Source organism: Aedes albopictus, chromosome 2, assembly GCF_035046485.1.
Source record: "Aedes albopictus strain Foshan chromosome 2, AalbF5, whole genome shotgun sequence".
Classification (NCBI taxonomy): domain Eukaryota; kingdom Metazoa; phylum Arthropoda; class Insecta; order Diptera; family Culicidae; genus Aedes; species Aedes albopictus.
This window is the reverse complement of record NC_085137.1, coordinates 178,370,091-178,442,179: the sequence shown is the minus strand read 5'-3', so window position 1 is coordinate 178,442,179 and position 72,089 is coordinate 178,370,091. Positions and strand designations below refer to the sequence as shown.

General features: G+C 39.8%; 1 protein-coding gene across 1 annotated transcript; it reads right to left on the bottom strand.

Moving 5' to 3' along the window:
• Positions 1 to 35,975: 35,975 nt before the first annotated feature.
• Positions 35,976 to 42,032, bottom strand: LOC115254792 (uncharacterized). Its single transcript, XM_062847870.1, has one exon. The coding sequence runs from the start codon at positions 42,030 to 42,032 to the stop codon at positions 35,976 to 35,978; it is 6,057 nt and encodes a 2,018-aa protein (XP_062703854.1).
• Positions 42,033 to 72,089: the final 30,057 nt, after the last annotated feature.

Genomic DNA, 72,089 nt, shown 5'->3' with positions numbered 1-72,089 from the left:
TTTGCGTCACCTATCACTTACTTACCTTACCAATCAGGCTAAGGCCGGGGTGGCCTCTGCTGTACATAGTAGCCGCCTGCATTCCACTCGGTCCATGGCAGTTTGTCTCCAGTTCCGCACTCTGCGTAGGGTCCGCAGATCGTCCTCCACTTGGTCGACCCACCAGATCGCTGCGCTCCACGTCTTCTTGTACCGGTCGGATGACTCTCTAGAACCATTTTAGTCGGGTAGCTATCTGACATCCTGATGACGTGACCCGCCCACCGTAGCCTCCCGATTTTCGCGGTATGGACGATGGTTGGTTCTTTTAGCAGCTGATGCAGCTCGTGGTTCATTCGCCTTCTCCAAGTCCCGTCTTCCATCTGCACTCCGCCGTAGATGGTACGCAACACCTTCCGTTCGAAAACTCCAAGTCCAGTCTCGTTGGTCCTCTGCACGTAGGGTTCATGTTTCGTGCCCATAGAGGACGACCGGTCTAATCAGCGTTTTGTAGATCAAATTAGGCAAGACATCATAATACCCACGCTGTTTGCACCATTTCATTGCCGAAATTGAGAACTGATCATCTCCCCATACAAAAATCCAACTCACTACTTTCAATCTAGGCTTCCGGCTCCTAACCTCCAAATGTTTAAGCAAGCTTCTTAAATAAGATGGAGAAGCAATGGTGAGAGCACTACACTGGGTCATTACCAAGCTTTGGGAGGAAGTAGTACCGGAGCAATGGATGGAAGGTACCATGTGTCCCATATACAAAAAGAGCAACAAGTTCATTTGCGTCACCTATCACTTACTTACCTTACCAATCAGGCTAAGGCCGGGGTGGCCTCTGCTGTACATAGTAGCCGCCTGCATTCCACTCGGTCCATGGCAGTTTGTCTCCAGTTCCGCACTCTGCGTAGGGTCCGCAGATCGTCCTCCACTTGGTCGACCCACCAGATCGCTGCGCTCCACGTCTTCTTGTACCGGTCGGATGACTCTCTAGAACCATTTTAGTCGGGTAGCTATCTGACATCCTGATGACGTGACCCGCCCACCGTAGCCTCCCGATTTTCGCGGTATGGACGATGGTTGGTTCTTTTAGCAGCTGATGCAGCTCGTGGTTCATTCGCCTTCTCCAAGTCCCGTCTTCCATCTGCACTCCGCCGTAGATGGTACGCAACACCTTCCGTTCGAAAACTCCAAGTCCAGTCTCGTTGGTCCTCTGCACGTAGGGTTCATGTTTCGTGCCCATAGAGGACGACCGGTCTAATCAGCGTTTTGTAGATAGTTAACTTCGTGTTACGGCGAACTTTATTCGATCGTAGAGTTTTGCGGAGTCCAAAGTAAGCACCACCTTGGATCTAGCTGGGCGTGGTGCAGCGTTTCTTATTCAGCAGCTGGATGCCAGAACAGACGCTGTTTGAGCCGCACCTCCTTGGTGAACAGACGCTCGGGTCGTACCTCCTCAATCTAGCTGAAGTCAGAAGGACAACAGTGCCCAGGCTGCACTACCAGCTAAGCACACAACTCTTAGCTGGCGGTCTTTGTCATCGTTTGACCCGTGGAAGCATAAGGTAGGAACTTGTGAGGATCAGAGCTATGTTAGACACTCTCCTTATCGACTCACCGTTTTGCAGCCCACCCCGTCAGCTATCACACGATCACACTACTGAGCACTGCCTACAAGATACTCTATCAAGTTGTATACCGCCTCTATCACCGTTTGCAAGAGGGCAATATCAGCCTGGATGCATGGGTGAACGCGCTACAATGAACCAGATGTTCGCCATCCTCCAGGTGTTGCAGAAATGCCGCGAATACAACGTGCCCATACATCACTTGTTCATCAATTTTAAGGTTTCGGCCATTGACCATTTTGTATGGACAAATAAAAAATTTTGTATGGACTAATGACCACGCGGGGGGTGGGGGGGTGGTTTAGGTTTGAAAAGTCCCAAAAAAATGACCACGTGGTTTATGGACAGCCCCTTAGCTGCTTATTTGTGTTATTGGTGTTGTTGCGAATAGTTCCTATGCGTTGTGTGGCAACTGGCAACACTGAAACAATAACGACGTATGTGTAGGAATTCTTCTCGTCTAATCGACATAAACGCACTTTTTTTAATTCTCATTATTTTTTTTCGCATACCAGCAGAGCTTCGCAACAACTGTTCAACACAACATCTCACACAAACAAAACCGACTCATTCAACGTCTTGTTCATTCTCGCTCCCTTCTTGTCGTCATCGTCGTTCTTCTCGTCATTCAAGCACCTGGATGCCACACACACCAGCGCACCATACCGAAGCATATGTTCCCGTTCAACATATCTAAATACCAAGGTAAGATATTCCCGCAAATGTCAATAACGAGACCCACTAACACATCTGCGTTAGTTATGAAAAGTTTGTAATTTTACTCTAAAATATCATTATTTCTGCAAAATTTGTAAAGTTTTATTAGTTTGAACGTTTCTAAATGCTAAGGGTATGCGGTATGAGATTTTTTCAAAGCGAAACGAAACGAAACGATATGTGAAATTTCTGACGCAATGCGGTACGAAACGAAACGAAATTCAAAAATGTTTCGTGAGATCGATACGAAATCCGAATTCACTCGGTATTTTTCGAAACGAAACGAAATTTTCGAAAAAGTTCCGCGGAATTTTGCAGTTATATCAAATTGATCAGAAAATGGATGCTGCGTGTTTGAATTTTTTTCTAGCGTTGGAGTGGCGGTGTTTTAGTTTAGTCTCATCTTCAAGACTTCATTTGCTACAGTTCCATTTATAGGTTTGTTGCTGGGGCTGCGATTTGAAGTTGGGGTGGGAATTTGAAGTTAAAGTCCTAATGGAGTTTGGAGATAAATACTTGGAAAGATATCTTGGGTATCTATGCTCTAACAATATCTTAAATACAAAAAATAAAATAAAAAAACTTTTGGATTCATTTCTCGTGCAGCTTGTTGATGATTATTACCCCTCTACTTCCCACGATTGCTCTAGTGCACCATCGATTTTTGACGAACTCCAGACAAGCGGAATTAGATAAATATGATGCAATACTTTTTAGAATATGATTGTAATCTCATTATGTAAAGCCAAATCCTAACTACTTGTTCAAAAGTGTAACTGCTGATAAACAATCAAAATACTATCGATTTACAACTATTTTTCGTTGATTTTGAAAAATTTTGCCAATTTGCAATAACTTTTGTTCAAACACTTTTTTCGGAAACGCTTTCTTGGCATTCTTGGCGTTCAAAGTCGTGGGGAGGAAAGGGTTAAGATACGTTTAAAAAGAGAGGAAATCTAAATATTTTTAAACATTAATTATAAAATTTTTTTTGAATCTTCAACGATTGAGATAAGTTAATAAATAATAAAAAAGCTAGTATTGATTTGCGAAGATCAAATTGATAAAAAAGTCAAAGTTATGGCCACGCCGATTCACGCCGACGCCGAATTAAAAAGCGCCAAACGCCGCCGCCGACAGATTTCAAATCGGCGCACACCTCTACTGTAAGATGCTCTGATATCGATTGTTTATCAGAAACATGAAGCATATGATGTGGAAACATCAACTACTAGATGTTTACCAATCAAGCTAAAGAAAGCTTGAAATCTACAACCTTCAAAGAAATGATAGATGATTGAATTTATCAGAAAATACCCTGTAAAATTCACAGAGAATGCTTACGAAATATATGCGGTAATCATTGAAGCATCCGCAAACTCGATCCGCAATCCGCAAATTCTAAAAATATAAATACAATCATCTCTAGGTATTAGGCCAACAATTCTACCAGATAAAACTGGACTCAAGATTCTACATGTTAAGCGGATCTGATGTTATGGTTGATGTGCATGCCCTTCTCACCGAAAACCTGGGATCAAAAAACCACTCCCAAAAAAAATTATAAAGTGTTTCCTACCTTCAGGTCATTTGATTCGGGACTAGCCTAGGGATATAGCTTTATGAATTGTACATGTATAATTTGGCCAGAAAATGCTACGGGATTTCTTATTAACGAAAGGAATAAAAGCTTAACCGTGAATAGCGTTTTGTCATAAACAGGCCCGGATCAAGGATTGGCCGAGGCCCGGGCGGATGCGAAGGTCCCTTGGTGATGAGCATACAAAAATATCTTTGTTTTCAAACAGTATTTGAGCAATATGACACAAAAAGTTGATGTGTAATAACCAAAAAAGATCTTTGTAGGGGGGCCTAAAATGTGGGGGCCTGGAGCCCGAATAACCACCCCCGGCCACCCCCATCCCACCCGTACATCCAGCCCTGGTCATACAGATGTTATGGTAAATCCCTTTCAAGAGTTCCACTAAAAAACTCTTTCAAAAAAGGCATTTACACAATGAACTTGATTTCGAAATTTATTAGACATTCCGCGGAATTCCGTTTAATTTCGTCAAAATCTATTTTTTAAGGCGAAATTTTTAGAATTTGACGAAACGAAACGAAATTCAAAATCATAAATTTCGCCTGGTTGAATTCCGTGGAATTCCGCGGAATTTCGTTTCGAGGTGCATTTGGCGAAACTTTTCGGTATACCGCATAGCCTTAGTAAATGCTGTAAAACTATCTGGCGTTCGATTTGAATAGGTCGAATCTACATAGGAATCACAGCAAACATACGACCTATTCAAATCGAACGCCTGCTATGTTTAGAACCAATTAAAAAAATTTTGTCAAATGGCGATATTTTCTGATTTATTGCATGGAAGTCATTTTTTATCTAGTGAGATGCCTAATAATAATTGCCTCTATGATGTGAGAGCCTAATTTCTCATAAAAGTTTGCTAAATTGTGATGCGCCCATACAAATCTGCACAAATTTCATAACTATTTTTTGCTTTTTTCCTTTTCTCACTAATACATGAATAATAGTTGGAGTATATTACCTTGGTATTTAGATACGTTGGTTCCCGTTATCGAATTCGTTCACACCTGAGACGAGACTCGCGAAGAGGAAAAAAAGCAACGTCAAGTGCAGCCCAACTGAGCTGTCAGTTGTAGCCCATTTGATTACGTTACCTAAAACGAGGAAAGTATTGCTATCCGAGATAAATTCTGAAGCCAAAATTCACTCCGAGCAGCATTTTCTTCTCCTGTACTGTCAAAAATAAATTGAAAACAAAATATTCCAATGATTTTTTTGCTTGGCGATTGTTGGCGATGCAAAATTTCACCTCAACATGATTTTGTGCGTGAATGGGATTCAGTTACACTGCATGTGGGGTGATGCGGTCACGTACGTGTTTGAACCACCAGCCCAAAACATAATGTCAACACAGATAGGAAGAAGAAAAAATAACAAAGTGGAGAAAAAGAAGACCGTCTTCGCGAGTCTCGTCTCAGGTTCACACCATGCTTGCGCGGCTCGATTCCGCTCTCCCGTTGTTTGCCGTAAATGTAAACACTGATGCAAATTCTGTAGCTATTTCTACTTGAATTGTAAAGCATCTAATCTTGAACCAAATAATTCAATTTATCTATCTACCTTCCTACAGTGTGCTACAGTGGATGATTTAGAACGATAGGGCAGTGCGTTTCTGTTCATGATTAGAAGAACTACGACAAGTCGTGCGCCGGTGTTAGAAGATTGGCCGGAGAACTGATAATACAATGTAAAATGGTTTTGTATTATAATTATTCAGTTACTAATAAACGTTCAATATAGCTGCTTGGAATAGAGTTGCTCTCAGTATGGTATCTTGCCTCCGAACCGCCATACGTCCTAACAGGTATTGTAGCTCGCAAATTTGAGACGATGGCGGACACGCACATCCGACTGAAGAATGAAGCCAGGCGAATCGGATTAGTCAATAATGTGTAGAGACAAAGTACATGATGGAAAAGGGCTCCTGGGAGGAATCATCGCACCCGCCACTTCGAATTTCTATCGACGGTGAAGAAATCGAAGCGGTTGAAGAATTCGTGTACTTGGGCTCACTGGTGACCGCCGACAACGACACCAGCAAAAAAGTTCAGAGGCACATTGTGGCAGGAAATCGTGCTTACTTTGGACTCCACAGAACTCTACGATCGAACAAAATTTGCAGTCACACGAAGCTCACTATCTACTAAACGTTGATTAGACCGGTAGTCCTCTATGGGCACGAAGCATGGACTCTACGTCCAGAGGACCTACGCTCCCTTGGAGTTTTCGAACGGGAGGGGTTGCGTCCCAGCTCCAAATCACAAGTCCTTTTTCATTACTGGGGCCGTTTCTCTCAGTTCGTATTACTCTCTCGCTGATTTTCCGTTACAATAGTTTTTTAAGGCTTACTCACATAAACCGCCGAACACCAACCTCTAAACTTCCGGTGCAGAGTTGAGCTTAAAGTGCTTTAAGACATCGATCAACCGAGTTTGGAGAACAGACACTCAACCATTGGCGTACCCAGCTTTTTTCCTGAGTTAGAAAAAGGAAGAGAAGACGACTAAGCCAATGCAGTCAGCCTTGTAGAAACAAACCCCTGTCTCCTAGCCTGTCTCCTTTACTGTCAGCCTATCCCACCGAGGTTGGTTACCTGATCTTCTTTAACGTTGCTCGCTGCCCGGCCGAATAGGAGTTGGTGATAGGAGGCTAATGAATTCAATGTGGTCTGCATTACGCATTACAGGCATACCTCGATAGTACGTACACCACCGCTTCGTTTAGTGTACGTACTATCGAAACGTACGTACTATCGAAACACAAATTTTTATTTCAAATTTTATTTTCAAATCAAAGAATGTTATTCCTAGAACGTCAGGATTGCCAAAAAATTACATGTGGCCTAAGGGTCCGTTTATTAATTACGTAATTTTGCTTGTTTGGGGTCCTATCTTTATTGGAAAAATCTTCTTGTGCTCTGGGGATGCTTCGTAGAGGCATCTTGCGCTGGGAACTTATATTGATTTTATTTGAGTTATCTAGGAGAACCATCCAATATGGTCTAGATATAATTAAATCGATCTAGATCAGTTATAACTTGTTATAGAAACATTCTAGATGTATTTTCTCCTGCAATATTTATTGCCGTGATATTTTCAAAATCTTCTGAACATTGCTTCTTTTAGAACTCCTCCAAGAGTTCAAGTTTTTTACGAGAAGGGATTCCTAGAGGTATCCCGGAGATCTTGGAGGAATCCCGGAACTCTTGGAGGAATTCAAGGAAAAATTACTTGATGAATCTTAGAAAGAAATCCTGTAAGAATCTCGGAATGAATTTCTGGAGGAATCTTGGAATGAATTCATGGAGAAATCCCGGAACGAAATTCCTGCAGGTATTCTGGAAGAAATTCCTGAAGAAATCCTGGAAGTCCTGAAAGTATTACAGAAGAAATTCTTGGTGAAGTTTCGGAAGGAATCTCTCAAGAAATCTCTGAAAGAGACCCTGGAATCTTATTAGGAATCGCAGAAAAAACTCCTGGAAGAATCCCTAAAGAATCTCAAACAGAATTCCTGGAGAAATCTCGGAACCAACACCTAGAGGAACTGAAAGAAACTTGAAACTTTAAGAAATCACCCAGAAACAATTGAATTAGTACAGCCTTCAGGGCAATGCAAGCCGTGGTTGCTAAAGAATTTTGACGTTTTGTGACCTTCTTGTTTACGTTTCGGAATCCAAGAGATTTCTTCCAGAATTTCTCAAGGAGTCCCCGGAATCCTCCAAGAATTTCATCCGAGATTCTCCGAATAGTTTCTTTTAGGATGTCTCTGGATTTATTTTTTGGGCTTCCAGATGGTGATCCTAGAAATTCTAGCAACTTCATCCAGAATTTCTTTAGGAGTTCTTTCGGAAATTGTATCAGAAATTCTTAACGAGATTCCTTCAAAAACTCCTTGCAACAATCCGTAAGGATTTATTCCTGGAATTTCATACGAGATTCTTCCCGGAGTATGTTTTGGGATTTATTCAGTAATTCCTTCTGAAACCCTTTCAGAAATCCTACAAGATCCCTGACAAAAACTTCATTCAGTATTCCTCTTAAAGCTTCTTCGAGATCCCTCCAGGAACTTCTTCCGGTTTTTTTTCGGGAGCTACTTATGATTCAAGTATTCCTTCTGGGATTCCTACAATAATTTCACCAGGTAATCTTTCTGGGATTTTTCCAGGATTCTTTCGGAAATTCCTTCCGGGATTCCTCCAGCAATTTCTTCTAGGTGACTGTCAGTAATTACTTTTCAGGAACTTCTTCCGGGATTCCTCTTAGAGCCTCTTCTAGGAATTCTTTCAGAACTGAACCCGGAATTTCTTCGAGAACTCTTTCCAGGAATCATCTAGGGACTCTTTTTTGGTTTCTACCAAGAGCTCCGTCAGGAATTCCGACAGACCCTTCTGGAATTCTTTCAGATATTTGTAATGGAAATCATCCTGGAGTTTATTATGATTCTTTTAAAGTATTTTGTTTATGGAATTCCTCATGTAGTTCCTGTAGAATTTCCTTGAATGAACACAGGAAAAAGCAACTTAGCTATAGCTTCCTGAAGAACCACATAAATCCTAAAGGGGTTCTGGAATAAGTTTATGGAGAAACCACGGAAGGAATACCTGGAAGAGTTTCAGGAAAAATGACTAAGGCAATCCTAGAAGGAATAATGTTGAAGGAATCTCGGAAATAAATTCTACAGAAATCCAACAATCTCTGGAAGAACCTCGAGGAACTTCCTGGAACAATCCTGGAAGGAGCTTTTGACGGAACCCCAGACGGAACCTCAAAATCTCAGCAAAAAATCCTGGTAAACCCCTGAAGGAACTTCTGAAGGAATCCTAAATAAACTTCCGGAAGAATCTCATTAAGGCGAAACTGGAAGCATTTCCTATTTTTTTTGGTTTTCGATTTTTTTATTTAATAACGAAGCAATATTTTCAAAATCGGTTTTCGTACACATGTAGAGTATGGATCAAAGTATCTTCTGAATGTTTTTGAGGTGGAAAATGTTTTACATTTTTGCAGAAACCATTTTTTTGTGATATTTTGTTCAAAAATGGTTTCTGCATAAACGAAAAACATTTTCCACCACGAAAAAAAATCAGGAGATACCCTGACCCATACTCTACATGTGCATTAAAACCGATTTTGAAAATATTGCTTTGTTATTGTATAAAAAAAAAAACAAAAACCAAAAAATGAGGAAATGGATCTAGTTTCGCCTTAAGAGCTTACGGAATCCCAGAAAAAATCTCTGGAACAAATTTGTAGAGAAACCACGAGGGAAGTCCCGGATGGAATTCTTGTGGAATCCCAGAAGGAACGCCATGAGGTGAGCCACCATGCCACCATCAAGTTATAAAATAGCACACGCACGCATACCCCACCTTTTTAATTAAATCCAACCACTCATGATAAGCTGGCGATTTTTTTTATCCGAGAGCTAACGCTTTTTTAAAGTCCTAATCGTAAATAAAAAAGCCACGAAACGTCAAAAACTAAGAAAATTTTCCTTAGAAACCGCGGCTTGCAGTGCCCAACGGTACTCAAAGTTGTTTAAATTTCCAAACTCATGGAAAACTGTCAAATATTTTATACGTATAGCAAAACGTTAATTGTTGGAAAACGAAAAAAAAAAATAACAAGTAAGTGAACTGAAATCAATGGTTTGGATAAGTAACTTGATGGGTTTGATTCATGTTTTGGAGAGCATTCTTCGCCGAGAAATAGTTTTTTTATTACCACACAAAATAGAACCATCATGTGCCTTTTTATTTTATTACAACGTATACGTATGCTAATAGACCACTAAGCTGAGAAGCAGTCCTCCTCAGTTGGGATGTAACGCCAGAATGATGATGCCAGATATTATGACTGGCAGAAAATATCTCTGTAAAGCGAAGAATACTGCAATCATTACATCAAACGTATTGGTTCATGCCTTTCATTTCGCTACATTTTAAAACTGTTTAATGAAAATCCGTGTTATAGGAGTCTGCATAACACAAATTCATATTATCGGAGTCTCTGCTATACGTCTACTAATGATTCGAACTCATTTTTGTGGAATAAAACTTAACTAAATTTTGGTGTACGTACTATCGAGGTAAAATGTACGTACTATCGAGGGTACGTACTATCGAGGGTACGCACTATCGAGGGTACGTACTATCGAGGTACGCCTGTACCAAACTTTCACAGTGCCATGTTTACTTTCAAATGCCATCAAATCAACTTAATTCTATTTTCTCCGTAGTGTTGTGCCCCGATCATAAATAACACTGCATACTGTTGCACTCGGTGCCTCAACCCCAGTCGTTTCCATTCGTACTCATTATATGCCAGCGAAACCGCATTCCCCACAGCACAGCGGCGCTTGCCGATTCCAGAAACAGGCTTGGAGCCAAACCCAATTGAATCGAAGCTGCAGCAATTTTATTTCCCATTAAATTGCAAGCAACAGTATCAATTAAATTGTGTCGAACAAGCTTAAAATTTATTACACAGAACGCTTCCTTTGATTGAGAACACGTCCGCATGCATACGTATGGACGCCCCTTGAAAGTACCTACCTATAGCAGTGTACGCGAACGAATTAATAGGTGGTGCTTTGCGATTTTCTCCCTTTTGGTATTCTTCCTGCTGTTCAGCTCTCCGGATGCAGTCATGTTGCCATTTAACGATACACTCCGCTTCTCATTGGGTTTTGTTAATGAATTTGTTATTTATTGCCACACTTCCTTTTGTTGTTGCTGCTGCTGCTGCTAAATGGAATCCTTGTAGGGTGCGTGTACCAATTATGGCACTACCTAAGGAAAGCTATTTATACAAAAATAACGAGAAGGCCAACGAATGTCACCAATAAGTTAAAAGATAGCTTAGTTTTCATACTTTACAGGAAAAATATAGAAACGGAGCCCAAACAACTTTTAGTATTTATTACAGCGTGTGCCAATGATAGGAACCCTGTACCAGTTATGGTTACATTTTTTAACTTCGGTTCCTTTTCGCACTATTTGCATGCATTCCTTATGGGGTTAGCCATAACTGGTACACTATGGCGAAAAAGGGTGCAAGGAAGCCGAAATTTTAAGGAAAATGATTTATTTCTATCATGATTTGAGGAAAATGTGGAGTTTAAATGAGTGCGATTATCTTTTGTGAACGTGATCTGTTGTTCACAAAATTTTTCTTGTTGATTTACATCGTTAAAGGGTGAAAATTAACTATGGCGAATAATTGGTACTATAGCCATAATTGGTACACTTACCCTAGTTGCGTGAAAAGCGATGCACATCGATCTATCTATCTTGAAAAGCCCCAGAACGGATGGATTGGGTCCGAACGAGAACGTAGTTCTTTTTTTTTCAGTTTGGGTGAACAGAGATACGGAAAACTGTTCGGACGCCTTCGAATATCATCAGTCCGATTAAGGTTGCTTCGCGTTTATGATTATGATAAACATACAGCTCTGTCACCATTCCAAATGTTCTGGCGATAAAGTCCATGTTTTCCGGCAAAACGAACAAATTGACCGGATTGCTTGAAAATCGAACCCCAGAGTCCATTAATGTTCTATAGCTCTATGCAGTCGATACTGTCCCATACCGCTGTTGAGTGCAGCAAGTAGGGTATCGGGATGCTTCGTTGGCATAGTCCCCTCGTTCGGCCTATCTCAAAGTTAACCAAAAACTCAAACAAACACGCATAACTGGATATCGGAAAAGCTTTGCGGCAAACAACTGTAACATTTCGTTTCAATTTTAGCACTTTGAAGCATTAACATTGAATGAAAATGCCACTTTGTTTAGCTTTTGTAGACGCCATGATTCTTCGGCTTAGTGGGTAGTCTATACACATGATCATAAATGTTATGATTCTGGAACATTTCGAACTGACTTTTCAATAACTGAACATTTGATGCGACGGTCAAAGACGCTTTTTTAAACTTGTATATTTGTTTTCAGCGAATAATAAATATTTTACAAATTGAATGTGGGCCGAATATTGAGGACATTTTTTTCACTATGTACCCAAATCTTGGCCTATCAGTAAAGTGACGTCAAAAACACCGATAAAGTGACGTCAACAACATTGCTTGCGTAAGAACCAGAAAGAACGAACAGGAAGAAAGATTTTGTGTACGGTGACTGAAAAAATATAACACAATAATAGGGTTGCGTTGTTTCCGTAATAAATTAAGAAAGAACTTTAGTTTAAGTAATTTATTTACAGTTTTTTAAAAATTTGGCTCCGAAAATATAACTTACAAGTAAGATTGGTAACAAACATAGATAATACTTCAGCAGAAATATTGAAAAAATGAGATAATAAGTGGTTTTAGTGCATGGAAAGCAATAGGCCAACGTTGTATCCACCAATAGGCCAATTTTTGTACCATAGACCAACGTTGCATACCATCGCATCGAACCTTTTCAACTTGATAAAGTAAATTCTTGAATATTTACGTTAATTTACTTCCAATTGGTGAAACATGCATTGCCTAGAGTGTGTAATAGGGTCAACATATTATTTCTAGTGCTTTTAATTTATGAGTTATGGTCAAAATTGCCAAGGCGGCTTGCAAATTAGGCCAAGGAATGGTACATATACCCTATGTGGTTCATTCTTCGCCGCCACACCATCGTCGGATCCTCGATACCCGATACTCAAACACTTTGAGTGCCTGCATGTCCTCTTCGAACATCGTCCAGATCTCGTTCTTGTAGAGAACCATCGGTCTTATAAGCGTCTTATACATGGTGCATTTGGTCCGGGGTTAAATCTTTTTCGACCGCAGGTTCTTGTGGATGCGCCTGATAATGCGCCTTCGTATTTCACGGCTAACGTTGTTGTCTGCCGTTATTAAGGAGAAACATCAGAGAATACAAACATGGCTGCCATAATGGCCGACTTGGTCCCCTACTCACGGTTTCAAGAGCACCAATCTTCAAAAATTGTAAACAAATGCTCTTGATTTGGAAAAGCTGCCTCTTTTTGCAAGTGAGCAAAGCCAGGATAAACAAGCACGGCTTGATTCGATGCTTCGTTCGTCAGTTTGTACGAAAAATTTCAAAGGGATTTCTTGATGTTTCACCTTAAGGATCCGGGGTAGATGAAGTCCTGTACCACCTCGAAGGTATCTCAGTCTATCGCTGGTGTGGTCTCGACATTTTTGGGCATTCAATTTGAGCACCTATATTTTCTTCCAGTGCGCCCCGTAGTTGAGGTGCTTATCTCTTCGGAGATCATGGAGATCAATTTCAAAGTGCACGCACAAACTATTCCCCACAAAGTTTAACCAGATCGATTACAGCAAAAAATACATTGAACATATATATTAAGTTGCTTTAGTCTTATATGGGCTTGGAGAACATTTAATAAACTTTGAGCAAATTTTACTACATAATTTTCACTCAGAAAAACGTTTTCGTATCAGATGGCAAAGTTTGCGTGTCATTGAACCTTTCTTTTGTTTTAGCGTGACTAAGCAAACCAAACATGTATCCAGGCACACACTGATCGTGTTGGATGTTTGGCAGTAGCCTGGCTGCGGTCAAATTACAGTCCACAATAAGGCATTTTATGAGACGTTTCAAATCAGCTGTTTTTTGAATGTTTACCAGTTTTGAAGTCCAACCGGTGGGCCCATTTATTTACATTTTCGCTAGCATAACATGCGGTACAGGCCCATCCAATAAATGGGATTCATTTATCTGCAAAAATGCGTCAATCCGCCCACTATAATTAATATCCGTAGGCTGTGGTGATGTTTTTTTCATCTGCTAGTGACATCATGCAGCTCGGGGGATTGATACATGTCACATTAGAAACCGAAACATCTCTGTCAGAAAAAATCTGATTGGCGTTCACCACATGTTATGCTACTTTTCGCGAAAACAAAAACATCAAATGTAAACAATAACAATGAGCGGCCCATCGGTAGAACGTCTCGTAAAATAGCTTATCCTCAGGTCTATCGTTTTACTGCTGCCTACAGGGATGGAGAATGATGAAGATTGCAGTTGAGCAGACACAAACCAAAAACAAACCTACTCGTGAACAACACGGGCCCGAAAATACTTTACTCGTGAGTAAACGGAGCTAGCAAGTACTCGTCTGTGATTCGCGAAGCTTCTCTGAGTTTATTGCATTTTTACGAATGGCAGTACTGCTTTTCAGGAACAATGAAGCATAAAGCATTAGTTTATGATGGATAATCACTGGATTCGCTATTATAATCACACTAAAATGCACTTCCCGCACCTCCGCTAGTTCTTCACTAGGGTGGTTCAAGCTTGTATGGCAAAATCACATGTCAAAAAGTTCGATGGGCCCTTTCTCATTTCGTTCTTTATGACGCCACGATGCTCTGGTCAAATTTTCAGCTAAATCCGTTAACATTAGGGCGGTGCTAAACTCTTTTGGAGTTTGTATGGGAGTATATATGGGAAAACATCGTTTTTTGCAGTTTTCTTCTGAGGGGTTCTAATTTTCCTTAAAACACGTAATCGATCCTATTGAAATATAGCCTGGGATATGCCGAAAAAATTTGTCGAAGACCACAACGTGATCAGACACTTGTGAAAAAAGCTATAGGCTAGACAGTACGGGCCCATTCAATGAGATTTTATTGCTATGAGCCATTTTACGAGACGTTTCGGATCAGCTGATCGCTCATTCCATGAATGAAAATTTGACAGGAGGTTGCGCCCAAGCCCGTGAGTGTTAATATCAATATCAACACTGTTGTCGTTTCGTAAAATAGACTATTGTTATCCCTTTACGTGTTAAATGTTAAGCACCACCAGATTGTCTGCATGTAATATCTTTTCTTACAAGCTTCTAATGACTTTGCGGTCTTCGACAAAGTTTTTCGGCAGATACAAGCCTATAGTTTTATATAATCGGTTATGTGTTTTAAGTGAAAATAGTGCCCCTCATGAGAAAAATGCAAAAAACGATGTTTTCCCATATAAACTCTCATACAAACTTTAAACGAGTTTAGCACCGCCCTAATGTTAACGGATTTAGCTGAAAATTTGACCAGAGCCTCGTGGCGTCATATAGAACAAAATGAGAAGGGGGCCCATCAAACATTTTGACATGTGGTATTTTGAGCCACGCTATTCTTCGCGAATAAAAACTCATGAGTGATTTTGTTTTCGTTCTGCTTCTTACTCACGAAGCAAGCGGGTGCGAATAAATACACACACTGTTTACTCTCGCAAAGTAAGCCTTGTGTGGGCTTTTCACTCGCGAATTGCTTCATGATGAGAAAAATTCCACCCCTGGCTGCCTAGGCTTACTCTAACTTCACAGTTCCTCCAGCCAGCATGTGCTTCGTTTTTGACGCATTCTCCGACAGTCCGACCATTGCTGCTTCACGCTTCAGGCGGGTGCAGCTCTGCCACCACTCCAAATGTTTTAGCAATAATACCCTTGTCCTTCGCAGAACAGACAAATTGGTCGGATTTCGTGATCAGTCTAGTCAGGGTTTTGGGACGTGCCCCTCCTGAAATTCCTTTAAGAAATCCTCTAGGAATTTCACCGCATATTACTACGGGAAATTTCCAGAGATATCTTTAGAGCTTCCTTCAGTGCACTGGAGTGGTTGTTCCAATGCTTTATTTCGAGGATTCCCACAGATTTTTTGCAGCTTTTATGATTTCTTCAGGATTTCTCCGTATATTCCATCAAAAATTCTGCTACAGTTTGCTCCGATATTTCCATCTGGAATTATTCGAAGTATGTATTTCTGCCGGAATTTCTCCCGGGGTTTCCTTCAGAAAATTCAATCGGATATTATTTAAAATGGATCCAGGAATTCCTTAAGCAAAAAATCCTTAATGAGCTCATCAAAGCATTTCTTAAATAATTCGTTCAGAAATTACTGGAGACATGAATTCTTTCTGAATATTTTCCAGGGATTAACACAAGAATTCTTCCAGGAATTTGTTAAGGAAGCTCTCCTGAGATTCCCTAAGGATTTCCTCATGGGTTTTTTTTTTCAGAAACTGCTACAAAGATTGCCCCAAAGAACTAGTCTTGGGATTTTTCAGGATTTCTCCAAGAGTTGTTTCTGCGATTTCTTCAGTACTTTTTGGGATTTTTTCAGACACTCTTATTTTTATTATTATTATCTTTATTAACGAGATTTTCAGCCCAAGGCTGGTTCATCTCGGAACACACTCTTATTGGGATCCCCTCAGGAATTTCATCTGGGATTTCTTCCAGAATTCTTTCTAAGATTCCTTCAGTAATTCCTCTAGAAATTTCTCCAGAGATTCCTTCAGGAGTTCATCCAGGGATTTGTCTGGGAATTCGTACAGGGATTTCTTTAAGAATTTCTCCAGGGATTCCTCCTGGGATACCTTCAGGAATTCTAGGAATTCGTCTAAAGATTCTTCTCTAGAGATTCCTCCAGGAGTTTGTCTAGAGATTCCTTCATTAATTCCTTAAGAGATTTCTCTAGAAATTCCTCCAGGAAATCCTCCGCATTTCTCCAGGCATTCACCTAGGCATTCCTCCAAGATTTGGTCCAGGAATTTCTCCAAGGATTATCCCAGGAACTTCTCCAGGAATTTACCCAGGAATTTGTTAAGGTATTTCTCCTCTAGAAAAGAAATTCTTCCCCACATTCCTCCAGGAATTTCTACATGCACTCTTTCAGGAATTCTTCCCGACATACCCCAAGGAATTACCCAAGAAATTCTTCCAGGCATTCCTCCAGATATTCCACCAGGAATTGCTTTCGGGATTCCTCCAGGAACTCCTCCATGAATTTCCCTGGGAATTCCTTCAGGGGTTCCTCCAGAGATTCTTCCAGATATTTTTTCAGGAGTTGCATCAGGGATTGAGGGATTTCTTCAGGGATTCCTCTAGGAACTCCTCCAAGATTTTTCCAGGGATTCCTCCGGGAATTCATCCAGTAATTCTAGGGATTCCCCCCAGGGATTTCGCCTAGGATTCACCCAGGGGTTCCTCTAGAGATTACTCCAGGGATTTCTCCAGGAATTCCCCGGGGAATTGCTCCATGCATTCTTTCAGGAATTCTCCTGACATTCCCCTAGGAATTGCTCCAGGCTTCTCACCAGGAATTCCTACAGTTTTTTCAGTTTTTTTTCAGTTTTTTACAGTTTTTTCTCCAATAAATTCCCCTGGGAATTCCTCCAGGGAATCTCTCAAGGATTCTTCCAGAAATTCCTCAAGGAATTGCTTCAGGGATTCCTCCACAAATTGCTTTAGGGACATCTCCACGAGTTTCTTCAGGGATTCCTCCAAGGCTTCAGGAATTTCAACATGAATTCCTCCAAGCATTCCTCCAGGAATTTCATCAGGCACTCCTTTAGAGATTCCTCTAGAATTCATCCAGAAATTTCTACTGCGATTTCTCTTGAAATTCCTCCAGAAATTCCTCCAGGGTTTCCTTCAAGAATTCTTCCGTGGATTCTACCAGGAATTTGTCCAGAAGTTCCTAAAGGAATTCCTCCAAAATTTTCTTCATGAATTGCTTCAGGGATTCCTTCATAATATCCTCAAGGGATTTCTCCAAGAATTCTTCCACGGATTCTTCAACGAATTCCTCTAGAAATTCTTCCAGAGATTTCCTAAGAAAATCCTCTAGAAATTCCTACAGTAATTCCTCAAGAGATGTCTTCAGAAATTTCTCGAAGGATTTTTTCAGGAATTCTTTCAGAGATTCTTGCAGGAATTTTCCAGGAATTTCTGCAGGAATTCTTACAGATATACTTTCTTCCAGGAATTCCTCCAGTGATTCCTTCCGAAACACCTTTCAGGAACTCTTTAAAAAATTATGCAGGAGTTTCTTTAGAAATTTCATAAATTCTTCCATCATCTTTTCCAGGGGAGCACCCAAGAATTTCTCCAGGATGGAGATTTTTTTAATTACTTGAATGATTTCTTAAGGAATTCCTCCAGCGATTTGTATTAGAAATTTTCAAGATAATTCCAGAGTAATGCTTACAGGAGCCATGAAATTCTTCAAAATGTCATTTAGGATTTTTTTCACAAGTATCTCCATGAAATCTTTTAGGAGTTTATCCACGAATTTGTTCAGGAATCTCCTTCAAGAATGTCCCCTGCAATTCCTGCAAAGGAATTCCTTCAGAAAGTCATCTTGCGATTCTTTCAGGAATATATCCTAAGGTTATTTTTTTCTCCAAGAAACCCTTCATCCATTGATTTTTTCAAGAACTCCTCCCGAGTTCCTATGGGATTTTTTTTCCAGGGATGTCTTGAGGGTGGTCTTTCAGAAAGTCTTTCAGAGATTATTCCAAAAAAAAAAGTCAAGAGGCTGTTTCAGCAATATTCCCGGGAATGCCTCAAGGGTTTTCTCCAATGGTTCTTTTAGGACTTGTCCTAGGATTCCTTCAAGAATTTTACCAGGGATCTTCATCCAAATTTTGTGTAGGGATTTCTTCAGAAATTTCTTTTAGAATTTTTCCAAGAAGTCGCCTGCAAGCCACACACATGTCACAGAATAGTCAAGGCAGCACAGGTTTTGGTTGCGCTGAAGTCACTGTGACTTACTTTAAAAGAATAGGTACTTACATGTACCAGGAATTCCTCAAAAATGCCTTTTTAAATTCCCCCAAACTTTGTTTTTCAGGATTTTACCTAGAATTCCATTATTTGACAGTTCTGCGGACATACCTCAATGAAATTCTTCAAGAATTACTTCAGGGATTCTCTTCGGGGATTTTTACAAGGATGCCTCGAGGGTTTCCTCCAGTGAAAGATGCAAGACTTTTATGAGAATACCTTCAATACCTAGGATCCTTCCGAGAATACATCAATTGACATTTATATAGGATTATGCTCTGAGATTAGTATATCCGGTACATGTTTATATAAAATCTTCTTTATGAAATTTCCGGCAAGGATGTACTCGGAACGCCGCCTACCGCAAATATCCCGAACTAAATTTTCATCACTAAATAGGCATTGACTTACCCAATATCTTTGCTGAAAATATCACCCTTCTTAAAAGTAAGGAGCACGCGATACGCGAGAATAAAGGTAGGGGCTTATGGACCCCAGGGTCCCGAAACGGACCTTAATTTTAGGTATCCCGTTGAGCGTTAAAAACACCATTTTGAGATAATCACGTTTGAAGTTTCGCACTATTCCTTGTTCTTATGGAGGGTGCGCGCTACAATGCGCTGTAACTTTAGTTCTAGTGCTCCAATCTTTATGAAATATCTAAGCTCAAACTCTGAACCATTGGTTTACTAGTCCAAAGCCTTTTTAACTGAACCATTCTCAAATTCTACTGTAATGCCTTACATATGCCACATATTTGTGGGCTTCGTGGCCGTGCGGTTAGGGGCGTCAGTCATCTGGCCTTTTTCGTAAGCCTCGGAGTGCGGGTTCGATTCCCGCTGCAGCTTACCGTCGAATGGAAAATTATCCACTGGACCACTGGGTGTTTCGTGTGTTGTTCGTTGTCTCATCTTAGTGATAGATCAGTCTGTGCAACCTCTGGTTGAAGACGGTGTAGTGTCTTTAATGCCACTTTTGACAAGGCAATGTATGCTTAGCCTAATGTTTAAGGCTATGAATCACCAATCCGGAGACGACGGGTTCGATTCCCGTTCTTCCGGCCGGGAAAATTTTCTCGACTGCCGGGGCATAGAGTATCATTGTACTTGTCTCACAATAATATACAAATTCATGCAATGCACAATGGTCCATGAACCAGATTTACGAGGAAAGATGCATTCAGCGCTTTCAAATGGTTTTTTAGACAAATATGGTCCTCTACAAAGTTGTTCCTAAAAATAAGGCCTTCTATTTAATGTACATGAAAATTAGGGTGGCCCATATTTTCAAAGAAATTGGAAACCAAACTTTTTTATTTGCAAGAATAACTATATGCAATCTTCGGGAAAGTTGTAGATCTATTAATTTTGAGCAAGTTTGCTGAAGACAGTTTTTATGTAGCTTTCAAATTGACCGATCTAGAGATATTTTACTATTACTTTAGAGCTTTTAGTAGAACTTGTTACTTCAGACTCTAGTTTAATTTAAAAACACTTCATTAATACTTTACTTTTGCAAAAGAAAATAAAAAATGAATAACTCTTTTAAAGAAAAACTAGAAAGGACGAGCAAATTCCTTTTAATTCTACTACTGTGCTTATCTTCGGACAGATAGGCCTATTTCGTCTGTGACTTACAGACTTCTTCAGTGTCAAGTGCTCGACTGAAGAAAACCTCGCATTCGTTGTGGTATTTATACTAGGAGTGTATGTGTAGGTACGTGTGTGGGTAAAAGTGTAGGTATAAAAATGTAGGTACATATTTGTAAAAAAGGGGGTGTATCTGCCTGTTAGAAAACAGGGTGTCAATAAGATACCTAAAGCTAGGAAAATTCCTACCGATTTGGTAGGTAGTCAATTGGTGTTTGTTGTGTTATTTTTTCCTGCCGATTTGGTAGGTAGTCAATTTGTGTTTTGTGTATTGTGTTATGTTTTGTGTGTGTTAGGTAAAAATTTAAACAGCCACGTGTACCCATTGCCCTGATCCTTGTTAAGTAGTTTTTTATTGTTTTGTTTGTAAATTTCTAAACTTTCTGCAACATCAAGTTTCCATGGGTTTGTAATGTGTCGTAAGAGTTTAATATTTGAAGTATTCATAAAATGTCCTTCATTGAAAATATGTTCAGCAACTTTAGATTTAAAATGATGAATGAGTCCCTTGTCTGTGTCTTTGTGTGCTTTTGATACTTCCGTTATGTGTTCTTTGAATCGTGTGTTGAGTGTGCGTTTTGTTTGTCCTATGTATATTTTGTCACAGTGATTACATGTTACTTTGTAAACACCAGATTTTGTTAAGTTGTCCAACGGGTCTTTCGTAGATCCTAAGAGAGTTTGAAGTTGGTTAGTTTTGCTTGTGAAAACTAATTCAAAACCAAACTTTCTGAGAATTGGTCGGAGTTTTTTGGTGTCATTGTTGTAGTTCACAGTTATCCGTTTAAGTGTAGGTTCTGTCCGTGTCAGTGTAGTCAAAGAACGTCTGTATTGTTGTTGTGTCTTTTTGTTGATGATCTGTTGTATTGTTTGTTTTGTGTAACCGTTCAACTGTGCTGTTTCGAAAATGTAATTAAGTTCTTTCGTTTTTCCTGTTTCACTAAGTGGAAGTGTCTGCATTCGGTGTATCATGTGATTGAAGGATGCAATTTTGTGTTGATGTGAGTGATTTGATGAATATTATGAATATTCATCAAATCACTCACATCAACACAAAATTGCATCCTTCAATCACATGATACACCGAATGCAGACACTTCCACTTAGTGAAACAGGAAAAACGAAAGAACTTAATTACATTTTCGAAACAGCACAGTTGAACGGTTACACAAAACAAACAATACAACAGATCATCAACAAAAAGACACAACAACAATACAGACGTTCTTTGACTACACTGACACGGACAGAACCTACACTTAAACGGATAACTGTGAACTACAACAATGACACCAAAAAACTCCGACCAATTCTCAGAAAGTTTGGTTTTGAATTAGTTTTCACAAGCAAAACTAACCAACTTCAAACTCTCTTAGGATCTACGAAAGACCCGTTGGACAACTTAACAAAATCTGGTGTTTACAAAGTAACATGTAATCACTGTGACAAAATATACATAGGACAAACAAAACGCACACTCAACACACGATTCAAAGAACACATAACGGAAGTATCAAAAGCACACAAAGACACAGACAAGGGACTCATTCATCATTTTAAATCTAAAGTTGCTGAACATATTTTCAATGAAGGACATTTTATGAATACTTCAAATATTAAACTCTTACGACACATTACAAACCCATGGAAACTTGATGTTGCAGAAAGTTTAGAAATTTACAAACAAAACAATAAAAAACTACTTAACAAGGATCAGGGCAATGGGTACACGTGGCTGTTTAAATTTTTACCTAACACACACAAAACATAACACAATACACAAAACACAAATTGACTACCTACCAAATCGGCAGGAAAAAATAACACAACAAACACCAATTGACTACCTACCAAATCGGTAGGAATTTTCCTAGCTTTAGGTATCTTATTGACACCCTGTTTTCTAACAGGCAGATACACCCCCTTTTTTACAAATATGTACCTACATTTTTATACCTACACTTTTACCCACACACGTACCTACACATACACTCCTAGTATAAATACCACAACGAATGCGAGGTTTTCTTCAGTCGAGCACTTGACACTGAAGAAGTCTGTAAGTCACAGACGAAATAGGCCTATCTGTCCGAAGATAAGCACAGTAGTAGAATTAAAAGGAATTTGCTCGTCCTTTCTAGTTTTTCTTTAAAAGAGTTATTCATTTTTTATTTTCTTTTGCAAAAGTAAAGTATTAGTGAAGTGTTTTTAAATTAAACTAGAGTCTGAAGTAGAGATATTTTTCTAAATAAGCTTAGAGTGGTACAAGAAAAATCGGTTTTCTGACATTAACTATTTCAGTTTTGATTTTTCATCAAAGTCGCCCAAGAAACACTTGTAGAGCATTTGAAGACGCTGAGATCGTGCGCTGAGATGGTCGTTATCTCTTTTGGTTCAATAGTTACAGGTGTTTTTCTAAAAAAAACTAGTTTTTTTTAAAGGTGATATGATGGGTTGGGGCAAACATAAAAAAATATCTTTTGCCCGACTTCAAAAGAAGAAATGATATTATAAAACATACAAAAAAAATTAGAGGGGTGTTATTTTTGTAACTTAAGTAAAAAATATTTGAAAAGTGTCTATTTTTTCTAGAAAATCATCAACATCTTTTGAATGGAATGACGTAGTAACATTCTCAGCGCACGAAAATGCACGTTTTTGGAAGCTCTAAAAGTGGTTCTTTGACTACTTTGACGAGAAATTTGAAACAAAAAAGATAAAGCAATAAAACGATTTGTTCTAGCGTCACCCTATGAAAACTATGGGAAAATGCTCCAATTTTGGTCAAAACAGTTTAAACGCTTTACCTCTTTTGTTTCAAATTTCTCATCAAAGTTGTCTAAGAACCATTTTAAGAAAACGCACATTTTCGTGCGCTGAAAATGTTGCTACGTCTTTCCGTTCAAAAGATATTGATGATTTTCTAGAAAAAATAGGCACTTTTCAAGTATTTTTTACTTGAATTACACAATTTAATTTTTTGATATGTTTTACAACAACATTTCTTCTTTCGAATTCGGGCAAAAAATATGTTTTATGTTTGCCCCAACCCATCATATCACCTTTTGAAAAAACTGTGAAAGTGCTCTAAGAAGACTAAGTTGAAGAGAGGCAGGTCAAGTTACAGTGCGAAAGTCGAGCCAAGAAGAAGAAGAAGAAGAAGAAGAAGAAGAAGAAGAAGAAGAAGAAGAATGGCAATATTGTTCAGAACAGTGTCGGGATTCATAAAATGGTTTGGTACTCTTGGCTTAAATTGAGGGTTTGAATTTCGAAACTGTTGGAATATGTTACTATTTAGGGTATTTGTATTGTTGAAAATCAAATACATATTATGAAAACATGCCACGATTAGTGCATGGTGTTTGTAATAGTTGCAGACAATATAAATATCTGCCATTTGTTGGTTGACGCGATAATTTAAATTGCTCCTAGCCTTTTTGAAGGTGAAAAATGACCGAAAAACACATTTTTGACTTGAGGCACCTCGAAATCTTCACCAATTTAGCTGAAGATTTGCCCAGAAGTTTGTTTTAGCATAAGAACAAAGATGTAAGGTTGACCGGATGATTTCCAGGATTTTCGTTTTTTTTATGAAAAGGTCTAATGAGTTTCGTCTGGCTAGTATACTTTCAGATAATGCAATAAAAATGCTGGATTTTGTTTTATCCCTGCAAGGTTTGTATGTTGTGGATGGCGCCTAATTTGATAGGACATATTTAAACGCGGGATGCTTCAAAGCGTCGACTACCTAGACCTACACTGGGCAGATTTTGCCATAACTGGTGTCCCGACAAATTCGGAACGCACTCAAGGTAGCTCACTATCGTTGTTCGTTTAGAAGAGGACTTCGAAATAATTCACCTAATGTTTACCCACTCTCTGTGCTAGTCCGGCCCAAGCTGCGCTCCACTCTTGACGGGAGCAAGGAAATAGGGACGAATCGACGACGTTGATGTGCACTTGTTTTGCCGGCTTTTCCTGAACAATGGATGGCACTGGATTCCGAGTTTGACGTTTGACTCGCCCGAATACATATGCGCTAGCTAGCGCTGGTTGCTGTTGCTGCAGCAAAGCTCTCTGGTGTGTCAGGTCAGCTCCGATGGCTGCAGAACTGAACCATATACTTTTGAAGAAGAACACTCTGTTTTGGACCAATCAAGCTCTGGCGGCGGCCATAGAGCTCCCGGTGCCTGGAATACACTCGATGGCAAACGAGGGCGAACAACAGCCCTCGAGTGCAGCGTAAACAGCGCAATAAACAATTACCCGTAATCAATCAGTGGCGATATTTCTCCCAAAGGGGCTTTTGTCTATGTCTGTCCGTCGCCCCGGGGGTTGCCCAAAGAGCACCGAAAAGCTTCCGATACTCTGGCGGCGACCAGTGTTGTTCACGCTGATGGGATTTGAATCAAAGCATAAGAATAAGGGAGTATATTCTATATTTTATACAATTTGGTAGTAAAACATAACAGCATTTGTGAAAAAATCCTGAAATTCGTAGCACGAACGAACGAAAAGTTTAAATAACGAAATTAATTGGAGAGTTTTGAGGTGCAAAGATGTTCCATAAGAAAATACGCCTTAGGCCTCAGTACGAGGCATTTTCGTGTAGAGTAATGCAAAACGGTCGTTTTATATTTTTTCAGGATAAATAAAACTCTTGAAATTCAGGCTTGAATATCAATAGTTTAAGAAGGTTCCATATTAATGATAATTTGAGACGGAGTTTTGAAAATATTGATTGAAGCGATTGATTCAACATCGAACGTTCATGCATTGAATGTTGGACAACACTGTCGTCAGACTGGATGGCCGCATCATGTTGTTATAATACGTGCAGCTGGCGCTCTGGACTGAGATATCGAGACTAATGGAATCGAAGGGCTGCTACATGATAAGCTGATTTTGGGTAACTCCATTGAAGCGGGCTTGATACTTTGAGTATGCACGAGGTACTGTTGAAATTGGTTAGTTTTATAGAAACACGACAACGGGACTAATATAGAAAATTGAAGCTTACAGGAAGCTTGTATGGTCCTCAGAAAGGAGAATTATTATGTTCATAATATGTATGGCGATGTGTAACAAAGTGCGGGGGAATCATAATTTTCCAAATGAATCTGTTGGAAGTTTAGTAGTTAGATTTGCGAGTTTAGTATTTTTATACCTGGGCTTGAATTTTCCATAACTGATTCACAAAGCCCAAGCGGTAAACATGAGTAATATACTTTAAGAAATGAAAATTAAACTTTCTTGGGCATAGAATGTCTTCGTGCCTGCCATACGACATACACATGCAAAATGGTCATTGGCTGAGAAAGCTCTCAGTTCATAACTCTGGAAGTGCTCATTGAACACTATGCTGAGTGCGAACTTCACTTAAAATAAAGCAAGAGATTCTAAAACGTTTCCATTTTTGTTTTGCCCATGTATAAAACAATTCTTTTTATTCTAGAATCCGTCCCCTGAAATACTTCAGGCAATCAATCAGCTGAAAACTGCAGCATCATTCAATTACCGTCCCAGGCGGAGATTGTTTAAAAGCATCGAGTGGCAACGAAGAGCAAAATAAAGCCAACTTGATAAGAAAAGAACTTCCCCCGTCTAAGGAGGGGAAGCAGTAGCTATGATTATACTGTATAGCAGCATCCAATGGACCCCCGATCGGATAGCCCGGCCAATGTTTTTCCGTTACTTTTTCGACCCGCATTTTGCAACACAATCCTTCACCAGTTCTCCGGATTGGATTTCCGCCTGCTGTTGCCGTAGTAAACGAAAACTGCACTATTGCTGAGGGGCACTTCCAGCAGCCTTCAGTCACATCATTCTATAAGCTTCCATTCCATTTAAATTGAAGTTTATCTTTAGATACCTACTTCATTCGATTTGCAGTATTTCCTTTCACTTTTTTTGCCTCTGTCTATCCGATACTTACCATTCGATGAAGCGAACAGCGAGGAGGTTGATTGGTTCGATCCATCGGTCTTGTCTTTCCGCTTTTGTCTTGAGTCTTAGGTTAAACGCTTTGTTTTTAAAATAAAGACAGCAACGCCTCTCATGTTGCATGATTTAAGCAAGAAATTGAAGAAAATAATTGAAAACATTTGTACAAAATGGATTTTTTTTTCAAATTTTATTACATATATCCTTTATGTACTTCAAAATAAGGTAACTGAAGCAATAGCGTTTTTCTTCTTTGGCGTGATTCCATCACTGGGCCTAGTTCTCAGCAGTTCGCATGGATACAGTTTTCGCCATTCTCCCCTCTCGTACAAATACTCTCGGTGCAATGCTAGAAACCTGAAGATAGATTAGAGCGATTGAATACATAGAATGTTGATATAGTTAGTTTTGTATCCGTGCCCTTCATGTACAGGCGGGCTATGTCTTTAATAGCGTAACAGTGATTCCCGAAAATTCTATTCCAAACTTGTTAAGTTGATAGAATAAGGAGGAAACAAGCAAGTATAGGAATTAAATAGATTATGGGAGCGTTATCATAAAAAAGGCAATTCCACCTAACCTCTTACAAGTCTTAAGTTACAATTTTGCTAACTGGCCTGAATGAAGTTTTGGTGAAATTACATTAATAGGGAATGAGTGCCATAAGTAATCGCACGTTCCCAAATTCATCCTATTCGAAAACAAGTGATTATGGCACCGTTCGTTTCCGATCCCCGTTCTAACAAACAAAACAAAAAAAAACACACACACACACGCACACACACAAATAAGAAACAAAGCAAACAGTGCTTCAATCCTTCGTTTTCGTAGGATGAAAATGGGAGGCACATGCTTTATCGGATGGGGTGGAAGCTCAGGTAAAATATTATCTCCTGGGCGCCCATTAAAAACATGACCCCCAGCAAAGACTGGCGCTTGAACCTAGCTATTTAGCACTGTAGTTGGAGGAAATGCCAATGCAGAACCCTTAGATTCCGGGAAGGTAAGCTCAGCTCCCTGGGTTAGTGGGTTGGTGTCAGGCCCTGCGAGCCAGCCGTAAAAAAGACTAGCGCCGAAAAATCAACAAGAGAAGAATGCGAACCGATACCAATGGCGACGACCACAGTGACGAAAAGGGACTTGCGATTGGAAGCTCGGTACGTAGAACTGCAGATCTCTCAACTTCATGAGAAGCACCCGCCCCGCATACTCGCCGATATACTGAAGGACAGCGGGATCGGAATCGTAGCGCTGCAGGAGGTGTGTTGGACGGGATCTATGGTGCGAATGTTTAGAGGTAATCATACCATTTACCAGAGTTGCGGCAATACACGTGATGGGCGACATCAGAGGCGCGTGATCGGTTGGTGGCCGATCGACGAAGGAATGTGCAGGTTGAGGATCAAGGGAGGATTCTTCAACATTGGCATAATAAACGTGCACAGCCCTCACTTCGGAAGCACTGATGATGACAAAGACGCATTTTACGCGCAGCTCGAACGCGAGTACGACCGCTGCCCAAACCACGACGTCAAGATCATCATAGAAGACCTAAACGCTCAGGTAGGCCAGGAGGAGGAATTCAGACCGACGATTGGAAAGTTCAGCGCCCACCAGCTGACGAATGAAAATGGCCTACGGCTCATCGATTTCGCCGCCTCCAAGAACGAGGCCATTCGTAGCACCTTCTTCCAGCACAGCCTCCCGTATCGTTACACCTGGAGATCACCACAACAAACGGAATCGCAAATCGACCACGTTCTGATTGATGGACGGCACTTCTCCGACATTATCGACGTCAGGACCTATCGTGGCGCTAATATCGACTCTGATCACTACCTGGTGATGGTTAAACTGCGTTTACCGGCGGCCGCCCCGGTACGATCTAGAGCGACTGAAGCAACCGGATGTCGCCTCAGCATACGCGCAGAATCGCGAGGCAGCGTTGCCGGACGAGGGTGTGCTCGATGTGGCCCCTCTAGAGGACTGCTGGAGTACAGTGAAAGCAGCCATCAACAACGCAGCCGAGATCACTATCGGGTACGTAGAACAGAGTTGACGAAACGATTGGTTCGACGAGGAGTGCAGAGCGGTTCTGGAGGAGAATGACGCAGCGCGGGTGGTAATGCTGCAGCATGGAACCCGACAAAATGTGGACCGGTACAGACATCACCATTTTGAATGCCGCCTACAAAGTGCTATCCCAGATCATCTTCCGTCGTCTTTCACCTAAATTAAATGAGTTCGTGGGAAGTTACCAAGCCGGTTTCATCGACGGCCTGTCGACAACAGACCAGATCTTCACCTTGACGTACGGTGAAAAACCGTAAATACTAGGTGCCAACGTGGTAAAACCTGTACAGCTTTCCCGGGAAGCTTACCAGACTTATAATAGCAACGATGGACGATGTGCAGAACAGCGTAAGGATTTTGGGTGAACTATCCAGTTCATTCGAATCTCGACAGGGACTACGACAAGATGATGGACTTTCCTGCCTACTTTTCAACTTCGTCCTGGAAGGCGTTATGCGACGAGATGGGCTCAACAGCCGGAGTACGATCTTCACGAAATCCGGTCAATTTGTTTGTTTTGCGGATGATATGGATATTATTGCTAGAACACGGCGAACCCAGCATCCAGAAAGTGGCCAAGGCCGGAAGGATACGATGGGCAGGGCATGTTGCAAGAATGCCGGACAACAACCCTGCAAAGTTGGTGTTTGCTAACCATCCGGTTGGTACAAGAAGGCGTGGAGCGCAGAGAGCACGATGGGTGGACCAGGTGGAGCGTGATCTGACGAGTGTTGGGCGTGACCGACGTTGGAGAGCTGCAGCTGCAAATCGAGTATTATGGCAGCAAATTGTTGATTCAGTATTATCATGAATTTGATGTTAACTAAATCAATGAATGCTAGAACATTTGGAACGGTGGCAGAACTATACACCCGCCTGAAACGTGAAACAGCAAAGATCGGACTGGTGGTGAATGCGGTTAAGACAAAGTACATGCTGGTAGGTGGGACTGAGCGAGACAGGATAAGCCTTGGCAGCGATGTTACGATAAACGAGGATATTTTCGAGGTGGTAGAAGAATTTGTCTACCTCAGTTCCTTGCTAACGGCTGACAATAACGTGAGCTGTGAAATACGAAGGCGCATCATCAGTGGAAGTCATGCCTACTACGGGCTTCAGAAGAAACTGCGGTCAAAAAAGATTCACCCCCGCACCAAATTTACCATGTACAAGACGCTAATAAGACCGGTGGTTCTCTTCGGACACGGGACATGGACGATGCTCGAGGAGGACCTGCAAGCACTCGGAGTTTTCGAGCGACACGTGCTAAGGACGATCTTCGGCGGCGTGTAGGAGAACGGTGTGTGGCAGAGAAGGATGAACCACGAGCTCGTTGCATTCTACGGTGAACCCAACATCCTGAAAATGGCTAAAGCTGGACGGATACGGTGGGCACGGCATGTCGCAACACCCCTGCAAAGTAGGTGTTTGCTAACCATCCAATTGGTACAAGAAGGCGTAGAGCGCAGAGAGTACGATGGGTGGACCAGGTAGAGCGTGATCTGGCGAGCGTTGGACGTGACCGACGTTGGAGAGCTGCACCTGCGAATCGAGTATTATGCAAATTGTTGATTCAGTGTTATCATGATTTTTTTGTAGAACTAAATAAATGAATGAATGCTTAATCGGCTTCAGTTTTATTTTAAAAAAATAGTGAATATAAAAATAGCCTTTAACTTTTGTTCTACCTTACACTCTACACGCATAGGTATTGGAATGGTTATCACTTCAAGTTCTATTCTAAACTAGCTGTCCCAGCAAATGTCGTGATGCCTGCCACTGTGTTTTTTTTTTTTGGCATTCAGTCCTGTGAAGGAATACCTCACAAAATGAAGTTAGGATATTTTCCGCAATTCTGACTGTTTTAGCAATTATTTTTTGTACGAACATGTCAGAGCCCTGCACGAATGCAACAGTGCTATGTAGATCCGTTCACCCGTTGTTGGGCCGAATCATGACATACAAGGACTATTCCATATGCATTTATATTGATAGATTCTCGAGCTACTTAATATTACGCATTTCACTACTTGTTTTTCCTCCAACAAAAAAAAAAATAAAAACAGTTCGACACCTCATATTTCAAAATGTTTCAAGTTTCACTCAGTAAAAATTAAAATAGTTTTTTTTTCAAACAGAAATTACATGAGTCAAATTCTTAATCAAGATTAATCTAAATCTTGTATTGTCGGTATTACCATCCCCCTACTTTAGTTACTTTCTTCCTGTAACAGCTGTGCAGATACAGAGGAGGTCTAGTCTGTCGATAAAAAAAATCCGAAATAGAATCATTGCTCCATACCTTTAGAGTATTATTCATGAAACATTGTAAAAAGGAGATACAACAATCACAGAACCAAACAATTAATAAGGATAGCATTCAATTGGCTGTCTTCCACCCTTATAATGAAGTTCCCATTCAAAACCCACTCGTTCAGCGCTTATGCCACTAATCTTCCCAACCAGATGTTTATCAATTGCAACCAGGACCCATCTGTGCGTGTGAGAGCTCATCGCGCTTCAAACCATCGCCAGCAGCAGCACCAACCAACTCTCGAGAAAGTTTCTCACTTAAGTCTAAATCCCTCTGATAAAGAGCTACCCCGCAACCGCAACCATCATTGCCAGCCAAGCCAACGCGAAACCCCAGATCATCGCGTTGACTGTGACCGACCGATTTCCCCCCTTTTCACCCATCCACCCATCCACGTTTGTAGCAACTTTAATTAACAGTAATTCAATTAGCCCAAAGGCAGCTGCTTAAGACGCACTCACTCACCGACTCGTTCCCAAGAAGGACGACCCTGGTGGAAATAGCGTGCCACACTCACTGACTGGCACTGGCTGCAATGCTAATGATAATAATGACAGGATTAGGGTGACGTCGCTTCCCCTTCCCTTTGCTCTAACTCTGGTTCGCCATTATCTTCTAAGTTTTTTTCTCTGTTTCCATTGCGAGAGGTTCATTTTCCGGAAAAGAAGCGTGATATATTCTGAATCAATTTAATACTTTAAGAAATCTCTGTTAATGAGAAGCGTGTCGGAAGCAGCAGATGGAAAGCGTTGCTTTGCGCACCCTTGACAAGGCTACCCGACTAGGAAATAAAAATTGCACATGAACTCTTTAGTAATAACTAATTGTTATTCACCAGCTTAAAAAAAAAACAATTGTTATGACCAGGCCCGGATTTAAGGGGGGGGCAAAGGGGGCAAGTGCCCCGGGCCCCCCGATGAAGGGGGCCCCCAAGAATCCGAAATACAATTTATATTTTTCAACAAAACCATATGAAATTCACGTGAATGAGCGTTCATATTTTATACAAAGCCTCTATAGCCACAGCTGTTAAGGTGTGGATATTCAGCATGACCATACTAAGGGTGACGCGTTCAATTCCCGGTCGATCCAAGAACTTTTCGTAAAGGAAAATCCTTGACTTTATTAGGAAACGAGTGTCTTCGTGTCTGCCACACGGTATGCACATACGAAATGGTCATTGACAAAGAAAACTCTTTGTTAATAACAGTTCCACAGTTACTGTGGAAGTGCTCATAAAACACTAAGTTAAGAAGCAGTGTCCCAGTGAGGACGTCACATTAAAAAAAGAACTTACAATAGGGTTCCTAAAGGTATCTAAACTATGTTTGGCCATTTATCTGGATTTTCTCTTAAGAATAATTCAAAATCAAAAGTTTCATAATTTTTGTTGCAGTATTTGAAAATATGCGATTTTCTCTAAAAACCCTTGAAAGTTCTTATCGAGTGGAAACACTTTTCCGTGACTTCAAGTTGCTACAAAAAGTGTCTCTAAGGAGAGTGCAAGAAAGATTAAGCTTTTGAGTAATTGTACATCAATATAAATTTCAATAGTTTAACAAATTTATCTATTATTTCACAATGATTATACAATTATACATACGTTTGTTGATTATGATTATATTTTGGAAACAAATGTCTTATACTTATTTGCATCAGTTCGCTGCTATCATGAAAAAGAGAAGATGATGAATTCTGGAGATGTTTGGGAGTTGATGCTAGTTTTGAAAACCGAGTGTCCTGGAAACTGTAACTTTCCATATCTTTATGTGGGTGTAGAATTGGCATCTAAGTTAAAATACACAAAAATAAAAACTAAAAAAAAATATCTTTATGTTTGGTTTTACTGAAGATATTAAGATTTATTGCTACAGTTGCTCCCAAGAGACTAATCTTTATATAATCTGAATTTTGAAATACTCGTCGATCCCGTGCAATCTCAAATCAAGTTGCTGCATGTTTTAGTAGATTTTTAACTGAACGCTAAGTTCTTAACGTTGAACCATTCGTCATTGAAATCATCGTCATCATCAAACATTTGAAAGCAGTTTTTTCGTTCAAATAATTATTTTTGCAACGAAAATGGAATCACTGTATTCCACACGAGCAGAGTTTTGGAGAAGTACAGAAATCAGAAGCTTTCAATATTAGGTCTAAAATAATACATAAGATTGAGAAAAAAAAACGTAATTGTATGGTTAATTTTTTTCGAGATATTGATTCTGGGGGCCCACTTTTTAGGGTTTGCCCCGGGCCTCCCGAGGCCTAAATCCGGCACTGGTTATGACCAAAGTTTTTTTTATCCAATATCAATTATAAAAAGGAATACAAAATATATTATAGTGGAGGTAGCCTCAAATATTAAGTTTACTAGGCAGATTTCCATCCCTTCTACTATTGCTCCGGTCGGCGTCGCAGTTCGGATTGATCGACGTTTTCTCAGATCCTGACTGTCAACCTGCGATACCATTCTTACTAGCTGCTTTGTTAGAGTTGATCTGATTGATGGCATCCTTAATTTCCCGTGAAGTGTAGAATTAGCGTTATGTTAAAATACACGTAAATATAAACAAAAAAACTCCTTAACTTTCTTCATCGTGCTCATCGTGGGAGTTGGATCATTTCCGTCCTCCGTACCTACATTCGTTTTGTCATTCAGGTGCTCATCAAAGTACTGCTTCCACCTTTCAATCACCTCATTTCCATCCGTCAGGAGGTTCCCTACTTTATCCCTGCAGATTTCGGCACGAAGCCATTGTGGGATGCGTTGAGCTTCTGGTAAATCTTTCATGTTTCTTGGGAACGGCATGCAGGTTCATTTCTTCACATTCCGCTCCTTCCAGATAGTTTTTTTTTTTTTCAAAAGAGGTAGGTCAGCTGATTTTTAAAGAGAAGGAGGTCAAATATGGGTTGGTATTTTATGTGAAATGTCCAACATTAGGAAAACACAATTCAACAATCCCCAAAATAAAGCCAGTATGTACTAATTTATATCTGAAACTGAAGTTGATTCCAGTGTTCTTATATTTCTTCACATATTCCTACATATATATGTAACTTTTTTGTATCGGGTCGGATCATGAGGCTGTGGCGGTAACGTGTCTTCTCCAACGTCGTCGTCGTCGTCTTTGTTTTTTCAAGGCTATGAGCTGAACCGAATAAAAAAGGATAAAACCTTTATTGCATCCTCAGACTTATTGCCCCGAAAGCGGCGGCAGTGTGGCCGGGAGTTTCTTCCTAGCATTCATTGGGTAGGATCAACATGCTTAATGAAAGCGTGCTGGGTGCGTGATGCGGAGCTACAGATAACGACTGTTCAATAAATTTGATTGTGATCAGGGAGGTTCCTGGGGAAGGATTGGCATAGAGCGATGGAAGGAGGTTCTCAAGATTTTGGGGCTCTTCATTTATGCCTGAAAAAAAAGGAGGTGCAGAGAAGAAATTTATTGAGCACCATGAATCGTTTTATAGGCACTTTGTGGCCTTTAGAAATAAGAGAAGGGAGGTTTAACGATATAATACACTTTCGGGGAAACGGTCTGGTCAAAAAAGAACGGACGAGATCGGAAGAACGGTCCCGGGTAGCATTAATTTGGAGCAAATTTAATCTTTTCAACCAAAATTTATTTGATTTGGCTCAGCTTTCCGAATCCCATTAAATTCACATCCCTAATTGGTCAATTAAATGTACTCGTTTCCACTCAATTACCACTCATTTACAAGGCACAACCAGACTCAGCCGCCTCCCGGATCCCGATCTGCGGACGTCCATCTCCGAGAATTCACTCATCTGCATAGTAAATCACATCCCGCCCGCGTAACAGAAAGCTTCCGAAACGGCCACGGTGCATTTTAATGGGCACATACGCCAGCAGCACACATACAATACACCTCAACGACTTGGTTGGTGACTCCAACTCCATATAGTTCTGTTTGTGTGACTGTGTCTGGTCCGCATATATGAAGTTCGCAGCTCATTGTGGGGTCTTTTGAGAATGCATTATGCAGAACGATTCGACTGTGGATTTTCCTAATTATCAGCACTAATTAATTGCCAGCTCACGATGGTGGACACTCAATTGCTCTGCCAACCTATACTAACTACATATACCACTGTGCCCCCACCACCCAGTGTCGCGTATAATTTTAAGAGCCACCTAGCCTACAATCTACCTCTCCACTACTGATTGCCCTCAGCTTGACCACGTATTTTCCATTACAAGCGAAGGGCTGCATACATAGCTATAGCACTTGGTGGGTGCGAGTGGGTGGTTATCGGTAACCTAATAACCGCAAATCGTTTCGTTCAACCGCAAAAAGCACACTGTAGCGGTAACTGGACCAATAAATATTCACGATGAAGAAGAATCACTGTAATGTGGTGTTATTGTCGACACACCAATTCGTGTTTTTAATAGGTGGTTTTTTTGCACCTTTGCTCTTTAGCCGGTTGTAGAGAGAGGATTAAAAAGAAAGCAATTACACGAAATTTGTTATTTACACGACATTTTTTTGTGCATTTGGAAGGTTCTTCCTTACTATCCTGAGCACCACGCTAAAATTTAAGGATGAACTTTAATTTAACTCCCGATCAAAAATTTGGGTCACCCCTTCAAAAACATGTTATTTTTTAGGTCATTTCAAAACACTAGAACTCATTCAAAAAATAAAAAATAAATCATGAACTTTGAACTTAATTAAAATGAAACTTTTTCAAAAATGTCTGGATGTATTTTGGCCCAGGGCAGGTATTTTGGCCCACCTTGGGAATTGTCGAAGTTCGTTTCGACAAACGGTCACACAGACTGAAAGGGGGATTCTTCCGTATAGTTAACCTCCAGAGCAATCTGTAATTCACGGCTCTTTATTTGGGAGATTAACAAATTCCTAAGAAACGGGGTACAATTATAAATTTACGATTATAAATAGTGTTTGCAAATCAGTTAGTAGCATAATCTTAGCATAAGTAGTATAATTGTACATATTTTAGGTCGGTTCGTTTAAGTTTCGATTAATACCACTTACGTTTATTTTCCCTTGTGTAGGTCCGGCGGGTGTATGGAATTTGGAATACGAATTGTTTCTAGTAGCTGTAAGAATGCGGTTTTATGGTTTCGGTGTTTCTTACTTGTTCTATGTTATCTTACCGGTGTCGTTTTAAGATAGGGCGAATGTAGGTTACGGACACTCTATGGGATGTTTGCACAGTAGTTTTAGGCACTAGTTTTAAGAAATTCATTAGTATAATGCATGTATGTATAAGGCAAATTCATGTACCTGTTCGGGCTAGCACTTAGTTTAGATTTTAGAATAGGGTTTAAGAGTATTCACTTTAGATTAAGGTAGATGTAGTGTTTTCTAACAAGAATTACATAAGCACTTTTTCCTTCTGTCTTGTACTCACGCTTGTGACAGGCGGTAGCTCTGTCACTCCAAGGCAGTGCAACCAGAGCAGCAAGGCAGGGCTGCTACGGGTGCAAACACAATGGGCGCGCTGTCCAACAGGACTGTTCACACTCCCCCCGAGTATGCCAGTCTTTCTGCTGGCTTACTTCCTTCGCGCCTTACGTCCAGAACAGCCAGTTTGGTGACCGCCCGAACATATACTCCTGCAGATGTTCGTACAGTGGCCGAGCGAACCTCCCCATCTCTGCCTGGGTGAACCTCGATGACTTTTCCCTTTGGCCAGCAGTTACGGGGTAGCTTTGGATCGGCTATCACAACCAGGTCACCTACGGTTACTGGATCGGTTTGGTTGAACCACTTGGATCGCTTGGTGATTTCCGGCAGGTAATCACTAAGCCAGCGCTTCCAGAACCTGTTCGCCAGTATCTGCGAAGCTAGTATGTTTTGGCGGAGAGCAGCACTGGTATCGTCAAGAGTGCAAAATGGCTTTATCCCGTTTGAGGAACCAAGGAGAAAATGGTTCGGTGTTAACGCAGGAGCACAGTCGTCATCAACTGGGACGTGAGTTAGTGGTCTGGAGTTAATGATGTTCTCTATTTCGATCATGAGATTTCGTAGCACTTCATCGGTTGGATTTCGAGGAGGATTGATTGTTTGAAGGTTCCGTTTTACGCTGCCTATTAGTCTCTCCCAACTACCTCCCATGTGTGGCGCGAGGGGTGGGTTAAAGGACCAAGTTGTGTCTACAGTGATGAACTCCTTCACGACTTCGTCCACGTTCACTGCAGCCGCTGCCTCCTTCATCTGACGAGACGCTCCGATAAAGTTGGTTCCTCTATCGCTGTAGATAACGCTGGGCGTACCACGACGTGAGATGAAATTGCGTATCGCCATTATACACGAGTCGGTGGTTAGCGAGTGTACAACTTCAATGTGGATAGCTCGAATCGTTAGACAGGTTGCTAGCATTCCCCATCGTTTTTCGACGCGCCTTCCTACTGCCACTTCGTATGGCCCAAAAAAGTCAATACCTGTATGTGTGAAGGGTGGAGAGTACGCCGCAAGCCGCGCCGGTGGAAGGTCAGCCATTATTGGTGGACGTGGGCTGACATGGTCGTTTTTGCATCTTTGGCAGTTCTTTTTCATCTTGGCGTAAGCAGCACGGATACGTGGAATTTTGAATCTCTGTCGGAGTTCATTTACTACTGCTTCATGATTCTGATGGTGGAATTGTCGATGGTAGTGCGAGATAATCAAGTTGGTGGTGGGGTGGTCACGAGGTAGGATTATCGGGTTCTTGGCGTCTTCTGTTGCGTAGTGGCAGGCTGCAATTCTCGTTCGCATTCGCATGAGTCCACGGCCATCTAGCCACGGGGTTAACTGGAACAGACTGCTCTGCTTCGGTACCGTTTTCGAAATATTGGAATTCTGTCGTGACTTTTCCAAATGCGCCATTTCTTCTGGATAGCTATCGCGTTGAGCTGATCGTAACAGATATGCTTCTGCAGAATTTAGTTCCACCGCTGTCGGCGATCCAGTGGTAGTCGGTGTTCTACCCAGTTTTCGGCTACAGTTTGCAGGAAATCTGAGGACGAGAGCAGTAACGTTAAGCATACGCTTCCAGCTGGAGAACTTGCTTGGGTTTATAGCGGGTTCGCAGGGGATGTGACTCGCAATTAAGCTAGGGCGGAGTTCTTCTGCTGTAGAACTGTTTTTCATAGGCTGCTTTGGCCAGTACGTCTCGCTTTGCCACAGGAATTCCGGGCCTTTAAACCATCTGCTGTCAGGCGTGAGGTCCGGTTTAGAACTCCATTTCGTCCCGTCGTCCGCAACGTTCATCTTAGATGGCACCCAGCGCCACTCATTAGCCTCGGTAGTCTCTAGTATTTCGCTGACACGGAAGGCAACGTACTGTGTGTAGCGACGATGGTCGGAGTTTAACCAGCAAAGCACATCGCGAGAGTCAGTCCAATAATATTTTCTGCATATCGCTATTGACAGGGAGTCCTTGATCGTACACGCTAGCCTAGAGCCTACGACTGCAGCCTGTAGCTCCAAGCGAGGGATGGATACGAACTTCAATGGTGCAACTCTTGTCTTTGCAGCTACGATTCTGCACTCAATGCTGCCGTTTCTGACGAACCTTAGAAATGCTACAGCGGACATGCCGCATTCGCTGGCATCGGCAAAGGTATGGAGTTCTGCTTCCCCTTCGGAGTTGTGCGATAGTAGTGTATAGCACCTGGGAACTTGAACTTGTTCTACCTGCGGCAAAACTTCCAGCCACTGCTGCCACTTTGCAAATGCACCTTCGGTAATCTCCTCGTCCCATTGCACTCCAGAACGCCACACCTCCTGTAACAACATCTTCAGGAACATTAGGAAGTGGGTTATTAGGCCGAGAGGGTCGAATATAGACATCAACACTCGCAGAACCTCTCGCTTTGTAGGGTGTCTCTGGCCCTTTAGAAGAGCACTGTCGTAGCGCTTCCATCCAACCTTGTACGTGAACGTGTCGGTTGCAGTACACCACCACATACCCAGGACCTTTTCGGTGCCTATTTCTGGCGACAAGTCCAAGTCTTTCTCGTCCATCCCTTTCTCGTTTAAGGCCCTTAGCACGGTTGGCGAATTGCTAATCCAATTTCGAATTTCGAACCCGCCTTTTTGATGGATGAATTTCACCTCTTTCGCTATTCGCACGGCTTCTTCTTCGGATTCCAGGCTGGTGAGCATGTCGTCTACGTAGTGCTTTTTTTGGATAACTTCTACTGCTTTCGGAAACTTCGCTGCGTAACGTTCTGCATTGCTGTTCTTCACATACTGTGCGCAGCTAGGCGAGCAGCAAGCCCCAAAGGTCATGACCTGCATTACGTAGATCAAAGTCTCTCCCTTCTCATTCCGCCACAGGAAACGTTGGCACTGTTGATCCTCGTCGTGAATACGCACCTGGTGGAACATTTCTCTTATGTCCCCGGTAAGGCCCACTCTTTTTTCTCGAAACTGTAGCAAGATCGTCAACAATGAACATAGCTGATCGGGGCCCTTCAGCAGGGCAGAGTTCAGTGAAATGCCAAAGGAGCATGCTGCGCAGTCCCAAACTATCCTCACCTTTCCCGGCTTGTTGGGGTTTACAACCGGAAATATCGGAAGGTACCATACTCTGGGAAACCGCCGGCTTAGTTCGTTTTCCGAGAGCTGCCGGATATATCCCTTAGAAACGTATTCGGTTATGATCCTGTGTAACGTGCCAGCTAGTTCCGGGTCTTTGGCCAAGCGCTTCTGTAAGCATTGGTGTCTTCGCAATGCCATAGCATAGTTGTCTGGCAGACGAATGTTATCGTGGCGCCACAACAATCCAGCCGTATATCGCTCCCCATCGTAGGTAGTAAGTTGCTTCATAAGAGCTTGAGCCCGCTGTTCTTCAGCGGAGAGCAGAAGCTTTCCTGGTTTCATGATGCCGAGACTATCAAGAGCGAAATGTTGTTTTACAGCCTGGTGTAGCTCGTCGTCTCTAATTCGCTCACATGAACACACGTGAAAGGTATAGTGGACCAGATTGCCTGATTCGTTTCCTTCCGCGTTTCCTCCACCACATACTGCCCAGCCCAGCCGCGTTTTCACTGCTACCGGGTCGCCGATGCTTCCTTCTCTGCTCTTCAACACAAGGCTAACCTGTACGTGTTTCATACCGATGAGAATTCTGGGTCGAGCGTCGTAGTAGGAATCGATGGGAAGTCCTTTAAGATGAGGATACTGATATTTTAGCTGCTCCACGTTCAGTGTTTGCTGCGGCAGCATGAGCTCTTCCACTGTTCTCACTCCAGATAGTTGAAAATTCTTAGCCGTCTTGTCGGTCCCAGAAATATGAAGGGTAACAGATTTCGAATCTTTTTCGCAACGCTGTGTTCCTCCTGTCCAACGAAGGAATAGTGGTGTATTAGCGCCTTTTAGATTGAGTTGGTCTGCTAGTTCTTGATCTATCAAGCTAAGGTGAGAGCCTTCGTCCAGGAACGCATATGTGTGGATTGAGCCTTGAGGTCCATTGAGTATTACGGGTAAGTAGCGGAATAGCACTGCACTAGATTTTGTTTGGTGGATGTTACAATCGTGTGTTGGTACCGGTACAGCTTCTTGTTGTCTAGGAGCTTCAACTTGTGACGTAGGCGGAATCTGCGTGACCTGGTTTGAAGATTGCTTGGCATTCTGATCATTATGGAGCAGTTCGTGGTGCTTGTAAGTGCATCCATTACGCCCGCATGATTTAGCGTCACATCCTCCTTTGTGTCGTCGCAGACAACTTCGACAGAGTTTGAATTCCCTTACAATAGCCCATCTGGATTCGCGAGATAGCTCCAGAAACTGCTTGCACGTGGAGGTACTTTTGCATCCTCCTTTGCACACCACGCAGCCATCGGTTACGTAAGTCAACGGTTTTGAGACTGATGCATAGCTGCCTTGTCTACGATCTGCATCGGATTCTACGGATATAAAACGACCGCAGGTTTCCAAGTTCGTATCCGAATGAGCGTTAACGTACGCGTTGGATTTCTTATTCCCACGTCCGTCATTACGTGATTGTCTTGACTCATTTGAATCGAATGGGATCACAACGGTGCTGGCGGCTTCGGCCAATGAATACGCCCAGTTCCCAAAGGTCGCCAAGTTGACCCGCTGAAGGTTCTGTCGATGTCTGGCCCAATCTAACTTTAGCGTCGCCGGAAGCTTGTTTACGAGCTGATGTAGAAGGGAGACATTATACATGTAGTCCTCGAGCTCGTACGCGTCTACCGTGGCACAGAAATTCTGCACGCTTACTGCGAATTCCACTAACGTCTCTAGTCGATCCTCCTGAATTGGCGGTAGAGCATTCACCTTTTGAATAAGAGAGTGAACAACGGCTTCAGGTTGACCAAATCTCATTTTCAAAGTTCGCATGATCGCCGGGACATTCGATGGGTGCATCAGTAAACTCTGCGCCGTTTCGTACGCCTTTCCTTCCAAGGACTTCTGGAGCCGGATCAGATTTTCTTCATTTGTAAAACCGCACATGTTCGTCGTGCTGTTGAACATTGACATAAAGACCGGCCACTCCTCGAACTTCCCAGAGAACTTGGGCAAATCTTTGGAGATTCCTTGTCGAGCTGCCAGTTGCTGCCGGGAAAATGAACACGGCTCGAAGTCTTCCTCCAGGCGTCCTGAATGGAGGTCTGTTCTTCTTTGCTGATGACTGAGTTGTTCGAAGGCTTCTACAAGGCTCCTGCTTGTCGACATCGGTCGGGAAGGTTGTTCACGGCGGGGACCGCAGCGCACGTATGGCCCCTCGTTTCTGTCCTGGCTGTGTCGAAATTGATTCGTCGGCGGAACGGATCCCACTTGAGCTTGTCCGGAGTAGTTCTGAGTTGAATGCCTCTGTGGATCGAAGAATTCGGTAGCCCTGGGATCTAGCGCGTTTTCGGCTGGAGCATTGTTCGTATCTTGAACCCACTGTCTAACTCGGTCTTGTGATCTGCTACACTCGGATCCGGTTTGGCTGTGCATCTGCTCCAGAAGTTCGTATTTTCTGTCCATGTAGGCTCGGTGCTTCTCTGCCTGAATCTTTTCGTATTCACGTTCTTCCTCGAGCCGTTGAAGCTGCAGTTGGAGAATGGATCTGCGGGAGGACGATGATGATATCGACTTGACTGTTTTATCGCAGTTTGCGGCTCCTGTTGGAAACGTCCTGCCTGCTGGTTCCGATAACGTATTGCACCGTACGCTCTTGCCAGCTCCGAGTTGACCTGGGTGACCCGACGATCCTGCCCGATCACGGTTTACGGCTGAAGACGATGGTTGCTGGAACCCGGTTGTAGTCACACATTTGGGACAACTCCAGCTCTTATCCGCAATTTCTTCCGTAACACCAACGCACGCAAAATGGATCCACCTGTCACACTTGTCGCACTGAACCATTTCGTCACTATCTCTCTCCTGGCAGAACGTACAGTTTTGTTCTATATCGCGATCCTTCCGAAAAACGTCCTTTGGATCCTGTTCTTCTTCCGTGACCACCACCACGACATTATCACCACCACTAATATCAATCGCCTCCGATTGCTTTTCCTTCGATCGCGCACCTTTAGAACCACTTTTTCCATCTTTTCCACTTTTACGACCCGACATTGTTCGCGAAAACGAATTTGTTAAATTGTCGAAGTTCGTTTCGACAAACGGTCACACAGACTGAAAGGGGGATTCTTCCGTATAGTTAACCTCCAGAGCAATCTGTAATTCACGGCTCTTTATTTGGGAGATTAACAAATTCCTAAGAAACGGGGTACAATTATAAATTTACGATTATAAATAGTGTTTGCAAATCAGTTAGTAGCATAATCTTAGCATAAGTAGTATAATTGTACATATTTTAGGTCGGTTCGTTTAAGTTTCGATTAATACCACTTACGTTTATTTTCCCTTGTGTAGGTCCGGCGGGTGTATGGAATTTGGAATACGAATTGTTTCTAGTAGCTGTAAGAATGCGGTTTTATGGTTTCGGTGTTTCTTACTTGTTCTATGTTATCTTACCGGTGTCGTTTTAAGATAGGGCGAATGTAGGTTACGGACACTCTATGGGATGTTTGCACAGTAGTTTTAGGCACTAGTTTTAAGAAATTCATTAGTATAATGCATGTATGTATAAGGCAAATTCATGTACCTGTTCGGGCTAGCACTTAGTTTAGATTTTAGAATAGGGTTTAAGAGTATTCACTTTAGATTAAGGTAGATGTAGTGTTTTCTAACAAGAATTACATAAGCACTTTTTCCTTCTGTCTTGTACTCACGCTTGTGACAGGCGGTAGCTCTGTCACTCCAAGGCAGTGCAACCAGAGCAGCAAGGCAGGGCTGCTACGGGTGCAAACACAATGGGCGCGCTGTCCAACAGGACTGTTCACAGGAATTTTATTACATTTAGTATCATATACCTTATCTCTACAAAATCTTGGCAAATTATTATTGGAACTTTCAATAAAAAATGTCAAGATTTTGTAGAGATTATGAGGCCGTTACAAATATTTATTTCACTTTTTGTCCCACCACTATTTGACTGGTCGAGGGGGTGGATAAAAATAATAAAGCATTAAATCTGGAAAATATTAAAAACTTATCGGATTTGTTAAAGAGTTTTGACAATACCCGATATTTTGATAAATATTGTTTTATCTGCCCACTGAAATTGAAAAATCTAGTCAAAAATTTTTGAAGGGGGGGGGGGATGTCTGAGACAAAAAGTCAAAATTAAATTTGTATCAGCCTGATAAAGGTAATAAAATTCCCAAGGTGGGCTAGAATACCTGTCCTGGACCAAAATACGTTCACTAACCTACTTACTGCATATAGGCATTGAACCACACATATTTGTTGACATTTACACACTAAAAGTTAACGTAAAATTGCCTCAGTTTTTTTTTTAAATGTGGTGAAATCTGTGAACTTTACAATCGATGAATACGTTAAATTAAAGACATCAAAAAATTTAATTATCTTTGAAATTAGCCAAAAAGAATTTAAATTGAACTAGAGAAGACGAAGATATCACAAAATTACTTTTCCATGTTTTACAAATGTGACTTCAAACTTTTGGCCGATGACATCAAGAGTTAATTTACTTAATAACTATTTCCCTAGAATTTTTAGCCAAGTTCAGCAAAAAGCAGTTTCAAGTTATAGCCAGTTAAGGCAATAAGAGTAAAAAACATGGGAAGTTCAATAACTACGTAACGGTTGAGATTTGACCATATGCGTGGAACAATTTTTTTTCACCATTTATAGTCCTCTATCACCCTTTTAAAAAGTTTGCACTCACGAACCTAACACCCTGTATAGATACAGAGAGCACACTAAATACAACAGATTATCATTATTATAGGTGAAACTTTAGAAGAAATTTCGAGAGGGAGTCCTGCAGAAAATTCGTGAAAAACTCTTTAAGAAATCATTGGAGGAATTCTAGTAAGATACAACGTTTTGACGCCTGTTCTGTCAGATTTTCCACTATAACTCATAAATTCAACCGTAAACCCCTAAAATATTTATACATATTCGGATTTCTTGTAAAAATTTCAGTAAGTATGATCCCAAGCAACACACATGGTTACAAAACAGTGACGGCAGCAAGGAGTTTTCCACGGGTTTTTCTCAGAACGACTCCTGGGATAACTTACGAAGTTCCTTATAAGAAATTCCAGGAGAAATGTTCGAAGAAACCCAAGTGAAATCTTGCGAGAAGTTCTGCAAAGTCTTATTGAAGAAAATTCGACAGGAACTTAAAACAACCTGAGAAAAAATGAGACATCTAGGAAAATAGTTCTAAGGTTTTCCGTAGAGGAAATATTAAGGACATCCAAGAGAAACTCTGAAAACCTCATGGAATTCTGGGAGCAGCTACGGGTGAAATTACATGATAAATATCGTAAAACTATCGGTGAAAATCTAGAGAAAAACTGTTGGAAAGCTATCATCAGGAGAAATGCAGCGAGAAACTCTGGAAGAATTTTCGGGAGGTACTCCAACAGATATGTCGTAAACTTTTGCGGAAATCCAGAAAGGAACTCTGGTAGAAATCCCAGGAACAACTCTCAGAAATCTTTAGAAATGTTTTCCTAATTTTTGGGGAAATTTTGGTATAGTTTTTGAAAAATATATATAGGGTATCGCGCCACTTGGGAGGTGGCTTCTATATTCGTCTGTTTCCCACTATAACTCAGTAGATTTTGAACCAATTGACTTGAAATGTTGTACACGGGTAGAATCTAAAACTTGGCAAAACCTAATTCTTTCTGCAGAAATTGAAAGCTATACTTGTTTATTACAACTTCTCCGAACAACATGTGCCAATAAAATTGAAGGAAACATGTGTAATTATCACATTTGTAATCAGAAAAATCTTAAAAAGTTGATTTTTTGAAAGATTTTGTTCTGGAACACCCTAATATACGTAATAAGTTGGATTTTTCAAAACAGCATCATATTCTCCAATGTTTTTTGATTGTTTGCTTCTTTGACACCAATGCTGTAGGAGTTGAGCAAAAATTACTAAAATTCGTGAAAGCCAAATGTGGCCTAAAAACTAGCTTTTCGGGTGCAATCACGCTTTGGCGCCCAAAAAGTGGCATCGCGTCAGCACTGATATGATAGCCAACACCTGTCATCACGCTTGTTTGTTATCACCCATCGTACGGGGTAGCCAAGGCAAATTAAAAGGAAGCAAAGCTACTACGTTCAGTACAATTTCGCGCCACAGCGTGATTGCCTCCAAAAAGTTAGTTTTTAGGCCACATTTGGCTTTCCTGAATTTTAATATTTTTTGCTCAACTCCTACAGCATTGGTGTCAAAGAAGCAAATAACCAAAAAACATAAGAGAATATGATGCCGTTTTGAAAAATCCAATTTATTACGTATATTAGGCTGTTCCAGAACAAAATCTTTCAAAAAATCAACTTTTTAAGGTTTTTCTGATCACAAATGTGATAATTACACATGTTTCTTTCAATTTTATTGGCACATGTTGTTCGGAGAAGTTGTAATAAACAAGTATAGCTTTCAATTTCTGCAAAAAGAATTTAGTTTTGACAAGTTTTAGTGTAGTTACGATTTTTTGAAGTTCAAAAATAGTCGAAAAACACAAAATTGATTTGATGCACCTCTTAATTTCAATGGATTTGGCTGAAATTTTGGCCAGTCACTTCTTTTAGGATGCCAATCAAAATGTGGGGGTGGACTTGAGAATCAGAGAACATTTTTGAAAAGGTGGACAGGCCTAGGGTAGATACTATACCTATAGGGTGTCCCAGAAAGTATGGGCACAACTTTGTATAGCGAAAATACAATCATTTTCTTAACAATCAACAATTTTTATATTTTTGTATTTTTATTCAAAGTATTTCAATTGATACCTGTAAAGAGTTTAAACATTAAAAAGGGTTATTGTATGTAGAATGATTAAAATGAAAAAACATCTTTCAAAACTTCTGCACAACCTACTTTTTAACGGTTTGGCTAAACATCCAAATACGAAACATTTTTTTCGATTTTTTTTCACATGATATATTCGAAAACATGTTTCCTCAGATGGTTGATTGAAATTTTTTATAAAAATATATTTTGCCTGTGCGTACCGGTATTTCAGAATTTTGAGAAAACTGAAAAAATCGCCTTTTCTATTTCTGGATAAGACATGCCCACAGACATTCGAGTTTTAAAACATGTTTTAACGAGAATAAAAATAATTCAATCTACACTTTATAAAGCTGGAGCATTTATTTTACTTATAGTGAAATTATAATGTAATTTTCTGCATGTTGTTATATATATTCATACGCTTGTTTTCAACTATTAGAAAAACGGGTTTTCAAAAATATCGATTTTGGTGTTTCAATGCATTTTTCAGGTTCAAAAGTATATGTTTTCCACTCAAACTAAGGGTTATATAATAGATACGCATGTAGAAATACACGGATATATTTTTTGAAGTTTTTATCGTGCTTAATTTCATGCGTGGAAAATAATTTGTTAAGCGATATGTTTGAAAAATATAGCAATTTGTGCAGAAGCTTTAAATGGTCTTTTAGGTAATGTTCTACCGTATTCAAACGAAGTGTTAAAAGCCAATTTTAATAATTGGCATTTGATGTTAATATATTAAGGCAGGATATGTGTGAAAATAAAGTTTGTTTATGCATCCATTCTCAAATGGCAGAGCTGCAAAGTTGTGCCCATACTTTCTGGGACACCCTATATCTCACCGCATTCCAAAAATTGTGTCAATTGGTTCAAATTTGACTGAGTTATAGCGGAAAACAGACGAAAATAGAAGCCACCACCCAAGTGGCGCGATTCCCTTTTTAAAAAAATGTGTTATTTTTTAATTTTAAACTTTCAAAATTTCCGCTGGAAAAACCTGGAGAACTCAGGGAATTTTATTTCGAGATATGAGTAGACACCCTGATTTATTGTCTTTTGAATGAGACCTTGGGTTTTGAAATCTGACGCAAATTGGCGGAGATATGGGAAAAATGACCTGTTTTTAAGGGGTGTCAAGCCATTCGGACGAAGGTCATTAGGCCGAATGGTCATTAGGCCGAATGGTCATTAGGCCGAATGGTCATTAGGCCGAATGGTCATTAGGCCGAATGGTCATTAGGCCGAATGGTCATCAGGCCGAATGGTCATTGGGTCTTCTTCTTGCCGTTACGTCCCCACTGAGACTAAGCCTGCTTCTCAGCTTGTTTTATGAACACTTCCACAGTTATTAACTGAGAGCTTCATCCGCAAATGACCATTCTGCATGTGTATATCGTGTGACAGGCACGAAGATCCTTTATTGATGCTGAATCTACTGATATTTTACCCAAGAATTTTTCCTTCTTTTAAACATAGGCTATTCTTTCTAGTTTCATTGTTAACTAGTTTTTGGCAAAAATTGTTTTAAAAAGTAAAAACAACAGATCCCTTTACAGGCTCAAAACAGCTGACTTTCAATTCTTCCTGATGACCATTCGGCCTAATGACCATTCGGCCTAATGGCCTTCGGCTTAATGACCCAGCTTCTTTTTAAGGGGCTGACTTCAAAACTTTTGATCAGAAGTATCTACACGATTTTTTTACGCGTACAAATCAATCGCGTAAAGACAGAACTCAGGGTGGTAGGTTGGTACCAGGGAAGCTGAAGGATTGATTTTAGGGAATTTCACTTCGGTTTCTGAGGCACTTTAGAGCGGTTTATTTTGAGAATTTCAAGATTAAAAGATATTTCATATGGGGTTTAAGAAGATTCAGACCAGATAACTAAGGGCTAGGGTTAATACATACATTTTAAGTTTCAATTCTTGTCGTTGCCGTTGAATCAGTTAGTAATCTTTCATTTTCGGTTTCTGTAACGGCTTTTGGGTTTCGAGAACAGTAGGTTATTGGGTTGTTGGCCTATGGGGACTGGGATAAAGTCTGCTTCTCAGCTCCCTGTGCTATGAGCACTTCCACAGTTATTAACTGAGAGCTTCCTCTGGAAATGACCATTTGCACTATATTGTGGGGTAAACACGAAGATACTCCATGCCCAAGGAAATCAAGTAACTATCCTTAACGAAAATTTCTTGAACTGACCGGGAATCAAACTCGTCATCCTCAGCATGATCGTGCTGAATACCCTAGCTTTCACAGCTGTGGCTAAATGGGACCTACGTTGGAGATCCAGTTAAGACATAATCATATTAGGTATGCAGGGCCCATATAGCAGCCACAGCTTTAAAGGAGGTGATGGGTTGGATTCCCGGTCAGCCCAGGAGCTTTTCGTTATGGAAATGTCCTTGACTTCTTTGGGTATAGAGTCTCTTTATGTCTGCCACACAGTAGATGTGCTCATAGAGCACTAAGGTGAAAAGCAGGCTTTGTTCCAGTGGAGACGTTACGCCAAGAAGAAGACGAATAAGACTAAGCAAATGCAGTAAATCGACCACATGGTCCAAACTAACACCACTCAACAGTACACCAGAGACGAAAAATTACAGGAAAATGATTTCCCGTTCATATGGCACTCAGATGTTTATCTGCGTTTGGCCAATAGTGTAGCTTGGTAGCTTGCTCTGTGATCGAATAAAATTTCGTGCATATTGTTGGAAAACGGTGGCAGGCAAGTAGCGATAAATATTCCGTAGCAGAGATATGTACATTGCGATTATTGCCATGTACGGAGAAACGTAGTGTGCAGCAATTCTATAGCTATAATTGCCGATTGCAGATAGTAGCGTAATTATTGAATTTGCTCGTGACTTTTGATCTATTCACAATAGAATCGATGGTGGAATATGTAAATCTATGAAATTAATTTTAGTGGAAGTCAAAAATTTGATCACTCGTACCTATAATGATAAAACATTATTTTCATGGAAACAAACATTGATTTTTTAGATTATTTTGAAAACCAAATTATCTGGAAGATGCAAATCGTACAAATCATATACCATGATACACAGCCTCTCGATTAATAGTTTTCAATCGACTCTTACCTTCCTTACAATACCTTTTAAGATATGATCAAAACTCAGGGGCACCTGCTTGATCAAAAACCCGTGCCTACCTTCCTCTCCATGCTTATAGAAATGTACCGCAATCCCCAATGAAAAACTATCACAATTAGCCCCAATCCACGTATGAGGCTATTGAATGTAGTTCAGCTATTCAAGCAATATGAACAGTAGCATTTAAGGTCAAGCTTGTTTGAATCCCAAAAAGGTCACCAGCCGACATTTGAGCCTACTCACGATTCTCTAATCTAATAAAAACCTTAACCAGCGCACTGGATCTTCTTATTTTAAGCTCATGGCAAGAGAGCAACAACGAAATAAAAATTCTCGAATACTTTTTCAAAACGACGTATAATACACGCAAACCCTATGTTGATACGTCGTTTTGAAAAAGTATCCGAGAATTGCACTTTCGTTAGTCGTTTACATTTTTAGATTTGTGCATTTGAAGTTCTGTTGCAATGTTGAACTGGTCAAAGACGTTCGTCCATATCCTCAGTTTTATCATCTTTCATTCTAATACAAACAGTCCGATTAAGCAAACCAACGGTACTACTTAAAGAAACAAGGAGAGTATGAAAGCACGATTGTGTACTGGCAGTATGATCTTTTCAACTCGTAACTCTGCTCAGCTGACATGACACATAATAGAAGCCAAGAGTGGAACAATCTCATGACTTCTATTTTTGGTCTATCTATCGTCTAAAGGAGCTCAGACAGACAGACAATTGACGGGCAACTAGAACGCCATCAAGCCCGCTATTCTCTGAAAAATGAAATAATCCTTCTTTTCCAGTGCCCCGAACAACTACTATTCATTGACGCTCGCTTCTTCTGCATCCCGTAGCTTGGTATTCAAAATATGCTTCCACACGTCCAAACGGAAACCATATTTCCGCCACTTATTATTCCTTGCTCGTATCATTGCACTCATATATCTAAACGCGTTCCCTCCAACACTATACATACTTTTCTACTTCATTTTTCACACTAAAATCGCCAACCATCCGAAACAGAAAGCGATCCTACCCCACCTCGCCCCGTACCTCATTCAACATCCCGGAAAATCACCATCGACAACGGTGACGAAGACGACTACGACGACGACGGATGTGCTTTCCAGCAATATCACGCTCCAAATATACGACTCACAAATCGACATTCCGGCGACCACGTGTGAATGCAAAATTTCGGCTTCATCTTGCCGAGGCTGAGGGAGTGTGGAAACTGCGTCCCCGAGCTAGAAGAAATTACTGCATGATATTCTTTTCTAAATAATTTGAATGACTGTAGCACGAGATTTTGATCTCTGGACGTACAGATTCCTCTCACTGCTGAAGATTTTTTTTTTCAAATTGGGCTTTCATCTAATTCCCGCCTAAACACCGACCAATAGTGATCGATTTTATTCTTGCACTTCGCCTAACGTCATATGACCAATTACGAATTTATATTTTTTTTTCTCTGTTCGGGGCATAACCACTGCGACCAATATTTGTGGAGTCCTTTGTATAGTGCATGTCGTGTTACTTCATTACTATTGAGTAGTAATATAGTATTCGGTTTTGTTACAGTAGTCATTTTCAACTTAATCTCAAAGAAGGATTCTGATTGATGGGTTCCGCTTTGGCATGCTCCGGATCCCTTAACGAAAAAGTCAAGAAATGGTAACGATATTGACCATGTATCGGAACCCTAATTCTTTCTTACAGCAACAAACCGGTGTACATCGAAAAACATATTAGGAATACTAATCCAGTTTTCCTTGTTTCAAGATCATTCTCGGCCACAAGCAAACCGATACCTTTCACTTTTAACAAAGTATAAAATGTAATAAGAACCAATTTTTTTTTTAAATTTTCTTTTTGGAACACTATCTTAAATGTGGGCTGAGACAAATTTCATTCGCAAACTGTTGAATGTTCATGAGGTTATCAACCACTATTGATGTGCCGCATGCATGGGTGGGTATAGTTCATTTTTGCGTTTCACCACTTCCAGCGGGACACCCGGAATCAATTCCATGACACTACCGGTTGTCCCAAGTATGGTTTGAGATTATTTGCTTGTTAATTGTACAGTAGGTTACCTGAAAAGACCCGAATTTATGTGTCGCATGCATATAGGTTGACATTCATAGACCAACATTTGAAGAGGGTGTAACAACCATTTCGAAATTGTGTTTCTCGCATTTTCCCTGGGTGTATTCCCTATTATTTATGTAATCTTTTACCAGTAACAGCTAACTCCCCTATATCTATTAACGGGATAAACATTTCGTAAATATATTACAATATGCAAAGGAGAGACGGAAGAAGCTGACTTTAGCAATGGTTGATCCGTTTTTTTCAAATGTTGGCCTAGTTGACTAATTCTAGCGGGACCAGAGATGCCAGATTATTTTTAACAAAAATCTGTATCAATACAGATTTTTCTGTATCGCCGTTGTCCAGGGTATATCAGACACCGGGAGTCCTAGATTTCAATAGAAACTAACAAAAATGTTTTTGACGGTTTAAAATTTTTATTGGTTTTTATTTTTCTAGAACATGTGTAAACATGTACAAATTTTCATAAATTTTTAAAAGTTCAAGCAGCAATTTATAAAGTTTCCATTAAATTTATTGAAAATAACTTCAATTTTTATGCTTTCTGAAGAAATCTGTATCAAACTTCAAAAATCTGTATTTTTCTGTACTCTGTATCTTGTCTGTATAGAAGGTTGTAACGTTTTTTCCCGGTGGGATCACAGAAACCTCCAGCAAAAATAACGAATGCCCGAATTGCAGCAAAATCTCGTTGGAAAAATTCCAGCTCAAGCGCCAATCCAAAAGTTATATTGCCGGAACCTCAATTTAGGTTGCCCGCTAGCTGTCGGCCAGTCGTAGGTCCGACCACACTTGATTTAATAGAGAAGCTGCTCAGAACACCGTTGCACAAAATAATAAAACAAAGTTAATTAAACACACCAAAAAACTACTATATTCATCAAAAAGTGTTCTCACCCACATTAAACCACTGCGTATATTGGCCAATTATTCGAAAAACTTATTCACATTTTTAGCTTACAAATCTAGGTGATATTCTAACTACGCGCAAACCATTTGCCAGAAAGTTAAAAGTTCGTGCACGATTACTGGCTTTTCACTTTTTTTCATGCATGCATGCCACTTATCTGGTTTTTCGCGACGACCCATTCACGCGAGGCAGGAACAGACAGCAACAACGATCTGCACTGGTCCGCCGGTCAGTCGGGTCTTCCAGGATACAATAAAAACCGACTGCGTTTCAGGGCACTGTACGAAAAGGTCGCAATTACTACACACAGCTTTGGTTCACACACAGGATGACTTACGTCGGTTTGTAGTCACGTGCACAAATCTTCTCCTTCACTTGCAAGTAGCTCAGGAGATCTGCAGCTTGCTGTACAAAATCGATGCAACCAAAAGCTCACACGTATCGGTGGACACCGGTGGGGTGGCAACTAGTTGGGAAAAATAACCTGAATATAACTCTTCTTCTGGTTTCATGCAATAAAAATTACAATTTGAGAAACCAGGCCCTCAGCGAGTTGAACTCCACCTCGGTGCCGCCGGCTTCGTTGGAGTTGCAGGTAGGCTGGTTGCTGCTCGACTGGACTGGGTCCCTCGTCGGCTTCAGCACGGTTGCTGGACACACAACCACTGTGCTCCTCTGCAGGTAGGATCTGCTCTGCTAGCTGCTCTGGAGGCTGGACTGTTCTTCGTCACAGGTTTGCAGACAATGATCTCGGTTTGCGTTATGAGGCCTCTATTTATATCATTTGCGCGGAGGCTTTCCTACCTACTTTGAGACGCAAAAGTTTGTGGTTGGCGGGAACACTTATATTTTAATAACCAATCAGAGGCAAGCAGATTTTGCGCACAGTGCTTGGAACAATTATCGTTACGAGGTAAAACATCTGTATAAATACAGAAAAATCTGTATATCTGGCATCTCTGAGCGGGACATTCGAAATCAGTTCCTGATCACAGTCGGCTGTTTTCTTGTAAACCGTTCGACAGGTTATTGAAAATTCCGCGATTTGATGTGGCGAATGCATGAGTTAGGATCACTTTTAGATTTGACCACTTCCTGAGACTATATTCTTGCTGATCGTTCATCGGACTATCACAAAACGCCGCAATTCAATGTGCTGTATGGTATGGTTCGCTTCTACATTTTATCACTTCTGACGGGACACCATAGCCGGTTCCGGACCACTACCAGATATCTCCCAAATATGGTCTAAGACTATTTTCTGACTAATTGATCATCAGGTTACTTAGGCATGGGTTTGCTGTACTTTTATATTGGACCACTTCTATCAGGATAATTGGAACCGGTTCCAGCACACAACCGGTAATTTCTAATGGGGTCTGAGCCTATTTTCTTGATAACTTCATTAGGATGACAAAAAGCCTCAATTTAATGTGTCACATGCATGAATTTGGTTCAGATGTTATTTTCTCACTTCCGGGTTACCCTGAATCGGTTCGGGAACACTACCGGATATCCCAAATATGGTCTGAGACTATTTTCTTGCTAACTGTTCATCGCGTTATTTAAAAAGCCGTGATTTGGGGTGTCCCATGCACGGATTTGGGACTTCTAGTTTTGAACACTTCCGTCAGGACAATTTTCTTGCAAACCGTTCACCAGATTATTGAAATAGCCGTAATTTGATATGTCGCATGCATGGGTTTGGTTCACTTTTATAGTTGACGGCTTCCGGCAGGACACCCGGAATTAGTTCCAGAACATCAAAGGTTCAGATATGGTCTGAGACTATTTTCCTGTCCATTGTTCATCAGATTCGAAAAACCGCCATTTGATGAATCGCATACATCACTTTTATAATTGGCCACTTCCAGCGGGACACCCGCAACCGATTTTGGAACACTTCCAGTTTAGATATGGTCTGAGATTATTTTCATGCTTTCCATTAATTAGGTTATCGAAAAAGCCGATATTTGATGTGTCGCATGCAAAGGTTTGGTTCATTTTTATACATGGACACTTCCAACGGGACATCGGGAATCGGTTGCAGAACACCACCGGTTCAGATATGGTCTGAGACTATTTTCCTGCTTACCGAAGAAGCCTCAATTTGAGGTGTCGCATGTATGGGTTTGTAGCATTTCCATTTCTGGCTCCTTCCTGGGGTACCGGTCCGGAATACCTAAATGGCGATAACTCCGGAACGGCTGGACCGATCCGAACCATTTTCAATAGGATACTGTGGGACCAGATTCCGCGTCAAATGAACCGTCGGTCATAAAAATCGGTCGAGGTTTACTACCTAAAAGTGATGTGAGTTTGTACGCACTCTCGCATACACACATATAGACAACACCTCAATTCGTAGAGCTGAGTCGATTGGTATATGTGTCTCGACCCTCACAGACATCTATCAAAAAGTCATTTTTGGAGTGAACATATAGCCTTTCCAGTTCACTTAGTGTACGAGAAAGGCAAAAACTACAATTTCCTTAAAGTAATAAGATTGAAAAATTGTCCCTTAAATTTTGTTTCCGCCAAGTTCACGTCTATTTTGGGCACAAACTGAATTCAATTCCCGGAACACTTTCTACATGGCACTATGGTACATAGTATGCTCATAAACTCTGATTTGATCGTAGGTAGGTGTTTATTCGAAAATTCTTACAAATTCTAACCAACCCAATTCGAATCGTTCGAAGTACGATTGAGCAGAAACTTTAAATTGAGATGAAGCTTTAGAATGTCGACCAATATATTTCAATTAATATGTTTGTCCACCAAATCATAATACGCCATCACAGGGCAACGAAGAAACCTTTTCTGTAGTTGTGAAATAAGATGTTTCATATGCAGAACATCCACGCCCACATTTCCTTGAATCTTCCTCAAGCGACAACTGTAAACGAACCTTTTAGCGACGGGAAAATGGGTCGTCCATAAATGACGTAGCTTTTTAAAGCGATTTTTAATAACCCCCTTCTCCCTCGCAGCATTTCGTCACAAATTCAGATACCTTCCTCTATAAATGACGTAGCTTCTTAAACAACCCCCCTCCCCTAAAAAAATGTCATGTCAAAAAACAAAAAAAAATCTAATTTAACTCTGATTTCAATCACAGAGAACAGACATCCACGTCCAATCTGAATTTTGTTTTGTGTAAGGAATTTTCATTGGCAACACAAGTGGCAACATCGTGGCGCTGCAATTGGCTAATTACCATAGTAATTCACCAGTTGAAATGTTTCAATTCACCACTGACTGTGGCAATATGATGTTTGGCGACGTTAGTGTTTTCATCGTGTATTGGTTTGCACTTTACTCAAGTGAAGATTCAAATCCTTACACAATATTCTGAATGGTCTTTTTCCTAGCCTGGATGTCTGTTCTCTGTGATTCAATTATTACTTGTATGTTTATAGAATATTATGAAAAAACAACAATAGCAAAAAAACATTGCCAATTGCCAGGATCAGATCGCCGACATAAAGACCTAGGTGCAACCAGTGGAGATTATCACCAAAGCTAAAGACTCTATAAACCACCCATCGTTCTGCTTGATGCCGAAGAACAAGAAATTGATGCTTCCAATATGGTTAAATACCATATTAGCCTATGCTCTTCCGAAGATATTAGTTTGCTCACTAATAAATTTCTGAAGAGTATCAAATTTTTATCCATTTGAATAAAATTCACCATGGCATTTGAAGGACTCTGCAGGTGTTTCTTCTAAAATTCTTACAGCAGATCATCTTGGAATTCCTCAAGGAGTTTCTTTTGGAATTCCCGTTTTTGAGAATTTCTCCCTTTTTAATTTCTCCAGAACTTCCTTCAGGGATTTCTCCAAGAATTTCTTTTGGGATTCCAATTGAAAATTCCTCTTTATTGTATTCCTCCAGGAGTTCCTTCAGAGATCCCTTCGACATCTCCTTCCGGAGTTCCTTCTTAGATTCCTCCAAAAGCTCCTTCTAAGGTTTCTCCAGGAGTTTGTTTTGTAATGTTTTTTTAAAAGCTTATCCATGGTTTCCTTCAAGAGTTCTTTCAATGTTTTCTTCTCCTCTTTTCCACCAGCAGTTTCTTTAGGGATTTTAACCGGAATTTCTTTTGAGATTCCATCAAAACTTCTTCTGTGTTTCCTCTTTCTGTGTTCCTTCCGGGATTCCTCCAGGAGTTCCTTCTTGATTTCCTTCAGGAATTTACTCAGATATTTATTCCGAGATCTCAGCATGAAACCCCACCGGCATTATTTAAAAGCCTTTCCAGAAATTGCTTCTAGGATTCCTCCAGGAGTTTTTTTTTCGGATTCCTTCAAGAATTTCTTCCTGGATTCTTCTGGAATTCTTCGAGGACTTTCTTCTAAGATTTATCCAAGATTTTTTTCCCGGGACACCTCCAGGAACTTTCTCTGGCATCCATCCATTCCCATAGAATTCCCTTTACGGATTTCTCCCATTGTTCTTTCTGGAATTCCTCCAGGATTTTCTTTCTTTGATTTCACCAGGAGTTATATCCAGATAATCTTCCGGGATTCCCCAAAAGTTACATTCGGGATTCCTTCAGAGATTTCTTCCTGGATTCTTTCAAAAATTTCTTCCGTGTTCTCTTCAGAAGTTGAACCAGGAGTTCCTTCTGAGAATCTACAAATACAGGGGGTGGCCAAAATGTTTGGGATAGGCAACTTTTTTTCTCTTACGAAAAAGTTCAACATGCTATAACTTTTCATAGAGTGTATCTAAAAATCTCAAATTTTAGCTGTTTGTCAACCTATTATATGTGCATCATTGGTACAAATTTGGGCTCGATTGATTAATGTTTCACAAAAATAGAACCGTTCGGGTAAAACACTATTTTTTAGACAACTCATCTTCGAGCTGTCATATCTCGGAAACCAGTGAACCGAATTGAATGAAATTTTGAACGTACACTTACCATATGTATATGCTTCACAAACTTTTAAAACATAGATACTTTTTAAACGTTAAAAAAATTATCATGGATTGACACTTTTTGGATTTTTCTCGAAAAAATGTATTTTTTTTTACATCAATGTCAATAAATTTAAGTGTTGATATCCAAAGATTTTCCACTTCTGATCTTCAATCAGATATATTAGAGCCTATTTAGATTGAAGAAAGAACACATTTAGTAATTTTTGTGTGGTTTTGTAAATTTGACTTATTTTCCACTATATGGGTAAAAATTTCAACCCGGTATAACTTAATTCGCCGTGAGAAAATATTACATTTTATAACGTCGTATTAATAATCAATATATTGTTGATAAACGTTAAAAAAATATTCAATTCGGTTCACTGGTTTGCGAGATATTACAGTTCAAAAATTAGTTGTCTAAATAATAGTGTTTTACCCGAACGGTTCTTACTTCACGAAAAATTAATCAATCGAGCCCAAATTTGTACCAATGATGTACATATAATACGTTGACAAACAGTCAAGATTTGGGATTTTTTGGTGGACTCTATGAGTTATGTTACAGCATGTTGATTTTTTTTTTGTGGGAAAAAAAGTTGCCTATCTCAACCATTTTGGCCATGCCCTGTATCTACTTCTGAGACTCTTCCAGGAGTTTATTCAAGATTTCTCCAAATGCTCCATCTAAAATTTCTCTATGATTTCCTTTCAAAATTCCTTCAGGAGTTCCTTTTGAAATTCTTCTGGAAGTTCCTTCTGAGATTCCTCCAGATCCTTTTGGAATGTTTTCAGAAGTTTTTTTTTCTGGGATTCCCAGTTGGAATTTCTGTGGAAATGTTATCCTTTTCCTGTTGGGGAAACCTATAAATAACGCCATGAAAAATTCCTTACAAAGCTGCTAGAGGAGCTCCTTAAGAAATTGTTGAAGAAATTCTTCGAGGAAGTTCTGTAGAAAGGAGTTCCTGAAATAATGCTATAATGCCAAAAACTTAGAAAAAAATCCTTTGCAACCTTAGCAGCGTGCAGTGCTCTATAGCAGCGGTTTTCAGATCGTGCACCGCGGTGCACTTAATGCACCGCGAAGCCATGACAAGTGCACCGCCGCACTTCAGAAAAGTCTTGCATATTTAAGTTTAAATTTGAATTCATTACCTATTTCATCAAAAATAATTCGACTTAATGAGAACAACTGAACTATTTGTAAGGTGCTCCAAGGGATTAAGACATTAAGAGTACTATTTCCATTATTCCAGCCGGACAGTTAACCTTGAATCCAGCAAAAAACGTCTCAGATATTCGCGAAAAATCATGGAACAAGTCTGCCAAAACTTTCCTAATCAATATCATATTTTTTCCAAGAACTCATAATGAATGTTTGCAAGTACAGCGACCCCACAATTTATGAATCGGCAAAATTGACCACAGTTTATGGATCACTCATTTGATCGTCATGGTGATTCATAAATAGTGTACAAAGTTAAGGTGATTCATCGGTGTGGGGTCACTGTACCTACCCTACAAAGCATCTGCCATGTATCTTCAATGAATGCGCTAAAAAAATCTCAGAAGAAATCTTACTAATATTTCTGTGGCTTTGCTTGATACCAGAGAAGGAATCTATCACTGATCTCGGAATCAGGTGAACACACAACTCCTACCGAATTGACAAGAGTGCCTGGAAGGAATTTATCAAAAATATTGTCAATATATGAAAAAGTTCTGAAAATAAAGCTGCCAAGTGTCTTGCTAGAAATTTTTCAGAAATCCAGTAAAAGTCTTGGGAAAACGTCTATCAAAATTTTCTTGTGGTGATTACCTAATCTCAAACCTACCTGTCCAACGAACGTAAATTCTTGAATTTTGTCATCAAATTAGCTCATAATTTGTAGAAAATCACGAAAATGGTCATTTCCGTTCATTATCAATTTGATTCGGATCCTGAATTCTCCACAAATTCCAGTTTTAGAGTCATTGAAGAGGTAAAAAGTGAGGTTACGAAACGCTACTGCTAGAAATAATTCAGTAGTCTTGGAAGGACTTTACCGAGGTTTTTAAAAACAAAACACCACTAATTCGGCCCAAGATTTCATTCAGCATTTATGAAGATCTTGTCTGAAAGTTTCCAGAAACATTCTGAGCAAGAGAAATTCTAAGTCGAATAACTGTGTCACTTCATTATTCTCCGATAAATGATGAAAAAACGTAAGACAGTGCCATAATTGGTGGGCGGAAAACTAATGACGAGTTGCTATGAAAAATTCGACAGCTTTTTTGACGAATTTGAAATTGTTTTTTTAACAATAATGAACATGTGCACCACGGAGCGATTTATTTCCAAAAAGTGCACCGCGAGCCGAAATGTCTGAAAACCCCTGCTCTATAGCAAGCAACAAACTCTTGATCGTGAGAAGCATTTGAGCGAAATTGATTTTTGTCTGCAAAACACAATACATATAATAATGTACGCAGGATTTCAAAACCATTTTCTCAGATACAGTTGTTGCGTCCGATAGCTGCATGTCTTATGAAATGAGGCTGCTTTTAATCATAATGGAGTTATTTACATTGATATGGATAAAAAAAAATAATTCATGCAATATATATTTTTTCTATTTACTGGATAATGACACTTAATGCGAGTAACAATTTTATTAATTACGAAATACTTCTTTCAATAGGCTTAGTGGAAAGCTACGTAGCATATCATAAACCCCTTTCCCCCCTATCGTCACACTTCGTCACAAAATCACAAACACCCTCCTCCCCCCTAAAAAGCTACGTCATTTGTGGACGCCCCCAAATTTTGCCCTATATATTGAGGTATAGATCAAAACTCTGACGTGCTGGAGCAAATCTGAGCCCGGATTCGTATTCAGCGGTCCAAAATCTGTCAGAGACACATAAGTTTGCACATAATGTTGCGCTGTGTAATTGAACAGCTTTTGCTGCATTCTGCAGCAGTGAAAACTACTTTTGACGTGTCATCAAACTTTTGTGGGGTGTGATTTAAAGGTTGGTTCAATAAGTGAATTTGGCGTAGTGAAAATTGATAAACGATGAACGTGATGAAGAACAATTGGGTTCTTTAGGGGTGTCCGGATTGTCTCATAATCGAATTCTCCGCCCTAAAATTAGTCGAAATCCAAAATTTCATAACTTTTAGAGTCCAGAAACTATTTCTAAAATGCATTTAAAGTTTGTATGGGGAAAACTTTTTGTTCGGGTCGAACTGTCATTTATCGATTGAATTGTCATTCTATCCACGAAAATTAAAACTGTTTTGTTAATTTTACCATCAAAACAAAGGTATTGGAATCCAATAAAATCACGATATACTATGAAAAATGAGCTATTTCGGTTTGGCTATAGGATGCTGCTTTGGCGCGCATTACGCAAAACGAGAAAAAATGTGAAGTCGTTAGGGCCAGGGCCCTCACAATAACCACTTTTGGTCGCTACATATGTATTAACTTTATGTTCCATATTGCTATAAAATATTGCTCATCGCATTTGAACCTCCGAGGGACTTCCACATCCGTTCGGGCCCGAGTCCCTACAATTCTTAATCCGGGCCAGAAATTCATCTAAAAATTACCCCAGGAATTTCTTTACGCATTCTTTCAAGAACAGGAACAATGCGGAAATTTTATTTAGAATTTCTATTACATATTGCACCAATAATTTTTCAAATGTTTTTTTTAGAAAATCTTGCAGGATTGCTTCAAAAATTCCTCCATGAAATTAACCAGAAATCCGTTAGGAATGCCTTCAGAAATTCTTCGAGAGATTCTACCACATTTTTTGAGGGATTCATTTAGAAAACTATTCCAGGAGTTCTTGAAAAATCTCCAATGATTTCCAAATCCAATGATCGGATTTAAAACTAAAGACCATTGCGACTAAAAAACATGCAACGAGCGTACGGTCTCTGCAACAGAATTTATTATAACTTTGTTACTATTACTTACCCGGGACGTCTAGTAGCAACACCACGGGATCACTAGTCATCCACACGTGTGGAGCGAGCGCGGTGCAACCCGGTTCCTGTGCCCGCCAAACTGTGGATCAGAAAGAAAAGCTCCCTTGACGTGCAGATAAAGAATGGCTTCCAGCACAGCAGCAGTGAGTGAGTGTAGTGTGGGTGGATGTCGCTTGTCGTCCTCGTGTCGTCACTTGCTCCTCTCGGTAACAACTGACTCGCAGCTAGTCGCTGAAAGCTAGCAGGCAGTCAGCCGTTGATTGTGTGTAGTTCATTTCACTTTTCACTTTTCACCCCTCCGGAGCTTAGCTGGAGGTGGGGAGAAAAGGCAATAAATTTATAGTCCTAGTCATAAATCTTCCCAACAGTCGGTCGTTTCCCGCCGATTAAGAAGATGGCGAGGGAATTTGCTTCAATTTAAGAATTTTTATTGGTGAAATGGTGTGTGATGTAGGTGATGCGGATATAATGTGGGTTTAATTTAGTTTAGGAACTCTTTAAAACTATTGGATTGGAACATCCAATGTATGTTGCTTTTGGAGTTATACAACCGAGCTGGTTTTTGATGCTGTAGCTGTTGGGGTACATTTTGGATAAAACCGGCTAGAACCTCGGATGAACAGTATCTTTTCGATGCAGCTTAAACTATCATGAAAGTGATACCCAGTTGCCTTGCAGAAAAAAAAACTGTTAAAAAAGAAGTCAAATGGAACAGCAATTTATAAGTTTAGGACTTTCCACAATTGTTCACAAGAGAGAACCACTTAAACTATCAACTCCATACATGGTTCGTGCTCCACAGAAGAACCACAGCTCCAAATTTAATTCCCTCTCAACCGCAAACTTGTAAACTCTGACAATTGATGCAAACCCAAAACAAACAGCAACAGCATAACAAACAACACCACCACCATGCATCTTTGGCTCTAATCCCCGGCACGACACCAGAATTGGGGATCAAAAGTTGGTTGTAGAACTTTTCAACCTCACACGTTACGACTCGACTCGGCACAGAGAACATACCTACCAAAACCCCACTGCTCCCCGATGCTGGTCTGGTCCAATTCCAACGTCCCCACAATACAACTAGGGATGCATGCCAGCAGACAGCGGGTAATCCTAATTCGGGGAATTAATTCTTGGCGTGAAAGTTTTATTTGACTTGAAGCTGTTTTTTGTGAGGGCGATGGAAACTTTTGACAAATTCATGAGATAGACGAATAAAAAGATGGATCATTTGACATCGAAGATGATCAGTGAATTTTTGGTGTTAAATTTCATTTGTTCTTCTTCCCATTCCATTGTTTATGCATATAGAAAAGATTGGAGCTATGGTATTTTAACCTGAGGGACGCGGACTCAACTTTTTTAGTCGTTCAATTTGAGCAAGTATCTTCTCTTCCTGTGCTCCCCGTAATCTCAATTTATAGGGCGAAAGTAACGATTTTGGGCTTTTTGGATTGCAAGCCGTTAGGCATGGAAATATTTTTTTATGCAATCAAAAGGTAAATTGGTCAATTTACATCTAAATTAACGACTCATGCAAAATATTTCGTTTTGTGTTATTTAGTAGCTGAAATAGGCTCTGATCATATAAACAGTGCACAGATCGAAAAAAGAATGTAAAATTCTGTGACATATGATGCACATAATTGGAGCGTGGGATATCACACGAATTTACATGACATATCATGTAAAGTTCATGAAATATCATGTAAACTTACATTATATGTCATGTAATTCAGCATGACTCTGAGAGTTTACATGACATATATCACAAATTTACATGATATATCATGTAAACCATCATAACACTAAGTTTACATGACTAAAATGAAGTTTACATGATGTGTAAATCTCATTATTTTTATCTGTGTATGATATCCGAATTAAATTGTCTTTAACGATGAATACGCAACAAGTTCTATAGGGTAAACAGGTATAATGTGCAACAAAGGAAAGATGGAAATATCTACAGTGCATCAAACAATTGTCCGTACAGCAAATTTTTTGTCAAAATAGTTTTTCATTCAAATGTTTATAACTTTTTTATACGTCCATCAAAAACGCTGAAATTTTGACCAATCGTGAACCATATATTAATGCTTCATTGGTGAAATTTTGAACGAGATCGACTTAGTTTTCTGAAAGTTATAGAACTTTTAGTAAAACTTATAAGATTTTTGAACACATTTTTAAAACATTATATCTCAATAAGTACTCGATGAAACTTTTTAAATTTTTTTTTGTGTTACAACTTAAACCTAAGGCTTTCATATGCAGCTACGTTTGAGGTTTTATATTCAATACAAAAAATATGAAAATTGTGCTTATGTAGTTGACGATATTTAAAAAATGGCCAGTTTTTGCGCATATAATCTGCCAAACGTTTTCCACCAATAAAAGTGCATTAACTGAACGAAAAATGCAAAGGTCCTACTCTTCATATGTAGTTTAGTGGGTCCTGTATAAAAATAGTACATTAAGAGAGTTTAAAAAAGTTGAAAACACTTGGCACTTTTATTGATCAAAATATGATATATTTCCAAATAATACTCTGAACATATACAGATTTTTCATATTTTTTGTAGTGAATATAAAACCTCAAACGGAGCTGCATATGAAAGCTTTAGGTATAAGCTGTAACACAAAAAATATTGAAAAAGTTTCATCCAGTACATATTGAGATATAGTGTTTTAAAAATGTGTTCAAAAATTTTATAGGTTATACTAAAAGTTCTATAATTTTCAGAAAACTAATTCGATCTCTCTCAAAATTTTACCAATGCAGCTTCAATATATGGTTTATGATTGGTCAAAATTTCAGCATTTTTGTTTGACGTATAAAAAAGTTATAAACATTTGAATGGAAAATTAATTTGACCAAAAAATTGCTGTACGGACAATTGTTTGATACACTGTATGTTCTCGTCACTCACTGCATTTATCTCAACAACTTTATTGGCAGGATGAGCAATGCCTTCTTCTTATTATCTATGGCTCTACGTTCCCACTGGGACTTGGCCTGCCTCGCTTCAACTTAGTGTTCTTTGAGCACTTCCACAGTTATTAATTGAAGGGCTTTCTTTGCCTGCCATTGCATGAATTTGTATATTGTGAGGCAAGGACAATGGTACACTATGCCCAGGGAGTCGAGAAAATTTTCCCGACTAGAACGGGAATCGAACCCGCCGTCACCGGATTGGCGATCCATAGCCTTAACCACTAGGCTAACTGGAGACCCGACAACAAGGGTATGCGTTTTTAATTTTGCCTGCATTTTTGTTTTAAAGTGCACAACTACTCTAAAATGCCGGGGCCCTTGGCGTAGAGGTTACACGATCACGCCCGAGAACGGCTGACACTTGATCCTCTTCTGAGCATATGCTCTAACGGACCCGGAAACTTCGATCTCGGCTAACGGTAACTCATAATGGACCCCCAATCAGACTGGAAAAGGAACAAAAACCACACATCAACATCCTCGTGTTCATCATACTTTCATGGATAGGGTAGAATAGTGACAGCAGCGAAAAGGCAACCAGTTCGATATATGTAGTAGAATTAGAATAGAATACATTTAGGCGCTGTACAAAGTGTAAGTGCAGCTGCAAATTGGAATCGCTCACACAGTGCTCTAGTGGACAATTAGGTAAATTAGGTTGAGTGGGCGAAGAATAAAAAAAAATCAAAAATACAACTTTAAAATCTACTGATCTTATGAGTTAGAAGCCTCATAGGGATTGTACGACATTTCCCCGAAAACCAGTTGCTCGAATGAAGTTTCCCCGAAAGTTTTTCCCCGAATGTACCATTTCCCCGAAAAATGTTTCCCCGAATGTGCCGTTTCCCAGAAAAGTGTATGTCATCTGCCATTTAACCTTCTTTGGGAGTTAGCTGATGCCCACCACGCTGCGTACGCTCAGCGTAACCTGTCTAGGTCATCATGAGCCCAACAGGGTTAACTAAACATTAGTTTTCGTTCACAAACTCTTACTAATTGCCTAATTTGATGCTGTTTGGGAAGAATTTTAGCTTTTGTAATATTTATTTCGAGGAATGATAATTCAGTGGAGAATGTATCATCTCACCATACATATATTCAGCTCATACATTGAACGAAAACTTCAGGGTAATGTGAGAGTCAACTATTTGGATTGCCCATGTGGCGCCCGAGCCTTCCAAATAAACGAACAAGTAAAAAAAAAAAAAAACTATTTGGATTTGGATATATGTGCACGGGCTGGATGTTGAGGTTTTATGGCAATAATAGTGTCATCTACGGGGTATAAACGATGAGGTAAGAAATATTGGTAAATGTACATAGGTTTATTAGTTGTCTAGCATAACATCTTAGGAGGTTAAACTGAATGGTGATGAGTAGACCGAATGGGCATTGACCTAGTGTCTTCACCTGATTGATAACCTTTTCATAATAAATTTGCCTTCTTTCAAACATAAGCTGTTCTTTCAAGTTGACCTGTGGTGTTTATCATCAGCAGTACCAGTCTAATTAGCTGGTATAGGGTATGTGTGCCATCAGTAATCTCACGCTCTCATATTCATCCTATTCGAAAACAAGCGTTTCCGGCACCGATTGATTCCGTTCTTTTTGTTTTCATGGGTGCTCACTTCTAAACAAAAAATACAAACATAACAAACAAAACTAACAGCGCTTCAATCCTTTGTTTTTCGTAGGATGAAAATGAGAGCCACATGCTTAATAAGGGAACCAATACCCTATTTTATACATATATCTGTTTTGCTTTTTGGTGTCAAACTGTTCTAGTGTCTATAGACGTTATAGTGGGTGTCACAAACACTTATGCAAATCTACTGGTTGAAAATATGCCCATTTGATTTTGCCGGGAACAGCTGTTTTTTGTTTACTATTTTCAACCAGTAACTCAGGTAGTGTTGGTGCAACGCAACACTACTAAAAGCAGAAACCACTATAGTAGGAATCACCATCAGAGATTCTCCCTTCTTTGAACATAAATGGTGATTCAGAAAAGTGTGGCTATAATAACGGTGTGAATTGTCTTTATAATCCATCCATTACCAAAACATACATATACAAATTGTGCTCAAAGACATTCTTTGAAAGCAATCATCCCTTACCTTTTCCGTATCGAATGTGTTACAGCTGGCCTACATCTTTTATGCCGATAATGATCTTTAGCAGATTACCTCAACCCCGATGACTCATTCTAAAGGTATTATATGTTTTAAGGGTGTTTTCGGCGATTGAATATTCAACAAACACTCGAAAGAACAGTCTATGAATCAAAGAAGGGATAATATCAGATGAGCGTGTTTTGAGTTGAAAGCCCTATCATTTCATATCATTTTTTTTATTATCTTTATTAAAGACACTTTCAGCCCGTGGCTGGTTCATCTCTGTCTTTTCATTTCATATCAGAACAAATAAAAGAAAAACGACATTTGTTTAAAAGAAGAGCAAACGTCATTCAAATATCCGTATTATTATTTTGTCTTGAAAAATGACTCAAGGGAAAATCCAAGGTGCTCATATTACCAAAACACAGACAAACAGACGTAACACTTCGAACATTTTTGGATTCAAATCACGGAAACGTATTCGCCCAATGCTAAAAGAACAGCTAACCATCAACTAGGTGGCGGTAGTGGGCAAACGTCAAACTCGAACAAAATCGATGCGAGCGACACGGATGGTCAGTTGGCCGACTCAATATAAAGTTTTTAAATAGACCGTTAAATCGGTGGATGATATAAAATATCAGAGTGTTATAAATTACGTAGACTCTTTTGGTCATCTCCTTCCCCCACCGTAAAGCTATGTTCACTAAGAATCCGGAATCATGTCACATTTTCTAGTGGCGCTCTCAATGAACATAATCATCATTCTTTTGCAGCACTCTGACCATACACTAATCCTCTTTAAATGTTGAAAATTTCATCGATTTTCTTGCAACGAGTGAAAAGTTATTTCAGATTGAAGACAAGAGGAGGAAAAAAACAAACGTGCATAAACACGTTGAAAATTTAGCGTGGCCAGGTACGACAGTCGCGAAAAATGTTAATATCGTCAAAACCATTATGTGTTATGTGCACAGATGTTGTTAACCATGGCATAAGGAAGTGTCCTCGGAAGAAAAAAGATTGGGTTCATTGATAAATCTGCTTTGAATTTGAAGATTTGGCAAGAAGTTCGAACTCTGGGCATGGTTTTTTCGCAACAAGATGATGAGAACCAATTCATACAAGGATGATAGCCTCAAGAATCGCGTGCTGCTTTTCAAAAACGCACACAAGGGATATGTAGAGGTTTTACCTATTTTGATGAGCTGCCATGACAGCCGTAGACGTTCAGTGGTATCGTCACAGATGGGTAGTGTTTATCAACGAAAAAACACTCAAATTACAATAAATAACCTTCACCTTTTATGTTTGTTATTCCATCCCTAACATATACGTGATTTTGTCATTCCGGATTCTAAATGAACATAGCTTTAGACTTTCGTACATACAAAATTTTGGAAATTTGCAGGGACCGTAGACTTTGGCCAGAACACCCCCTCCCCCATAAGAGTCGATGTATGATGATATATCCATCAATTCGTCAATTGTGTCAAAACAAAAATAGAAACTCTAAGGTGGTTATGAATCAGTTGAACAGTCCTTCTGAGGCTGAGCAGAGGGTGATATCCAATTGGATGGACGTCAAAAATTGCAAACAGTCAAAACGATGTATAACACCAAATGCTTATAAAACCAAAAAGCTCTTAGAGCTCAACAATAGAGCTCTATGTAAGGTACACCGGGGCAAGTTGAAACGGGTGGGGCAAAATGAAACGCGAAATTTTGAAAAATATTTCAATTTGGAATATTTTCCTTCACCAAAAGATTGTTTGAATCAAAAGCTATGTGTTATGACCTTTATATTGTTTATCATAATTGGATATCATCATGTTAACCCGCTGTTTCATCTTACCCCACCCGTTTCAACTTGCCCCGGTGTACCTTACATACACTGGCCTAGTAACTGGACACTGCCCGAGCAGGTATCATTTGAAAAATATTGGCCATATTCAGAGTGATATCCTGCCCATGATCGCATATCAGTCCCATCTTTGCTGGGTTTCCTATTCATATGGGACAATTATGCGATCATGGGCAGTATCTGTCGTTTCTGTAATACGGAACGTGAAACCTCGGAACATCTGCTTTGCAGTTGTGGTGCTTTATACACGCGCAGGCAAAGATTTCTAAATAGTGGTTGCTTGCAACCCAGTGAGATCTGGTCTGCAAAACCTGGGAAGGTCTTGGAGTTTATCAATTCCATTGCACCTGACTGGGAGACGACGCACACTGGAGTAACAGGGTCCAATTCATGGCCAAAAAGTTTTAACACGTTTTTATGGTGTATTATGTATGTACTAGCGATAAAATTGTGAATTTAGATATTGAGGAAGCATTTTGGATTATAAATAGTCATATTAATCCACTTAAAGGCTAGAAATGATTTCTTATAACCTCTCCAAGGACAACGTTTATTTTCACCCCCAAAAATCGCTTGAAGCGTCGAACATTTTTATTTGACAACAGAGAACTGAAAAATAATTATATTTCCATGAAAAAAATAGTTTGGAAACAAGGGTCACCTCGTTTCATAGAAATTCTCCTAGAAGTGTGAGAGAAATTCAATTCTTATATAAGTGTAGATAACGTGTTTATGCCTTCAGCAAAGTTGTAAGGAGTGTCATAATTGGGAAACTTGTTGAACAATTGTTCTATCTTCACAATTTTTGGGAATATGGGCCGTTATTTTTGAACGGTCCCTTAAACTCAGTTCAAATGTTGTACCTTTTTCTAGATATTTTGGGAATCACATTTTCATTTTGGGGTAACTTTTATAGTGCCCTGGAAAACACATCAAAATTAAAATAATAATCATGGATTGAAATTTTAGGAGTTTGAACATGATAATAGAAGCCGTGTGGAATATTTCAGTTTGAATTTTTCTATTAAAACATGGCATTTTAACACAACTTTATACATAAAAGTAAGTTCGTAGAGTACTGAGTGAAAAACTCAATGAGTTTAGCTATAAAAACAATATTTATCTGAAAATATTTTCTTAACGGTGCATCAACATATGATTACATGCCACAAATAGTGAGGTCTTTATTTGAGTTGTTTTTGATTTTTATAACAAATTTTGAACAAAACAGTTCTAGCTACATTAGATTACTACTGCATTGCATACATTTAGGCGTTTATTGGTGTATGGAGATTTCTGCCCAAATTTACTAAATTAATTCCATTTGACACATTTTGTTAAGAGATAGAAGACCAGATTTGTATTCTGCTATGATCTATCTACCGAGAATAAGTGGCCGTGCATTGAAAAAGTAGTCGAAACGAAGTTGTTATATCAAAATTAAACATAAATTGTAACTAAAAACTAGTCAAAAAGGTGTAAATTTCAAAATGATTTATTTTTTCGTCCGGTACTTTCTGGTACCCGTTCTCTTGCGACTCACAAAGAATATGCCTTATATTTTATTGTAATTTTATCCAGATCGCGGAATGCTGCAGAATCTGAAAACTTTTTGAATGCTGAAAATGGTTCAAAATTGACAAAAAACATGAATTTGAAAACTCTTCTGTAAGAGAGCAAAATAAATGAAACCAGGTGAAGTTTTTTGTTTAAATGATACACCCTTATCAGGAGAACTGTGTTACATACTCAGTTATTTTTTCAAACTGTCAATATTTCGATACCGTCGTTGGGGGTGAGAATGGGTCAAAAAAGGATACTCAAAGATTAATTGTTAAATAACAAATGCAATTGAAGTCGAAATAACTTTTTATTTGGTATGTATACTCTTCTATATGGTAATGATAGTTTAGCAAAAAAGTGTCACATTATATGAATTATTTACTAAACTACAAATGATTGAAAATTGACCCAATCTCACCCCTTAGAGGGGGTGAGAATGGGTCAAAGTATTCGAAGTCGCCTATCTAAGAATATAAGTTAATTTTATTGATCATATCTAGTAAATCTATTTAAAATACAATGTAACCATGACGAATAAAAACTTAGGTAATTTTAAAAGATGATAAATCCACCTAAAAGAGCTAATACAACCGATTTTTTTTTGAAATTTGATAAAATAACGTTTGTATGTTGTATCGCAATTTTTAATCACCATAATCATCCTCATTTAAAGTTTCAACCTCCAAGAGAGGAGGGGGAAGATTACAATGAGGGAGGGACGCATTGAAAGATTGATTGAAAAAAAAAAACATGATATTTTTAGTATATTGCATAAAAAGTGTTTAACCAAACCCTCCGTTATAAACTCTTATGTACATGATCATTGGCCTCTCAAGATAGAGGGCCGTTCAAATATTATGTTACACAACATTTCACACTATTAGACCCTCTCTCGCAATAACATTGAAACGAATATGCAGTACACTAAAGGCTAGTTGATGATTAGAGGAGCTGTCCAAACGCATGGGTGTATTTTTATAAATGATTTTAGGTACTAAACGTATGAACACACTCGCTTGACACTTCTTCGACATATTTTCGAAAAAAGCGTATTTCTATGAAGATACGGTAAACATGGCACGACTTTAAAGTCAAATGGGGACTGGATAACAAGTTAAATTTTTAGTTAAGGTTATGTGCACTCGATAACTTGCTTGACCCAATCTCACCCCCATTCTTAATATTTAGACATAGGGTCGAAAATATTGAATTTTTAAATAAAAAGTGCATTGACAGCCCACTTTTTTCATTGCATCAACCAGGTAATACCTACAGCTAACTACTTATAAGAAAATTTACGGTTAGGTGCTTGTGTGGAACATTGCGAAGGAGAATTTTTTTCAGAGTGATTTACTAGTAGTTTCATCACATAAGTTTAGCCACAAATTTAACAAAAAAATTATTATTGCTAAACATATTATTCTGCATCATAACATTTAAAAACATCTCCTCTTTGAAATAATATGAAGTTTTCAATATAAATGAGCGATAGTTGATGAGTTATTTCAAATTTTATGTTTCTCCGTTTTGACCCAATCTCACCCCCCAGACCCATTGTCACCCCCATCGACGGTAATTGAAGTTCTTCCGATGACTTCTGGTGCAAATGAAAAAAAAACAGTAGAGAAAATCGTCAAATTTCGGCATCCCAATAATCTAAATATGCATCCCAAAGTATTTTATTGATTGCCACTTGATGAAGCATTACTTCATTCATCTTTAAAAAATATTAGACTCTGGAAAACGCTGAAAAAAATTTTTCGACTTATGGCCAGGAATTTGGCCCATTTACGCCTGTGTGCGACGCGTCGTGGCAGTAGCTGATTACTTGACACATGGTAATTAGCTGGCTAGATGCGAATATCAAAACGGGACATGCCACAAAAGTTCAGGAAAAAAAAGTCCTTCTAAGGCCTGCACATTGGCCCAGCCTACCTTTTCGTTCCAATGACTGATTCAGCCAGATCGTATTCATCAGGAAAATTATCAGAAACCAGTTTTGAAAAAAGTTTAATAAATATTTCGGGGAAATAGTCTATTCGGGAAAACGGTTCATTCGGGGAATCGTTTTTCGGGGAAAAACTTTCGGGGAAACTTGTTTTTCGGGGAAATGTCGTACTATCAGATTGGATACTAACAACATTCATGTACCTTTTGCTAATCTTGCTCGGATTGCTTTTCGGAACAAGGCCGGGGAGTTAATTTCGCTCCAATTTTATGCAAGAATACCGAAAGCATAAATGTCATTATTCTCGGCTACGCCCATCTTTACTGTAACTAGGGATATGGGAGGGAAATGTTGATGTAGCACTTATTTAAGAGGCCTCCGATTCAGTGACACTTCCATAAGTAGGGTCTTGTACCATTTGGGCAGGTGTACCTATTTTGGGCACTTGCCGCTATAACTAAGTCAATTTCATACCGATTGATTTGAATTTTTGTACAGAGTTAGATACTGTACGTGCCTAACTCTATACAAAATATCAAGTCAATCGGTTTGAAATTGACTTAGTTACAGCGGCAAGTGCCCAAAATAGGTACACCTGCCCAAATGGTACAAGACCCTACTACGGAGTGGGTGGTTGGGAGATGTATTATGTAGGTCAAGGAAAACATCTCAATTTATTAGAAAAAAAAAATCACGTAAAACGAGTTGAACCAAAATAAAATCAAAAGATTATTTT

Coding starts and splice junctions, on each gene's coding strand:
- LOC115254792 (XM_062847870.1), bottom strand. CDS start 42,032: ATGTCGGGTCGTAAAAGTGGAAAAGATGGAAAAAGTGGTTCTAAAGGT.